Source organism: Cyrtonyx montezumae, unplaced genomic scaffold, assembly GCF_038088225.1.
Source record: "Cyrtonyx montezumae isolate F1298 unplaced genomic scaffold, pur_monq_1.0 scaffold_2, whole genome shotgun sequence".
In the NCBI taxonomy this organism is placed as follows: domain Eukaryota; kingdom Metazoa; phylum Chordata; class Aves; order Galliformes; family Odontophoridae; genus Cyrtonyx; species Cyrtonyx montezumae.
Window position 1 is genome coordinate 43,441,914 of NW_027071936.1, and position 72,089 is coordinate 43,514,002.

At 40.9% G+C, this 72,089-nt stretch overlaps 1 protein-coding gene across 1 annotated transcript; it reads left to right on the forward strand.

The window, feature by feature from the left end:
* Positions 1–13,671: 13,671 nt before the first annotated feature.
* KDR (kinase insert domain receptor) lies at positions 13,672–40,186 on the forward strand. Its single transcript, XM_065737022.1, has 30 exons — positions 13,672–13,768; positions 14,781–14,880; positions 15,374–15,570; positions 16,003–16,127; positions 16,445–16,613; positions 17,606–17,745; positions 17,925–18,093; positions 19,502–19,613; positions 19,708–19,871; positions 20,671–20,827; positions 21,993–22,113; positions 22,639–22,747; positions 23,480–23,824; positions 24,809–24,955; positions 25,115–25,246; positions 26,360–26,466; positions 26,864–26,999; positions 27,252–27,356; positions 28,161–28,274; positions 29,625–29,713; positions 31,271–31,427; positions 32,896–32,996; positions 34,266–34,388; positions 34,520–34,631; positions 35,020–35,119; positions 35,234–35,339; positions 36,286–36,437; positions 38,050–38,146; positions 38,251–38,339; positions 39,136–40,186. Exons 1-30 carry the CDS (start codon positions 13,717–13,719, stop codon positions 39,353–39,355), a joined length of 4,047 nt encoding a protein of 1,348 aa, XP_065593094.1. The 5' UTR covers positions 13,672–13,716; the 3' UTR covers positions 39,356–40,186.
* Positions 40,187–72,089: the final 31,903 nt, after the last annotated feature.

Below are 72,089 nucleotides of genomic sequence, written 5' to 3' on the forward strand. Positions count from 1 at the left end.
CTCTTTCATGCAGTATCTTGCCTTTACTGTTACTGAATCCTTTGCCATTTGTATTTTTATCCATAAAATAGGCATTCATTCTGAGTTCTCTTATTCTGCTGGATTATAAATTGTGATAATTCAGAAGCTGATGAGATTTCCTACAGCGAAAGCAGCAACTTCTAAGGACAAGGTGATAGAACTCACCATGATTTTTTTCCAGGTCGTGAATCAGACCTTCTATCAAAATAAAGCTACTGCTTTCCTGTTTTCTTAACAATTCACATTTCTTTTGAAATAAGAGACATAAGCTTTTGAACATCTGTGGTCTAGCTTCCCCCCAAAAAAAGTACTGAAAGAAATTTGTTAAGGAGGAATCAAATGTTTGTACTTATAGAAATTTATCTTTCTGTTTCCCCTCAGTGAATGTTTGGGTCATAGACAAAATAAAGGAAGCAGTAGCTGCAAAATGAAGCTTAAAAATAGCAGAGCTGCCTGTACTTTGCATTAGGAATGCATCAAAACCAATGAAATCAAAAGCAGGATTTCATCTTCTTTCAGTGTGAGTGGAATTGAGTCTATCTGTAAGTGGTTGACAAAATTTGTTATGTACTGGATTATCAGTGCTGGATTATGTGTAAAAGCTTGATATTTTCTGTAAGTCTAGTTCTGCATTAGAGCCCTAAGATGCTTTCACTTCCATTTTGCCTAATTAATTGCTCTCTGATGATTTGAAAAGGAGGAGGCAAATCTTAACGAAAGTTCAACTGAGAGAAAACTATATGAGCCCTCTTATCCAGTGTCGATAAAAAAAGAAACTTCATTGTAAATTATGTTTTCACTTTCCCCATAAGCTTCAGTCTTGAAAGTGCAGTGTGCTTTAGATAATAAAGGACAAATTTATAGTAATCTTCATGGAGCTGCAATATAAAGCAGCTCCTTCTCTAAAATGCACTACAGGAAGTGGGATGAAATGGAACTGTGGGCACAAAATAAGAGCTCTCCTCTCTGGCAATATATTTTTCCATTGTTTTAATCTACCTGGTTTTGGGAACATTTGCCACTTTCCCTGGAAATTCCTATTTCACTCTGAATTTTCAGAAAGGATTCAAGAAATAAAAATCAATTGGAAATATCCCCTCAAAGGAAGGGGTCTACCAGAGCCTTTTCTAAAAGATTCCTTTTATGTGTGAAATATGTATTAGTCTTTGCCTGTTCTTTATTTGAAAGGATATTTGAACTGGTGTATCCTTAGGGAATCCCGAGGGAAGCAGAGAGAATGTTTACAGTGAAAATGGTGCTTAATCTCCAGGAATGACAGGAAAAGATTAAGCAAACTACAGATAAACCATCTTATCATTCAGTAGTATACACGCTGAATGCGTTGTAAAATAAATACACAGCTGCCCTTTACATCCCTTGTGCATCAAAGGACCAGGACCCTAAAAAGGATTTATTCACCTCCAATAGGATTTATCTGGACTCTATCCAAAGCTGAGATTTAAAAGAACTTCTACTGCACAGCATCATCTCCAGGTTGGAGGCTTCAGCAGCTCTACACTCATCTCCTTCAGCGCGATTCAGAAGCTAGGCAAGGTGTCTCTGTCCTTAACCCATTCTCATTGCATTGGACAATTATAAAACATCATCAGAGACCCTTTCTTTTTGAAACACCTGCCCATGGCAGCCTGTTTTGTGCCTACAGGAGTATATATTTTATGTACACAGGAGTAAATTCAGATATCTAAGAAGTGGGAGGCTTGGGTTTTAACCATTTTTCATCAATGACAATTAAAAACTGTAGTTCCTAACACTGGATTATAGCTATCAGGAATGACCTGAACCTTTGAAAAGCCTAAATATTTAGAGAATGTGACCTCTGGACTGACAAGTAGCATTTTGAGAAGAGTTGCATCAAAGGAAAAATTACCATGCCTGTATGACTTTTATCAATATGGTGAGAACCCATGAGATATTTTTCCCACTTGTGCCCAGAAGGTAGTTTGACTGTTCAGATATGAGATTATTTTCCCACCATAACATTTTTTCCTCAAAACTATTTTTTTTCTACCACTATGTACCTAACCCAGAGATTTCCAGTGTTCATCTCAGTTCATTTTGCAGAGCCTTTCCTGATGCCTGACACTAAGGGGAAAGCTCTTTTTCATACAGTCCATTACAATTCCTCTGAGGCCTAAAGAGTACATTTTCCAAGTGCTACTATGGCTACCATTAATGATTATTGCAGTGGTGGAGCTAAAGTTTTCATCTACCCCTGAAAGTAGACTGTATCAAAACCTTCAGTAGGATGCGTAAAGTGTGGAGCTGTCTGACTTGCAGCCATGCCGTGCCATCTCCAACTCCCTTGCTGGAAATGCAAAATTTGAGACAAGGATTTTTCCTGTATCAGAAGCTCACCTATCTATCAAAGCAGATTGAGAGACGTGTGGAAGAAATCAGTCTCTCACCTCTCACAACATAGAAGTAATTCCGTACTTACAGTGAAGGTATAAGTTTTCTCTCCTTCAGTTGATAAAAGTAGTGACTTTAAGAAGGGTGCTCGATAAAAGCCAGTCAAGAAGAATAGTGTCTAACCTTATCTGAATTCCAAATATTGTCCCTGCACTGAGAACCCAACTTTACAAATTCTGGTACTTCTTTTTATAAATACAATATATTTCTACCTGCTCTGCAAACGTCTTATGACAAATAAAAGTCAGTGCCCTTCTTTACACATATCCATAATACTCAGAATTGCTTTTTAAGAAAAGAGGCCTGATATCAGCTCAGGGGTGAAATTCTTTCTACTGAAATGTCCAAGAGAAAACAACCAGAATGTCACGTTTCAAATGAAGCATTACTTGTTGTTTTTTTTTTTCATCACGATGAAACAAATTAAGGGTTACTGAATTTGGGTTACTGTCCAAAGGATGATACAGCAGAATAAGCCTATGAGGAAAGTACAGGATTTTTTCTTTGTCACTCCTCAGGTAGACTTAATTTAAAGTGACATGTTAAGACATGCTAACAGTAAACATTGAAGGATTTCCATATAGAGTTCTCCAGTCTCCTGCAAAGGAGAGTAGAACTGGACTCACATACCCATGGTTCCTTTGGAAATATTGTTATTTCTGTTTGGAAGGCACTGGCCTTTCATTTGGTTATGATGTAAGATATATGCTCTGGCATTTGGCATCTGAATTACATCTGAACATATCAGTGCACAAACACACTGGGCTTTTGAGCAGCAGAACTAGCAAAGCTTATTTCCTGTAGACTGTGTCCTTTCAGTGTACCCTTTACTATCAATCTGGCTGCTGACGAAGAGATTACCTGATCCCCTATGGAGAGTGAACTGAGTCTTTCTTCTCTGCCTTGCTGCCAGTTTCCACAAACATAATTATCTGTGCTATTTCTAACCCTCTTTCAACTTAAACTGAATTTGGCCACTGAATTAATAAGCTCATAAAGAGAGTGGGGGTTACACATGGACAAACAATGTGATGGCACAGTTTATATCCTTTAGACAACAGGCTCCATAAGGGTGGAAATTTCTCCCAAGAGGTTGGGCTTTTCCCTTTTTTCAGCTGGGTATGGAAGAAATAGCAAGTCAGTATACACTAGATCATTACCAGTCCTACTCTGGGGACAGATCCAGCTATGGGCAGTAGGATTTCACAATCAGAACAGAGAGACTTGGCTGAAATTTCCCTGTTCCTATCTGGCCCAGAAGAGAGGCAGAAATATATTTGCTTCAAAAACCTTTTTGATGGCACATATAGACCGCCCCTCTGCTGCCATCTGTCACACAGAAACGAAATCCGATGCAGTATTGGTGGGAAGCTTCAGCTTCTTCTGCCATACCACCACCACTTGCCTCTGATGTTGTGGGCTAACATAATAAAATAGGAGGCATTACTTTCAGGGTAGCTCTCATATTTCTCAACAAAGGATTATTGTGGTGAATGACTCATCAGTATGTTCTGAGCTCCTGTGGCTTACCAAAGCCACCATAGAGCAAGATGCTGTTGAGTTGCTCCTTGCTCTGTTCTCTCCTCTTGAGGAATGCAGCAGTGGGCACTCCCCTTTAAGCACTCATCTGCTTGGTCACTATCATTCAGTGGTGAGGATTGAACAACTTCACTCATGGTAGCACCAGCACTATTCCATTAGTTAGATCGATCAAGGTAAGAACAAAAAGCATGTTGAACTCTGAGGGGACTGAATAGACTCTTTTTGCTTCCAAGATGGAACTTTTGGTTACAGATATATTTTTCCACCTGCCTCTACTTTTTAGGCTTTTTTAGGTTCTGTCCAACTACCTCATTAGCCCCTCCAGCTGGAGCTATTCTCTTCTCTTTTCTTAGAAGCATCTCAGAGATGCTCTAAGAGACTCTTATCCTGGAAGGAGATGCTTGGAACAGGAATATAGGAGAAAGTGCTAATGACTTTTTTTTTCTGCACTCTCAGCAGTGTATCTGTTGGAAGGTGAGGACAGAAGCATTTGGAGGAACAGTGCTCTGTTTTTTCATACGTACTGTCATCTCTGCGAGGCATTTTGCAAAGGCCAAGGTCCTCTTTCCCATGTAGCATTTATCAACCTGCCCAAAAAGGCAGCCAGCACAATGCAAGGTGCTGGTTCCTCCTCTCCCATCCAGCTGACGCGGCACACACTATAATGGAACCCTGCCTCATTTTTCAGTTGCAAAGGCGGTTTGAAACCAAACACATCCCCGTCTCACAACCATCCCTGTAGGCTGATGAAAATAACGAGTTCTGGACACAGAGAAGGTGCAGGATATCACTGTGATCCCAGAGCCAGTGTGCAGGTGGCAAGCCCTCTTGGATGAGGAGCCAGGGGTCAGGAAACATGTGGAACCCCATGGGCGGAAGAGAAAGTAGTGAGCCCAGACTCAGCTTTCCTGATGACATGCATGTGTGAGAGGAAGGCCTGAGGCTTTGGAAAGCAACTTTCACTGTTTGCACCAGCAGAACATGGCAAACTTCCCTACCTATCCATGTGTCCCAGAGGATGGCTGCAGTGTGCTCGCTGGGGCCATGCTCAGTGGGTCAAATGGGTTGAGGCAGGGGGGCAGAATGCAAAGTCTTTTAACAGCTTTTAATCAGGACCTGCTTTTCTTTCATTCTTTTTCCTGCTAGCTAGATACCATATACATACGTTTTCCCACTCACTTCCTTTAATAACTGGGTAATATTATTATATATTCATAGGTTCATAGGTACATTAGGTTGGAAAGGACAGGTGTGTTATTCCCCTAGAATATTTTGACATCCATACCTTGGGTTTGCCTGATATATTTTTGAACCAGTTAAATAAAAATATTTTCACAGGTTCACATGAGAAAAACACCTAGTGACTGAAATAGTGACAAGAGGATAGAAAATCCACAGTTAAACTCTGTGCATAAAGTAAATGGCATTATGAACGAGTCAGAGGGAAAGCAGTGAGCAGACAGAGCATTGTTTAACATGGTGAATGCTCAGACATCTGTGTATTTTAGAGAGATTCCTTTTCACTGATTCCAGTTGCTACGTTTTTGGAGTAAAAACAAAAAAAGTGATTGTGATTTTTAAGAATTTAGGGAGCCTTAAATACTAAACTTGGATTCTCACTCTATAAAACAAGTCTTCCTGTATTTCTAAGTCATTGGCAACAAAATAAGACTTGTTGGCAGGTAGCAGTGACCCTGAGCTCAATGTCTTCCTTCCTTGAACTGCTCAGTTACCTTTTTCTTGGCACACGACAATCAGCAGATGTCAAAGAATAAGAAGCTGTTTGGTGCCAACTTTTCAGTGCTGGCACACTGTTTTCTGCAATAAAGGCTCTAATTTCAGGCATATAGAGAATTCCTGGTGACTTTTGTTCCAGGGCATTTTATGGATAAAATTCCAAAAATGGATAGTCTGAGGTTAGTGAGAATCCTTCAAAATTTTCACTCTGTGCAATTGGTCACAACACTCATTTCTGAGTGGCAATAGCTGTGGCTTCAGGAGAAAATTCTTCCTACCAACTTGCAGACTTGCAGATTTGGCATCCCTGCCTGCTTTTACACATGTTCAGTTTGCACTTTCTGTGTCTGCCTGTAACTCTTGGGCTCCCAGTTCCCCATCTCACCTCTCTCTGTACCCAACACTACTCTGTCTGGATACATTGGAAATATGATTAGCAAAGCACAACCACTGCAATGACCGCTGAAGAGAGAGCAGCACCCCAGTGGACAGCCTGGCAGCTCTCCATCACGTGCCTCCCATGTATTGGTGCTTTGCATCCAAGGCTTGTCTGGAAAACGTGATCCCGGTCGATAGGAAGGAACAGAGCTGGGCGTTCTCCCTTGGCTGCAGGATGGGTCTCTAGGAAACTTCCAGCCCCTCCCAAGGGTTTGGGCTTTTCTGAGAGCTTCCTTGGTTGTGTCAACCTTCATCAGCAGCCTGAGTCTGAGCAGGAGGAAAGTAGTGCCTTCCTCATTGCTTGCTGACAATGCTTCAGGGAAGGGTCCTCTTGATTATTCCCACCAGCTGACAGGGTCGCAGTGGTGATGCACTTCTTGCAAGCACTGACAGCAATTCAGTGAGATGAAATAATTTCAAAATGCTTATATGTCAACTATGTCATTAGTAGATGTTATACTACTACAATTCCAGAACTCTTCCTGAACTCCCACAGAGTACAGCTGTACATGTATATATATGTGAATAGATACACATGTGTACATATATATACATTTTATACTTTCCCATATGTAAGTCTGTGACTGTACAGTTACTGTTGTGTTTTTACAGTAATTCTGTTCTACAGTAACTAATCCAATAGTGTGCTAAGGTGTTACTAGATATGATCCCCAGTTCTTCCTGGATAACATGCTGGCCTTGAGCCTTTCCCAAACTCTTCTTTGTCTGTCTCTAACTGTAGTTAGGCTCCTGCTGCTGGTACTTGTCTTCTCTTCTAGTAATATTTGTACATAAGTAACAAAAAGCTATGCTACATCAGGCTTCCTATATTTAAGGGTCAAACTAAATCTAATATTTTCTTTTTACCTTAATTTTCTGATTTTCTGAGTTTTGTGCATTTCTTGCTGGCATCCCCTACCAGAAAACAAACCTTTTCTTTGTCTGGTAGATAAGTCAAACTCAATGTACAACAAATGTCTGCTTGCTTCCTTTCCTGCCAGTGCTTTCCTCCTCTCAACCATACTGCCTTTCATCAGCTGCTACAAGCTCAGAAAGCAGTGAAATCTTGATATGGTATTTTTTATGACACTTCTGCTTGGGTGAGTGGTGTGAGAAAATAGTTGGATGTTCAAAAAAAACCAAAAACACATAATCTAACAGTCAAGTGGTTCACAAAGGCAAAAATATGTAGAGAACTAGCTTTGGAGTTAGGGTTTCTGGGTTCGGTGTCTGGTTGTTAGAACAGAGGTACTCTGCTTCCCCAGACTGCAGAAAGTTGATTTTAAGCCAGGTAAATGGAGACTTTTGATAAGCAAATGATCTTAGATATGAAGTGAAATGAAGCTCTTTCCAAACCTGATTGATTTGCTACCTTGAAAGTAAGTCTGGGCAGGTCACTAGTGGAACAGTTCTCTACTTTGGGTCAAATGATGGCCAATATCTGATAGAACTGGCTAAGAAGTAAAAAGAGAAATATTAACGTGCAAGTAGGCAATTCTTTTTGATGAACTTTTGTACTTTGTAACAAAAAGGCTTTTGGGGCATAGGTTTTAAAAACTAATTTATGCATTACAATTTTAAAGTGATTCATCACATTTAAAGTATCATCTGTGCAAATAAATGTTGACTCTAGCATACTTGAAATAAGACTTCCTCAGTTCTGGGGTAAAAATAGCTCTTTGGAGGAACAGTGGTAGCCAAGCATGATGGTATCCTAAAAAGTCTTCAGAAGGGTGATAGAGTAATGGAGACCCCTCCTCTGTCCTTAAGAGCTCTTGCTGTGCCCTTTTCACCATCTCAGGGTTCCTTTTCTTCATGTATCCCTACATTGCAGGGATCCTACATTAAGTCCCATAAGAGCTATTGGCTCTTCTGTCTGGGAAAGGCTATTCAGTTACCATCCAGTTCGACTGGCTATGAAAATATTTGCAAAGAAATTTATTCCTGGAAGGAAACAGTTCCACAGGAGCTGCCCAAATGGACCAGCAAGTATTCATTGAGAAAGAAGTCGTGTACTATGCACTGCCATTTGTGCTCATCTGGGAAAGATTCTTTTTATCACTTCAAACCATCAGCACTTGTAATTCAGGAGCTACTGACATGTTTCAGAAGTCCCCCTCAACTTGTGCATTCTTTGTCTCTCACGAGTACCTACCTGGAACTAGGGCTGTGTGAATAATTGTTTGGACATTTACATGTTTTTTTAGTTTAGTTGCTGAACACACTCTCACCAAATGACAACAAAATGAGAACAAAAGCACTCACTCCAAGATGTCTCCCCCTAGAGAGAAGAATAGGTATCAGCTCAGGCTGATAAAATATGATGGCACAAATATCATGCCAAATACGAAATGTGGTGGATGAAATATTTCTTGACCCAATAAAGTGCTTCATTTTCAGACTGTTTTATTAAAGCCCGGAAAACCACAAACTATATTCCTATCAGTCATGAGTATATGGGACCTGAGTAAACCTCAGAAGACTATGTGATTGCTGCTTATGTTTTAAACTAGAATTGCATTTCACCACTGACAGAGATCTGTCAGACTAAACCTTAAACACCTCAGCTGATGCAAATCCCAGGTTCTTCAAACATTATTCAGTGCTGGGCTGCCATGAAAGTCAGAAAATGTTCCACATTGCCTGAGATAAATCTCCTGCCCAGAAATTTAGACTGATTATTTCCTTTCTTACCCTTGGTGATTATGAGGATAATTGATCAGGAACCTCAGCCTCCCCACACTGGAAAGCAGTTTTCATACCCTTCTGTCTATTTGGAAAAGACAACCTCCAGAGATCCCTTCCAACCCAAACCATGTATCTCACTTGTTTGGGACAATTCTTATCTCTGTCAGAATAATTTTAGTTTCTAATTCTGTCCTACAATGCACTGGCACATTTTTCCTGTGGATGTGATCTGTAACTTTTAGACTGATTTCCTAAGGAAATAGGACTTGCCTAACCACATTTTGTCTGCCTGTTCATTTTTTTTCTATTTACTTACAATTTTTTAACCTTTCTTCCAGCAAATATGGCAGCAGTCAAATATCTGTAAGATAGCATCATGGCCTTCCAGTACTTGAAGGGGGCGTACAAACAGGAGGGGGAATTACTGTTTACATGGGTTGATAGTGATAGGACAAGGGGGGATGATTTTAAACTAAGACAGGGGAAATTTAGCTTAGATGTTAGAAGGAAGTTTTTCAGTAGTGACACACTGGAACAGGTTTCCCAGAGAGGTTGTGATGCCCCATCCCTGGAGGCATTCAAGGCAAGGCTGGATGTGGCTCTGGGAAGCCTGCTTTAGTGGTTGGTGACCCTGCCCATGGCAGGGGGGTTGAAACTTGATGATCTTTGGGGTCCTTTTGAACTCAGGCCATTCTATGATTCTATGATGATTCTATGATTAAGTCCATGTACCTATAATTATCAACGCGGGTGGATATAGGAGAGATGTTCTATTAAAGCTCTCACGTGGGAAAGGCTGTAGCTCAATAAAATCCTTACTAGACACTGAGGCACCCCTGTTGCAGAAAGGTGCTACAGATGTCCCATCCATTAAAAAATGCTTCAATTGGAGATTGTTCCTTGTGGGATATGTGGGACACAAACCCAGTGGAAGCTGAGGCCCGTGGCTGCTATTTCTAATGCAACCATTTGTTATAAGACTGTGGTGAATAGGCTGGCTCCCAGTGAGATAGGCTCACAATCTTAATTTCTTAACAAGCTAGTAACGCATCCGTTGGGAAGGCAGTTTTCCAGGCTGTTGGACCTCCACCTCTGAGTAAATTCCCCAGTGGGAGGCCAGTATAGTCAGTACCTTGAATAGCAAATGAAGGGCTGCTGTTCTGGCATAAGCAGCTATTGATACACAGAATGAAGATGTAAGACATGATGGCACAAACAAGCTAGTGCTGAAAAAATAGAATTTGGAAAGTTGTGTCCTAAAATACCACATGCCTCCAGCCATAACAAGGTGTGGAGGAGGGGTGACACACAGCCAAGGCACGTTAGCCTTCTCTGGCCTTGGAACAATAAACCTGCTCTGCAAGGTTTGTTGGTGTCGACATCCTGCCAGCCTCAAACCAAGTTTCCACACACACCATATTCTCACATCTCCCTTGGACACAGACAAACAAAAGTGATAGACTGTCTTAGTTTCAGCTGGGATGGAATTCTTTTCTTCAGAGTGTCTGGTATGATGCTAAGTTTTGGTTCTGGGAAAAGAACAATGTTGGTAACACACTGATGTTTATAATTGTTGCTGCTCAGTGCTGTACAGAGAAAAGGACATCTCCAGTGAAGGACCTAAGGAGCTGTGAGGGAACAGAATTAGGATAGCTGCGTTAAACTGGACAAAGAGATATTCCATAGCATATGACCTTATTCAGAATGAGTTTTGAAGGGAGAGGGAGTTCATTTTTCTCTTTTGATGCTCAGGGGTCTAGCTGGGCATAGGCTCTCTATCTTAGTAAATGTTTGCAGCCCCCACTGAGTGTGAAGGTGTGATGATTAGATGCATTCTGAATGGCATTTTGTACATCTGCCATTCCAATGTCTCGTCCAGCTTGATCTCAGCAGTCATTTCCTGTGGATCCAGCTGTGCATTTTTAACCTGCAGGTAACACAGAAGAAAAAAATGGGAATAATATTAAAGGTGCTCTCAGCGCTCTCATCTGAATGAAGGCATTTCCCTGAGCAGCTGCACACTTAAAGCTGCAAGGGACCACTCGCAGGCTCTCTCAGCTCCATGAGCAAGGAAGCACGTAGTTCTGTCCTTATCTGCCCTGGCTGTTAATTGAATAATTGAGCAAACAAAAGGCAGCCGTGCTGTTCTGGCCGGGCTCCTGGCTGCTGCCCAGAGGTGCTGAAGGAGCCGGCAGGACCAGGGAGTCGTGACAAGACTGGATGGAGAGGGAAGGAGGCTGCTTTTCTTCGTGCCTTGTTTTCAATGGGTCTTAGCAGGTCGGAGCTGTGAATGTATAAATAAAAGTTTAGTGAAGGTAGGACTTCATGCTCACTCTGGATGCAGCAGTTGTTTCCCCACATGGAGGTTAAGGCAGAGAGAGGAGCAGGGAGTAGAAAAATATCCCCAATGAGAGCTACACTGTGTGATGTGCTCTGCAGGTCTAAGGGAAAGCACCAAGGCTGTGCAGAGATGGAAGCCCAAATGTTGGATAAGAAAGCTGCCACCACTCAAATCTCTGCACTATGGGCTTTGTAACTTGTGTCCCTTTGCTCCTCGTCCTCACAGACATCTGTGGTCCAATGCCCTGTAGCCATCACAGCAGCAGTGCACTTAGATGAGTCTTTCATCTGAAGTTCAGGGGATTGTCTTCTGTGTTCGGGTCAGTTTTCCTTCCATATGTTTCCCATGGCATCTTCCAATGACAAATCACTTGAGGCAGCTGCATTAAAGCTCAAACCATAAAAATCAGTGTAGCCAAGTACATACTGTGCCATATCCTTTGTGCCAGTAAAGTCACTTTGCATGTTTTTCAGCTTGCACACATACCACCACTTCCACTGATTTTACTTGCCCTTACCAGAAGACTCATCCCACAGTCACTATCCCCATAGTACTTTGATTCAGCCCCACATCCATGGAATAACTCCAGACTGAAGTTATTCTTGTGCTTTGATATTTACAGGGCATCATTGAAGTATCTGGATTGTAAAGAACCTATCTTCTAATTTTCTCATTGGTGCCAGAACCATTCCTAGTGTTATGGAAACGGTTCACACAGTGAAGCAGCACTGCCTGCAGCATTATTCTGGTTAACAAGATTACAGTGCCAGCAAATTTCTGAAAGATTTTGTCCCAGAGGGAAGCATCCTGTCAAGATTGAGATTTCAATAGGGTCACTAGGAGAAGCAAAAGTGCTGTGTGCTTCTGAGCTGTGCCCTTCTCAGAAGATGCCTTGCACTCAGCCTGCATGCTCCCAATGTCGGCTGTTAGTTTAAGCTGAGAGCACTGAGGAACTGGGGCTGTGTCTGAGGGCTCCTTCTCTCTCTGAGTCCTGGTGGAAAGGCACATTTTTATTGCCTCTTTCTGCCCCTTAAGGTTTGGAAAAGCAGATGAAGCACTGGGACACATTTACAAGTTTGTGTGAAGAAGCATGCATTATCTTTGCTCAGATCTGCATAAGTCAAGCTGTGGGTATTTGTTCCTATGAAGCTTAGGCACCAAAATAATTTTTAGTGATGAAACCAACCACCCCCTTCTAACTTAACAGCACTAACTACATGAAAACAAAGTGTAAATGGAATTACAGCAAACTATAGTTGCACATAATCTGGCCAAATTTTGGAAAAGCTACTTGTTACTTATATTGGTATAGTGGCATATTTTCTGCAGATAGAAATTGTGGAAGCTGAGATTGGATTGCAGAAAGCACTGAAGCGAGCTGCCAGTGACTGCACTGTATTTTTTGGGTACTATGGTACTTTCAAGTGACACTTTTTCAGCTTACCCCTGAGATCTCATTTGCTTTTTTGACCAGCTAAACTGCTCTGGAGACCAGCAGTTCTTGCAGGCATGCCTTTCCCTATCAGAATTTGTTCTCTGTAGTTAGAACAAAACAAAACAAATCAAAACAAAACAAAGCAAAACAAACAAATCCAACAAAACAATAAAACCAGCATCACCATAAATACAGTCATGAAAAGCTGCACTTTAGCAGCAGGTGGGTTTGGTGCTTCTCAGCGCCATAGGCACACAGAGCTCAAATGTCAGCCAGAATCAGCTGAGCAATCACAGCCAGAGTTTCCCAAATCATTTAAAAACACCACTGTGCCAACCTACAGCACAGTGGAGGTGGGCAAACACCAATTTTCTTGTTGTGGAGCTCATAAGAATAACAAGAGTGCATGTTGTTTGCATAGTGACAACTTGCAGCTGTTGAACCACATGAGTCCTCTGCAACATTTCATGGGTTTTATGGTATCTCTGGGAAAATTCATCAGAGAAACATGGTTTCTCCCACTCTTTTATCTTTCTGCAAGCAACAGAAGTGTCATTTCAAATGGAATTACACTCATCCCCTGGCCCAGCAAAACAGACAGAATTGCATAGTGTGGAAAATAAAATCACTGCTTCATTAACTGAAGTCATCAGTGGACACGTGAGGGGGAAGGCAGCATGGAGCAGCACATGTATGCTACATGCCGACACAGCTCTGAGTGCTCCATCCCCGGGTTATCGCCCACCTGCCCATGCATCTTTCCATCCACACGCATCTATTCATTTCCTACAGGGGCGTCACGTGTATGGACAAAATGTTAACCTATGCTTGCTCCCTTCGCCTGGTCAACAGTTTTACCCAAAAGTGCAGGGAGGTTGGGTTGCAGCTGTTTGGGGACTGATCCAACCTCCCCTATGAGTAGGGCGGGGCGTGGGGGGCGGGTCCTCGTCCGGCTGGGACGGGGATAGCGGCGGGCCCCGCCCCGGGAACAAGAGGGCGGTGCTGCCCGTCAGGGTCCTGCATCCCCGCGTTCAGTGCGGCGCGGAGCGGCTCAGCTCGGTTCGGCTCGGCTTTGCGCCCCGGGATGGAGCTGGGGCCGCTGCGGGTGCTGACGGTGCTGCTGTGCCTGGCTCCTGGTAAGCCGTCGGGGAGGGATGTGCTCGGGTCCGGCCGCGGCACCGGCGTGGTCCCAGTGAGCGGGTGGCGGTCCCCAGTTTCCCGAGGGGTGCCAGCGCGGGCAGAGCGTTGCGGCATCGCCTCCTGCTTGCTGGGCTTCTGCCGCTTCCCAGAGCCAAGCAGCACTTGGCTGAAGGAAAGCCGTCATCAGTCAGCCTGTCGGGATGCCGGCCGCTGCAGCACGGGATCCCCTGGGGTTCCCCTGGAAATACCGGGATAAACGGGGAAAAATCCACTCTGGCCTCGCTGTCCCGTTACCCAGCCTAGCTGGCTGCTCTGTGCCGGGTGCTCACCGTGATGCGGAGCTGTTCGCGGCACCGCGGAGCGTCTGGGCAGATGGGAAGGCTCTGCCCTTCGCTTGCCTAAGAGCGGCTCTGGCACCGGCATGTGATCCTCGGGCAGGTGGCTCGGGGCGACCTAGGAGCAGCGGGTTTGTGTCTCTCTGCTTGGGAGAAAAAAGAGAAAGCAGAGTAAAGGAAAGTGATGCTCCTGGAAACTTAGAATTGTGCCGAAATGTGTAAGGTTGCTTCTTCACGGAATTCATTGATCAACAGTCTCAAAGAGTATGAGCGTATTCAGTTTATTATGAGAGAAGCTTGTAATCCCTTTCCCCAGGGAGTGAGATCATCAGATGTAGGTTTGCTTTATTTCAATGTTCCACATCCTCTCGTTAGACCTTGAAGTTGGCAGCACAAGGAAACAGGAACTCCACCCTGGCTGGCTGAATTGTCGTGCTCTGCATCCAGCTCCTGACCATCTGCCTGGCCTTCCTGTTATGACAGAGTTTTTGACCTTTCTGGGATGTGTAAAATTCATTATTTACCTTTCACTGTTAAGTAGGTGATGTGAAGGTGTCTGCTTAAAGCATACTGCATATTCTTTCATATGATACTGTTCTGATTGTATAGCATTTCCTTTTTGGGTCCTACTGGTTCTTGTACTTATCTGAGGGTTGTTTGTTTTTTATATCAGTTTTTGCAGGTTTGTTTATTTCTATGGATCAGCCAACCCTTAGCATCCAAAGAAGTGTCCTCACCATAACCACAAATGATACTCTAAACATTACTTGCAGGTAAGGGCCAGTCTGCACAGTCATTTTGGTAGGGGTGATTTATGCTGTGAGCTTCTGGACAGATTTCAGGTGTTTCTGTCTCTCCCCCATCCCTGCTTCTGTTTCTCCCCTTACCTTTGTGGCCCTCACCTAGTTTCTCCCTGGCAGAGTTCAGAAACCATCTCAAAGCCTGCAGCAAGGAAGGGTTGCTGAAGAAAAGCCCATCAGCGGGGCAGCCAAGGAGAGTGGGGCACTGCGTGCCTCAGAGCAGGCACAGGATGGCGTGGGAGGGAGCTGGGTGCTGTGTGACAGATTCAGCACAACTTTGTTCTCAAGTAGCTTCCTTCTGGCTATGAGCAGCAGGTCACTTGATGTGAATTTATCCTGATGCTTCATAGGGTGGGATGAAAGCAGTTCTCTAGAGAATCTGCAGAGATTATCAGAGCTGGGGCTCACAGCACAGCACTGATACTGTGTGGGATGCACTCACCTCCTTTGAACACTTCCCTTCCAGTGGTCAGAGAGCCATATACTGGTCCTGGCCCAATAACCAGAGCAGTGCCGAGAAGCGCCTTGCTGTGACGGGCTGCAGCGATGGCCCCTTCTGCAAGACCCTCACTCTCCTCAGAGTCATAGGCAATGACACCGGGGACTACAGGTGCCTTTATGGAGACAGCCAGGCAGCGACAACCATTTATGTCTATGTACAAGGTAAGTTCTCACGTGTTTTGTTTAATAAGCTTGGGAACTTCCATTTTTTGACTGACTCTGAGAAGGATGCTGCCATTGGGGGAGCCAGTGTAGCATGTCACTGCTTTCGACTGGTATTTCCTGTAATACTTATGCAAGAAAAGTCACACTGGGGTAAATCAGATTTGTGTCGGCACGCAGACTGTGGTGGCAGGAAGCTGTTCTCCAAAGTGTGTACCGCTGCTGATAAATGTTATGAGAATAATGATATTGTCAAGCTGGGGGGCTGTCAAAACATGTCCTTCCTTTTTAGTCTCATCGTTCAAGTGTTTAACTGAGTAAAAAAGAATGAAACTGAGTTGAGAAGAAATAAATAGGGAAAGATAATGAAAAAAATTTCCTTGATAAGCACACAACAAATAATATCCATTTACCAACCGAATATTCTCCTAGATTACCGATCTCCATTTGTGACTTCAGTTGGTGATCAGCTTGGCATCGTGTACATCACTAAGAATAAAACTGTGGTAGTGCCATGCCTTGGAACTGTCTCAAATCTCAATGTATCTCTACATGCGGTAAGGAAAAAGCTTGTTATTATTTTAAGAGTTAATTGAAATCACTGCAATATAAATACTTTGCCTGAGGTATAAATGTGTTTCTTGAAAACTTCTTTTCCTTGTTGGGAACTTTGCAGCCTGTGGTGAGTGCTGTGACTGAGCTTCTCCATGGTCCTACGCTTTGAAAGTGTGGGGTGATTGTCCACAAAGTGAGAAGTGCCTGAGCTGAGCTGCTAAAACTGGCTTCTGGCTCATATGGAAAATGTTGCATTTGAAAATCCAAAGTTGTTTGATTTTGAAACCTGACGATGCATTTTATCACTTATTTCAAACAGAAATATCCAGAAAAGATATTTGTCCCTGATGGTAAATCAATTTCATGGGATAATAAAAAAGGCTTCACTATACCCAGTCATCTAATCAACTATGCCGGCATGGTCTTCTGTGAAGCAAAAATAGATAACGAAAGCTACCAGTCTGTGATATACATAGTTGCGGTTGTAGGTAAGCCCAAGTTTTTTCTGTATAGCCAATGTTATTTTGCTTCTACAATGTGCTGACCCAATTATATTTGATAGGGCTGTAGGTTGCTGAATACTGACAATGCAGTTAATGCAAAATAAATGTTCTGATAACTATTACTGTTCTGTTAAATGCAATGTATTGTGTTCTTTCTAGTTGATCACTGGGCTAAGGGCTTCTATTTTTAGTTAATATAGATGCCAGGGATTTTTCTTCCCAACAATGCAAGCCTTTCTTCCCCAAATCACTCCCTTCTGTACTTGATTTGCTTATCTAGGATCCAAGTCATTGTTAAAGGGAACTAGAGGCAGGCGCACATCAGCAGCAGATGGAAAGTAATTGTTCTGAGGTATACTGAGGGAATGGGGGGTCTGACGGTCACATGAGGAGTTAGGTTGTCTTGCTTCCCTTCAGACTGACATCCTCACTCTGAAGGGAAGTTGTGCTTTCTTGGTATATGCTATCAGTTCATCAAATCCTGGAAATGCCAACTCCTGAGCTGCAGTGCTGTGAGGGGCAGTAGGTTTTGTCCTTGTACTGTAAAGATGTGATGGCTGCTCATTGAATTTCTCCTGTACTCAGCTGGGGCTGTCCCCTTTCTGAGCTGAGACGCAGGACGAGTGCTCAGATTCAGTACTGTGTTTATGGGAGCTGCCTGGCTTCTGGTCACCTGGTTGTGAGTGGGTCTCACTTGGCACTCCCTGGAATAGACCATATAGGTCACCATCTTCTGCCTGCGCCTAACACCCAGAAGATCTGAACAAGGACACACATCCTGTTTTGACACTGTCTTACATGGCTCTCATGTCACATGTGGAAAATGCTTGAGACTGGCAGATCCCTCCAGGCTCCTCTGCATGCTAGACATCAGGCTACACTGAGTAGCAGTGGATTTGGTGGGAGTTTTCATGAATTCAGCTGGGAAAGTCGGTACTGAGTGCTGTAACCCACTGTGTGCCTTTTTCTTTCTCCAGGTTATCGGATTTATGATCTAACTATGAACCCGCACTACCAAGTTGAGCTGGCGGTAGGAGAAAAACTAGTTCTCAATTGCACTGTAAGGACAGAGCTGAATGTGGGAATCGATTTTAAGTGGGACTACCCTTCCATCAAGGTAAAATCATAGGAACTGGGAAGTTCTAACATCACAGCAGAAGTTGGTTTTGCTACAGTGTTGCTACAAATTTAGTAATATTTACAAGACAGCTGATAACAAAGAAAGACACTGCTAGTATATAAGGGTGTGAAGAACAAAAAATTAAAATTCTCAAACATTTGTCTCTTCTATTGCAGGAAAGGCGTGCAACCATAAGAGATTTAAAAACCACTGCAGGAGAAATAAAGACATTTGTAAGCTCTCTTACCATTGACAGTGTGAACTTAAGTGACAAAGGTCGATACACGTGTGCAGCATCCAGTGGTCGCATGAACATGAAGAACAGCAGCTACTTCATTATCCATGGTACAGCATCTTCCATTTCAGTTCTGCTGTTTGTTCTGGCTTTGGGATGGGTAACTGGGACATAGGAGGCATCTCAGTGATGAAATGAATTTTGGAAATGAACCAAAGTGAAGCTACAGCAGGTCTCTTGCACCTATTAGCATGTTCTTGAGTAGTTTGCTACTACAAGATTATCTAATATGTTTTTAAAGAATGATGAATTGTTATTGTAAGCTGTAAAATCCCGCAGGAAAAGTAACATTTAGCTAAGCTAAACTCCTTGTGTTCTTCTGTGATGACCTTGAGGTCCTACAAAGCTGGCTTTGCACGGGTGACTGTATATAAGGGCTACCTGTTCTCACACCAGACGAACATAAAACAGGTTCTTGTGGCTCTGTAGGAAGATAATCTGGGTCAGCTTAAATGAAGCTAGGCAAATAAAACTTTTGGCTTTCAAGTTATAAGGAACTGAATCAAACTGAGTTCTGGTCATACAGATATGGTACAAAGGAAACAACACTGACTAATTGAACAGATAAGAATGAGGCCACATTCTCACAGACTTCTTTTCAAGACCCCCTTGGGCAAAGCCACATCGACTCCACTGGCTCATTTCTAGAAAAAATTGCCAGCGTGAGAATGGCCCTCTTCTTATCACTCAGTCAGACAAAGAACTTAGTATTTCAAAGGAGGCTAGTTTTCCTGTATTCTGTTTTCAGAGGCCATACAAATATATAAACATTCAAAATTATTGTGTGGCATAGTGCTTCAAGATACTCTTAATTTTCTCTTAGATTCTTTCTATTTCTCTTGAGGAGCTAAAACCATATCATTTGTTACTCTGAGTGTAATAGATACCACATTAACAAAATCGTAACCAAGAAGCTTGTTGCTGTTTTAGTCTTAATGCAAATTTAAATTAAGTAGTGTAAAGCATTTCATAGTATTCAGCAACTTCAAAGTTTCAATTAGATAAGTTCTTCTGAAGTGTGTAACTATGACATTGTAGTTTAAATACTTTTTTTTTTCCTAGAATGAGTCCATAAAGCCAGTTTTACATTATTCATATAGAAATAACTGGGAAGGCTAAAAAGGGGAATTGATTCTTTTGCCACAGCATCATAGAGAGTCAGTAGACCACTCAGTCTGACCGCTGATGTATTGAGAGCCATCTGGTCTCTGCTTCTCTAAGCTTCTCAGAAGAGAACTGGTCAGTTACTCTGTGCAAGGGAAAGGACTGGGTTTTTGTGCTGGGTCCATCTCTTCAGAAGCTGTTTAGAGTTGACTGTGCTTTAATAGTGCCTTACTGTCACTGGCCTCTGGTCATCTGAAGTTAGATGTTAACCCAAGCAGAGGCCACTTACAAATTTTACCCCTGCAGAAAGAAAGACCGCTGTATTTATTTATTTATTTATTTATTTATTTTCAGAAAGTCCTTTTATTCATCTAGAGAAAATGGAGAATGTGATTGAGATGAAGTTAGGTGATACAGTCAGTATTCCTGTGAAGTTTAAAGGATATCCTTCTCCAGAGGCAAAATGGTAAGAATCTGGACAAAATGTGTCTGAAAAGCTGAGCTGTTGTTGGTTGAGGTAAATCTCTAAGGTATTCAGACCTCTGTATTTTTTTCTGTAGGTACAAAAATGGAAAAGTCATAAATGCAAATCATACAATTAAGCTTGGCTATGCATTAGTAATCTCTGAAGCAACTGAGAAGGATGCCGGGAATTACACTGTCGTCCTTACAAACCCTGTCAACAAGATGCAGAAGAGACATACATTCACCCTGCTTGTGAATGGTAAGTGATGTGCAGGGATTCCACCCTGTCATGTGTATATGTCATCTGTTCTTAGGGTTAATTTCACATCAGAGCTATAAAACTTTGAATAGGCGCAGAGGCTTAGAGGAGAGCACTTAGTGCCCAGCTGGGGGGATGCAGAACTGGGCCATCTCCCCCGGGCCCTGCTCCAGGTTGTGCTGGTAGAGAGGCTGCAGGCTCCTGTTGTTGTTGTGGCATTATGAGATGGGTGTGTTTTTGTTTTCTGGATATTATTTCTTCGCCTCCGTGTCCTGTCCTTTTCCTGTCCTCCTTTCTCCCTGGTGCCTGAATCCTCCCCCCCTCTGCTCTATTCTGACCCCAGTCTGCCTCACCCATCCTTCCTGCTCTGTGCTGGCTGTCCCTCATCTTCTGCCTTGCCCCACACAGTCCTCCTCCTCTTCCTCCCCTCTTCTTCCCAGGAAACAGCCTTCCTCCTGTGCTTTGAAAACAGCAGGTCTTGGGAAGGGCAGTGAGGATAAATGCTGGAATGTAACAAACATTTAGTAGCTGGGAATAGAGGCAAGAACTCAAGGGCTACCTTTTAAACCTGGGGGGTAATGAAGGGAGATGTCAATGGAGATATTAAGCATTTCATCTTGAGATCCTGATTCTCGAAGCATTGGACAGGTTCAACACTTTGCAGTACATTGTCTTCCTTGGAGGTGCTCTGCTCTGCACTCAGATGTCACCAGCTTCTATGGGGACAAAATGACATGGTGTGTACACAGTGCCAGTGGGAAGTCCTATGCAATGTGTAATATCCTACTCTCTCCTCCAGTCCCCCCCCAGATTGGTGAGAACGCGCTGATGGCCCCTGTTGACTCCTACAAGTATGGCTCGACGCAGGCACTCACCTGTACCATCTACGCCGTCCCACCGCCCGCCGCTGTCCTATGGTACTGGCAGCTGGAGGAGGAGTGCACCTTCAGCCCCCAGTGAGTGGCAGTGGTGTTGCTTTGTGTCTGGGCTTTGAGGTGAGCTCAGCTGAGCTGGGCTGGAGGTTTGGGGACTCCCTGTACTGTAATTCTGGACAGAGAGTAGTGGACAATAAAAGGTTCAGCCCTAGGATTTGGTTTTGCTCCCTTTTAAGTCATGGCAGAGCTTTTGCTGATGACACCTCTAGGCTCAACATGACTTCAATTACCAATAAAGAAGATTATGGTGCTCAATAGACAGTCAGGCTCTGCTGACTTATGGGTAGGGAGTTGAAAGACAAGGGCCACCTGTGGTGAGGAGCTGGCAATGCTGGCTTGTTACCTTCAAGCCTTCTTCAAGGGCATCTTGACCTGTGATGGGTTTCAAATACAGCTATTTTTGTGTCCCCCACCCCTGTCAGCTCTCCCATTGGGCTCAGTCCCAAACACAGGAAACTTTCTGTTTATGCTAATTGCAGACCTTTGTGGTTGTTGTTTTTTCTCCTTGTGCTCAAGTGCTGAGTGTGACAGTGCTCTTTATCTGTGTGAAAGTGTATCTCAGAGGAAGTGCGCTGATTGATGTTGGGGAAAGATAGAGAGAGTGCCTGACTGAGATTCACGCAGCTTCCCTTATCTGGGCCTGCCATAAGCCCAGATTTCCTTTAACAAAAAAAAAAAGTCAAGAAAAAAAAAAAGCATTCTTCTTTCCTGTTGTTGTTTTTAAAGTGATTTCCACTAGTTTCTTCCTTTGGTGCCTGGTTGCTTCCTACACAATGGCTACTGTCCTCAAGAAATTCTTGTAGGGAGTTCAGTGATTTCTATGTCTCTCTGTCTTCCTTTGAACTAAATTAACTTGAATCTTGCATTTATGAATGGAGGTTTGTTCCCAGAATAGCCGCTTCCCTCCAAGCATCCTGATGGAGCTGACACAGGCAGATTAATTAGGGAATTCACCTTTCAGCTTGGGGGCTTCTTATTTTACAAAGCACAAAGGTCTCAGAAGGTTATAGAGTTCCATTTAATAGAAATATTTCAAGAAACATGCTTTTCCCCTCCAAAATATAGGCTGTAGCCAGTGATCCATCTGATTTCTTGATCAGTATCATCATATCATAGAGAAAATACAGAAGCACACTAGGAAAGAGCTAATGTTTCCTGTGAACTAATATATCTCTTCTTGTCTCAGAAAAGTTCGCATGGGAGCCAACCCGTATGCATGCAGAAAATGGAAAGTGATCTCAGAGAGAAAGGGTGGGAATCAGGTTGAAATTAAGCAGCGAGTTGTTACTATTGCTGGGAAAACAAAGGTGAGTAGATTTTCCTTTCTGTTGGCTGGGAATGACTAGACCTGTTCGGCAGTCCACACATCAGAAGTATGTCACTAGAGATGAGAGTCTTCATATGACATTAAACTGGGGATCTGCTTGTTGATTATGTAATCTCCTATTGAAGCTAATAGGCAGAGGTGGACACATTAGAAATTTCCCGAGGCTGATTCTTTATTGTGAAACTTGCTTACATTTCAGTAGTTTTCTCTTGGAATTAGGTGAGTTAATTTTGCCAGTTAATAAAGAAAAGCTGGGAAAACTGAAGAGCAGAGAAGTGGTGGATACAGTATTTATGGACACAAACACTAAATCCTGCTTTTTTGTTGTTTTCTTTTATCTCATTTTCATGCACATAAGGATGTGAACATCAGTAGGGGACTGTGTTGCTACTATGCTATGGAAGGCGTTTCAGTTGTATGGACACTTGCTGAGCTGCTGTGGTGGTCAGACTCATGCAGATACCTTAGCATGGATACAGCATGAATTTATTTTTTTCTCTTGTAGACTGTGAGCACCCTTGTGATTCAAGCAGCAAATGTATCTGCATTGTACAGATGTATGGCTACTAACAGAGCTGGATCAAGTGAAAGAATTATCTCCTTTCATGTGACAAGTAAGTATATCTTTCTGAGGCATCATGTTAAATTAATGTTATTTTGTATTCCCCACTATTTAGATGTATCAGATAATAGTGTTTAGCACTACACTATTATCTGATTCCTGTCGTTTATAAAATTTTTCAATCTTACTGAAGGTTTTTCTAAAGCAGTTTTTCAAGTCACCAGCTAACTTCAGCCATGAGGTGGGTTCTGTTGGCATCAGTGGAGTGGCAGTCCCATGAAAATTATATGAAGTGGGCACCAATATCCTGACATTGATTGCTGTTGGGTTTTTGCAGTCTTTTAGAAGAGCTAGAGAGAAATCTGGGTAGTTTCACAAAAGAAGTAATGATGCTCTATAAAAGCTAAGGCTAAAATTTTCAAAACTGATGGCAAAGAGCTTCTGCCTTCTTGAAAATCAGTTCCCATATTCACGTGAAATAATATTTAAATCCATATCAAAAAAGGAGGTAGAAGATAATGCTAAGAATTTTCACTGTTTGCTAGAAGTTTCTATAGGAAGAGGAACTGGATTAATTAGACAGGACTTTCTTTAATCCATATAAATACATTGCTTTTAATGGTATTGTGCTCTTTAACTAAGTTATTAATTGACTTTTCAGTGTTTTGTTCCCCTGTTTAAAAATAGACAAGGTGAAGATAATGCTATATTTGTAAATGGCTTTTCAAGTTAATGTTGACAACAAAATGTACAACCTAATAGGATTTTTTTTCTTAACTTGCAGGAGGTCTTGAAATTAATCTCCATCCTCAAAGTCAGCTGACAGAGAAGGATAACACGTCCTTGCAGTGCACGGCTGATAAATTCACCTTTGAGAAGCTATCGTGGTACAAACTCAGCACTTACACCTCGCAGACACCCTTTGGAGGGCTGCCCATGCCTGTTTGCAAGAATCTTAATGCTCTTCAGAAGCTGAATGCAACTGTTTCAAATACCAATGGTGAAAATGTCACCTTAGAACTCATTCTCCGTAACATCTCCCTCCAGGATGGAGGTGACTATGTTTGCATTGCTCAGGACAAAAAGGCTAAAACACAGCACTGCCTGGTGAAGCACCTCACTGTTCAAGGTATGGATCTCTTGCCATGAGCTACAATGAGTGGCTGCAGGTGAAAACAACTGTGGGAGTGCTAGGTTTTGTTGTCTACCTGCCTTGCATACGTGCACTCAATTTATTAAATAGATTTAGAACATTTGCTGTAAACAAAGGGACTGTTAGTTGGAGATGTTGATATCTGCTGAATGCAGGTCTGTGTTTTATCCAGATAGAAGGGACTGACCACTTTATCTGTACCAGTGAGGTAACATTGTGGCACTGAATGCTGCAAGGTGATGAGTTTGGCTTTTGCACAAATGATGGCATGTATTTCGCTTAATAACTTCTCAGTTTTCCTTTTCCCAACACTTTTTTCCCTCCAGTTGTAAGTGCCTGTGTGTATTTATGGTGTTAGTGGCACTGCATTTTGCCACTGAATCTTGGGTTGGAAGTAGCATCTATAATTTAAAACCATCATGAAATAACACTGGAATTCAGGCACAAGCAATAAAAGCTAGTAATCAATTAGCTTTTCACACAAATAATGATGACTTTGTTTGAGGGCCTAGATGTCTGGTCTCATTAAGCAACCGGGGCATTGATTCAGGAAAATACCAATGCGTGTTTATTGGCTGTCTTGAATGAATGCCTGATGGACAGCCAGTGTCAGCCTTCTCATAATGAGCCCAGGCACAGAAGTGGAAGAAGTGGAATGCAGAGGGAAGCAGTTTCTCACCTATTCCCTCTGCATTGCAGCCCAAGTAGTTACAAATTAAACAATCTAAACCAGGTTACATTAATGCTGCTAACATTTTCGTAGATACTATGACTGTCTTACATCATGTGGAAGGTTAACTAAGATTTTAATGTCAACTCTGCAGCTATTGATTTTATTTAAAAAAAAAATGAGACTTCATTACTGAGTCAAATGCATAATGCATCATCAACAGCTACTACTGCAAAAAATAGATGCTTTTTTAATCTTTCAGTGCTTTAACCTTGTTTCCATACCAACAGAGCCCATGGCACCCACACTTGTGGGAAATCTGGAAAATCAAACAACAAACATTGGCGAAACCATAGAAGTGTCATGCTCAGTGAATGGCATTCCTCCTCCAAACATCACATGGTTTAAAAATAGTGAAACACTTTTTGAAGATTCAGGTGAGGAACTTCTCATTTGTTATGGATTTTCTGTCACTTAAAAACTTTGTTTCCTAGAGCTTACTTTTAATTTTCATCTCAGAAAGTTTCATTTTCAATTGTTATCATCAACGAACATAAAAACAGACTAACTAAGTTTAATGATTATTTTTTTTCTAGGTATTGTTTTGAAAGATGGAAATAAAACACTAACTATACGTAGGGTGAGGAAAGAAGATGGAGGACTGTACACCTGCCTTGCCTGCAATATTCTTGGGTGCAAAAAAGCAGAGGCTTTTTTTTCAGTGCAAGGTTAGTATCTGTTTATTTCTAGTTTGTGCATGAACTTATGATCATCAAAATAAGAGTGAAAACTTTCTGCACTCTGCTGTGACTGCTGTCCCATTTCCTTAATATGAGCATGTACATTTTTTGCGTTAGGAAACTCCAGGTTTTGTCCACCAAGCTCTAGAAGTGCTTTTGAGATCCACTTCTCATTTGTATCATTCCTACTGTAGCTCACTGAAATGTAGCTTGCAATAGGAAATAATAAAATCTAACAAGAGGTTAATCTCCAGTCTGAGTAACTGGAACCATGATGGACTTTGCACCAACAGTTAGGATTCTGGAATTAGAAACCTTCAAGAAAGAAGCTAATAGCGTTTGGTACTGGTACATTTATGAAAAGTAGTTACTTAATAATTCACTAATCTCTGTCTTATATGTCAGGATGATTGTCTTTCGATTACATTAGGGCATGATCCAAATGTCTGTAAAAGTTGGAAATCTGTGTATGCCATACTGTTTCTCTTCAAGTAATGTATAGTGTAGCTCGTTGGGATCATGAAATGGAGTGTGCTACTGTGTTGGAAAATGTGTGTGGTGCAAGGGGTGACACACAAGACCATGATGTGTGGAATGGGAGCTGAAGAAAAGAGAGCTACTCCTGTAAATAGTTAGATATTCAAGTGTTGTTATAAGTCCTCATTTTCATGTGTTGCTGTAGAACCACATTTTTTATGAGCCTGCTGAAGCATTTATAGGGACAAGAGAGTGCTCTCTGGGTCATTCACAGCACTTTATTTACTATTTTTTAATAAATAATTTTTCATTTGGGATATTCTGAAACAACTATTTTTAAAATGTGAAATTTTACTTTATATTGGTTGCCAAAGATCTAGGTTCTGCCCATGGAACAAAGCTGATGCTAAGAAATTGTGTGGCATGTAAAACCACTCAGAAATAAGCATAATATTCTAACATTAAACCCAATCTTTTTTGTTTCATTTTGCTTTCGTTTCCTTGCTCCATGTTGTGCTTTTAAAACGAACCTTCAGAACAAGAACCTCCATTCTGTGATTTAATGAATAAACAAAACCAATGCGCTTCCAGCTATCACTCAGATATTCATTTATTTCTTCCCAGGCGCTGAAGAGAAAACAAATCTGGAGCTCATTATCCTTGTTGGCACTGCAGTGATTGCCATGTTCTTCTGGTTGCTTCTTGTAATCATCCTTCGGACCGTTAAGCGGGTAATGAAAAATTCTTGTACTGTCCTATCAGCACTGGTCTTGCATGACAAATGAAAGCTGACTTGAATTCTTTTGTGTTGTTTCTTTCCTTTGTTCTTAAATCAACAGACACATTTTTTTTCTCTCCATGCTGTAACATTCTTCCCTGGAACTGAAGGCTCAGAAATTTGTTTTTAATTGAACAGGCCTTCATGAGAGAAAAAGTTCTTCAACTGTTTTTGTTTATTAAAAAAAAAAGTGCAAGTAATTAATGATGATCACACTCCCAATGACATCGTGTAGGGGAATGGTAGCCAGGCATTTCTGGGAAACAGTAGAACACTCCAGAGTGAGAAACTGGCACTTTGCACGTCTCCACCAAAAAAACTGTGCATTTACAACTAATGCCATTTTCCAGGCCAATGGAGGCGACATGAAGACTGGATACTTGTCAATCATCATGGATCCTGATGAAGTCCCCATAGACGAGCACTGCGAGCGGCTTCCATATGATGCCAGCAAGTGGGAGTTTCCCAGAGACCGACTGAAGCTAGGTGCGTCTTCCCTGCGCAGGCTGTTATGTGACCCTGCAGCCAGCCCTGGTCCAGGAGGAGCTTCAAGGTAGTGGGGCTGCCATGATGCACAGCCTGCTGGGAGCACTCCAGAGTCCTGTGGGATATAATGCAGCCTCTCCTCACTGTCAGTCCTTGGTTAATTTCTCATATGTAAATTCAGTTTGCTGTTTATATGGTATCTTTTGATCACTGTACCAGGCAAATAAATCCATCTGTTCTTCTCACTTCAAGGTAAACCTCTTGGGCGTGGAGCTTTTGGCCAAGTCATAGAAGCTGATGCCTTTGGGATTGACAAAACTGCTACCTGCAGAACTGTGGCAGTAAAAATGCTAAAAGGTAAAGAAAATGACTTGGACTTCACCTTGAGTGCTCAGTATATGGATATTGCCAATCCTGTAACCAGCAGGGATAAAAATGAACAAAAGGCAATCAAAGCATTTGTACCAATGATGTATTAAAATTTATCCTAACAATTGGTGTAAAATGCATTCCTTTAACTTATCAATAATTGGAGTAACACAGCTGTGGTTTTTTGGCCACTGCTTTGTAGACTTACCATGTTCATAAGATAAACTTGCTTCTGTAAGAAATTTTCACACTTCCTTATTTGCTGGATGTAACCTGATGCTTTAGGACATGGACCCGAGGCCTCAGACATGTTCCAAAATGGGAACAACTTTGAGAAGCTGGGACAGCAAAATAGTTTTCCCTGCAGCAGTGGCTGTATCTCACCCTTTTCTGTTATGGAGGTGGATGGGAAAGCTGGTGGGTTTCTGGCTGTACAGTATAAGCTGTTGCACAGCTTCAGCTCTAGTCAGCTGCATAGGCTGGCTGCTAGGGTCAAATGGCAGAGTACAAGCTGTTCAAAAGCTCTGTGGGAAGAAAGGATATTTGCCAATATTGTTTGTGTCTCTGTTTTGATATGCTGCCCTTGTCAAACTTTGTCCAAAAGCAGAGCAAAATCAACCTTGCAATGCATATGGCTAGCTTCCATCAGTGTCCTGTAGCAGAGCTGATCCAGGCTGCCAGCCAGCAAGACTTTTCATTATATGATTTGGGAAAATAATGGTAGAGAAGGTAGAGGAGTAGAAAACCTTTCTGTCTGTGATGCTCCTGATGTGTACTGTTTCACATCTGCAGAGGGTGCAACCCACAGTGAGCACAGAGCACTTATGTCTGAGCTGAAGATCCTCATTCACATTGGTCATCACCTCAATGTTGTCAATTTACTTGGAGCCTGCACAAAGCCAGGAGGTGAGTAACTTCTCAGTGAGTGGGAAGGTACTAACAAAACCTCTATTTCTGTCATGTATACTGCCTAGAAGACTGAGTTTCAAAATTAAAGTTAAAAGAATTTTTTTTTTCCTGGTAAAAGTAGCTGATGCAGAGATGGGCTAAGAGCTCAAAGCCTTGTGTACTACATACAGCTCCATCCCTTGTTTGTTCTCATGAAGCTGTGAACACCCCTGTTCTTTCACTTCACTTTTCAGTACCTCATACCCACATTCATAGTGGATGCCTTGCACATAACAGGCTCCGGGTATGAGTCTAGTAGGACGTTTCACAAGTTGGTCTTATTTTTGTCAACAGCTACAGTGCAACTGCAAGTTATGGCCTCCCTCCATAGCTTTGGACAGGGTGTGGGTGTGTCTGTGTGCGAGTGGGAGAAGAGATTGCATTTTGAAGTCCAGTGCTGGGAGGATGAACCTATTTGACTTTATAATCTAGGACAGATGTTTCATTTAGCGAATTCAGCACTGAACACTAATTTGGAAGAAATTCAGTGTGGAGCAAGTCAGTAATAATTTTTCAGGGAAGCTGAACTGTTGGTTTACTGTGTGATCAGAATTTAATTTGTAGAGTTCCATGAAAAAAGTGCAGTAGTGGAAGGAAACATGATCCATAAATTCTTTCTTTGTTTATTCCACAACAAAATTGATGTGGCCAATATTTGGAACTTAGGATGGAAATCTATCATTGTCATAAATGCTTCTATGAGCACAAAACACTACATTTTGATTGTAGATTAAAGCGTCTATATTGGAATTTGAGATTTTTGATTTAAGTTGTTAGGACTTAAACTACCTAGACAAAAATGCATGGATTGTCACATGTGTACTGTATTGCAGATGTGTGGTTAATTGCACTGAAGTTCATTCAAATACACACACTGCATCCTTAAAATGTCACCTGTTACTTAGATAGGCAATTATTGGCACTTTGGTTAGAAACACAAATATACATTTTCACACGTGCAATCAGGTCTATCACTTTGAAAAGTATGTGCTTTCTTCTTCTGTTTCGTCCAATGGAAGATTAATAATTGCACTGCTTTCAACTGATGGTTTTTTATTTCCAGTATGTTAAACTTCTGAGAGGTAGTAGAATACTTTTTTGAAATGATGTTTTTCTAACCACAAATCATGCTGCAGGTTAAAGTGGGGTGTATATACCTGGTCTGGTGAGAGGGGTCCCAATCTATAGTGTCGGGAACTGGAACTAGATGATCTTGAAGGTCCCTTCCAACCCAAACCATTCTATAATTCTGTGATTCTATGATTCTAAAAATTATCATTCTAAATAATTGCTTTATATGTTATGCAGGCCCACTCATGGTGATTGTGGAATACTGCAAATTTGGAAATCTCTCAGCGTACTTACGGAGCAAGAGGAGTGAATTTGTCCCATACAAGGTGCAGTATAATGGTTGATTAGGTGTTTTTTTTTTCCATACACAATTTTTCAGTTTCTTGGGGAGAATGTTGTGGCAGTTCTTGAGGATGCTGGCTATTCAGTGCTTCTCATGGGAATGAGAGATGACAAAGACATCAGAGGTCATCTAGTTTTTCCTCTGGCCCCTGAAATGTTGCTATTTTGTTATTGTTAGCTTAGAATGTGCAAAGGAACTGGGCTTCCAGTATTTCCCTTGGCAGATTGTTCTACACTTGGCTGTATCTGTCAGGAAGTTTTTTTCTGATTATCAGCCTGAATTTTTTCCTTTCTTATTTGGTCTCCAGACCACCTTAAATAACTGCACTCCCTGCTTAGTGTATATATCCATTGTACCCATAGATATCATTTATTGCATATTTATCCTTTCAACTTTCTCCTTGCCTCACTGCTGAACCAGACTACCCATATGTTGTGCTGCTAATCATATTGTATAATTGATGCATCCCATGAGTTTTTGCAGAGGTTTTCATCTCCCAAATCATTTGCAAAGGACAGCTTTCATCACAACATTTCATGTTTGCATCCTACTTTAAAGGAGGGGGAGGATGGAGGTTGGCATTTTCAAGGTCATTTTCAAGGACACCTCTGCAAGGTGGTCTGATTTCTGGGAAGGGATGCAGGATACATCTCCTCTGAGGATCAGATGCCAGCTGAAGAGCATGGCTGTGAGTGCCTAGTGCTGAAGATCATGCCTGGGACTCTACCCTTTTTTACCCACAGCCCAGAGAAAGACCACTCAGTGCTCTGCAGTACTGATAGACCTGTTATTCAGCCTTCTTGCAGCTGCTGTGAGAGCTTTAATCTGTTTGTCAGCTTTCCAGAGGGTTATTTTTCTTCATCCTTGGAGTCATTGTTTACTATTTCAAATTGTCAAAGGCAGCTCACTGCATCCTTTTGCGAGGTAGAAAAGATAAACAAATATCTAAGGGAACTTGAGGAAAGAGGCAAGGTTTCACAAGACTGCTGACCCTTGCTCACTAAAGTGATGGAGATGGGAATCAGCAACAGGAAAATACAGCACTGTCATGGGAACAAAGTAACCAGACCGAGAAAATGGAACTGTAGTGGAGGAAGTCTGCAGATCTGGGATCTTATTCAGGGGAATTTGGTGGCTCTGTGGAATAAGGTAATAAATCAGATTTTGAGGGTAGCTAGGGTTTTGGCATAGGTGTAGAAGTTCAGTTGAAGGGTCTTTGCAGTAACAGAAAGTAGTGCAATAGAGATGCTCAACAGTGTGTGAGGAGATTCAGCAGCATGTGTGCTTTGTGAGTGGTGGGGACTAAGCACTGGGTAGAAGGCTGTGAAAGCCAGATTCCCGATACTTGTCAGAGTAGCTTTCTTCTGAAGAGTGTAGAGGTGGCAGTGAGGGGCAGCTGGGAGGCCGTGGGAGCAGGCCAATGTAGTGCTGGGAATGGGTACTCATGAGGTGGACCAAAGAGAACTTCGTTGCCTCTTCTGGAGAAGCTTCTGATACCCTTTCTGTCACTGATTTCTCCCACTTCCTCTGTTCTATCTAGACCAAAAGTGCTAGATTTCGGCAAGGTAAGGAGAACTACATTGGGGACATCTCCACAGACCTGAAGCAACGACTGGACAGCATCACAAGCAGCCAGAGCTCCGCAAGCTCCGGGTTTGTGGAAGAGCGGTCCCTGAGTGATGTGGAAGAGGAGGATGGTAAGATATGTTTTCTCCTAATTTTGGAACAGCTGTCATTGGTGGAGGCTGATGAGGGGCATCAAGGACAGGGTGTTTTCCAAATCTCCCTCAAAATTGCGTGCAAAATATTTCTCAGATGACCAAAGTTGTTGAGCTGTGGGTCATTGTATTTCAACATCCCAGACTTCTCAGCCCATTCCCACTCCAGGCTAGAAAAGGTTCAATTTTAGTGCACTGCCTTTTGGAGATCTGTTTATTTAATGTCCCAGTGGCTTCAGGAAAAATCAGGGGAGACAACCTCCAAAGTCAGCATAGAGAGGATGCACTAGAAAGCTAAATGAATTTCCTCAATGTTTACCCTGAAGATAAATACTATGAAAAGCCATCTGTTTCGCTGCCTGTTCATAGAGAAGTTGGTTTGCCTTCCCTGCTTGCAGGTGGTCCACCAGGAACAGGAAACCTGAATTTTCCTCTTATTCAAAGCTTCCCTTGGATATACATACTCCCTGCAGCAGCTTCACATTTGCCATGTTGTCCTTTGGCAGCAATAGTGCATAGTGTTCAGCATTGCCCAAGTGTTTCAGAGAGCACTGACTTCAGCAAGTAGTGGTATCAGACTGCTCAGGAAGGAAGCTGTAGCTCAACTACCTGTATCTCAACACTGAAAGTCATGTAATGTAAAGAAAAATGTCAGTATATTAGTAGTGAGGGTGAACTTGCTGTTAAATTTGATCCTAATAGGTAATGTCAGGCCTGCAATTCATGGTGCATTTCTACACCATTTTAGTCCTTTTCAGACATATCTGGAATGAACACTGACTCTCTGAGTTGAAATATTGTCAAAGCATCTAGGCCTAAAGCTGGCCTTGAGATGAGAGTTTTAGCCAGCAGAGCTGTAGTTTGTGGCATATCTCTTAAAATCTAGAGCTTTGCAAGGAGCTTGATATATTTCTTTCAGCAGGAACAAAGTGCTGAGGTATCCTCATTGGATACTGAATTATGCTATTCCTCAGGGTCACTAGAAGATGAAGTTAGGTTTCCTCTACCCTAAATTAGCAGGGTTTTTTGCCAAAATTGAGTCTTTCTCCCCATGGCATATTATTCCTCCATAAGGACTAGGTGGGGACTTCACATTGCTTTCCAGAGTCATCTGCTGAAACCACAGCAGGCCTTTCCTGTCCTAGAAATTTGTGAGCTTGGATTTTTGGTTGTTTTTCTTTTGGGACTGTTTCACAAATCTTTCCACTGGAGAGAGCTCTGCAAGTAAGCAAGGAGGCCTGAGGTGAAACTCATCATCTAAAAGTTTAATTTGCATAGATTTGGTTTGGTTGCTAGTACTGATTATACACCCAAAAAAGAAGGGCTTGATTTGCTTTTGCAGTTTACTGTGACATGAGAATAAGATGAACATTTACCTAGGAAGCAGTAATGGGTAAATTCAGTGACAGAGGGCACTGCCGCTTGACTGTTGTCTGATTCTTTGCAGCTGGTTCTGAAGACCTTTGCAAGAACCTTTTGACCATGGAGGACCTCATCTGTTATAGCTTCCAGGTGGCGAGGGGAATGGAGTTCTTGGCTTCACGCAAAGTAAGGAACTTCTCAGGAAAAGTGGCATGTTATTTATTTGACTGTAGGAAATAGTGCTGTAGGTCTGTAAAAGGAAACAGTGTGTTCATCTTTGGACTGGCAGTCATCCGCAACATTTTCTTTTTGCCCTAAGAGATATCCAAATCATAAATATTACAAAGTGAAACAGCCCATATGTTTATTGACACAAATGTTAGTGACCTGTGTAAGATTTGTGGGTCACTGATTCATAGATGAATGATTAAGTAGTTGGTGGAAGGGAACTGACATATGAGGATGACTGAAGGAATTAAGGACAAATCCCTGGAAAACAGCGCTAAGTTAGGGTAAATGTTTTGAGGAAGTTGCGTGTGTCTTGTGCACTGGGACTGGAAGGACAGTGTTAGGAGAGAGGATGCTCATCTAAGAAACTTTGTGGATGTCTCTTTGATGAGTCTCTTAGCAAACAATTAATACCCTGGGAACTAATAGCGCCTCAGTTGCGCTTTAGCTTTGTATAAGTCCACCTCTGTGGTTTGATCCTAAATACACATAGTACATGTTTCAAAGGATGTAAATGCCAGCAAGAGTGAGGAATTGATTGCAGTATTATAGAAACAAAATTACTTAGAAATGAGAAATAGAATAAGGGAATATACCACTTCTCTAGGTGTACAGTGCAGTCATCAGAACCTTTCCTATAAAAAGTTCCTGAATCTACTCTTATATATCCTCATTGGTATGTACGTGTAAAATTGTCATTCCTCATTGCATTTCTAGTCCATACTAGAAACAAATCTGCAGCCACTTTTATTACTTTGAGCTATTGAGGCTTGAATTTTAAAGTCCTTGGGTCGTTGGCTAAGCTCCCATTCTGCACAGACTTTTCTTTCTCCAGTCATTATTAGTTTGTGTTGGAATCAAATTGGCATCTTAGAGTGGTATGTTTCTCAGAGGGAGAATGGAGTATAGAGATTTCAGTAAACTTTAAAGATAATCAGATCTGAACCTGCTTTGTGTCAACTTCTAGGGATAAATAATTAGATAACTTCAAAGGACCTCTGTGTAGTGGATAAAGAGATGTACGTTTGGACATGGGAACACAAGTATTCCTGAGCCAAATCAGTTGTGACCATCAAAAAAGCACTTGAATTCAGTAACTGTTAATGCTGAGGTTTTAAGAATTGTCTGCCCTTTGAGGGTAGGAGAGCACATATGTGAAAGAGATCAGCCCCATGAACAGAGCTGTGACAACAGGCAGTGCTTGAAGTTGTTTACTTCTCTTTGCAGTGTATCCACAGGGACCTGGCTGCTCGTAATATCCTCTTGTCAGACAATAATGTGGTTAAAATCTGTGATTTTGGCTTGGCTCGAGACATCTACAAAGACCCAGATTACGTCAGAAAAGGAGATGTAAGTTTCAGACTCTATTTGGGATACTGTTTTATGTGAAGTCAGGACTCAAACCCTTAAATAGGTCTTTAGAAAATCAGTCTTTTACTGAACTGTGACGTGTATATATTTTTTTAATCGCGTGTTTTCAGGCTAGGCTACCACTAAAATGGATGGCACCAGAAACCATTTTTGATAGAGTATATACCATTCAGAGTGATGTGTGGTCGTTTGGAGTTCTGCTGTGGGAAATATTTTCATTAGGTGAGTCACTTTAATTTCATTGACCATCTTAAAATTTAAACAACAGTCTGTTGAAGAAAATAGTCAAAATGTTCTTGGATTCTCTTCAGTATCTTTTACTTCTTGAAGATTTCCTGTTTATTTTCTCCATCAAAGTTAAATACTGAAATTTCCTTAAAATGCAAATGTAGGAACATAGACTTAAATGCATCTTCTTGAGATTTCAGTATGTGATTACGTGCCTCGTTTACTCATTCAGTTGCTTCTGCCATCATAAATACAATTTGTTTGCACATCCAAATGTACTGAACTACCTTATTAACTCAGGCCACAGTGAATTATATGTTAGAAAATTAATTCCAGAAATTAAGAATCTAATGCATTAAAATCACCACTGCTCTCATTTTAGGTGCATCACCATACCCTGGAGTGAAAATTGATGAGGAGTTTTGCAGAAGACTGAAGGAAGGAACAAGAATGAGAGCACCAGACTATACAACACCAGAAATGTAAGAAACTGTTGTTTTAGCTGCCACAGTTATCCCACAGTAATAGCAGATGTTTAAGAAAGTGGCAGGTTTTGTTTTCCTTATGCTGGTATTTCATTGGACTTGTCTTTCTAGGTACCAAACTATGTTGGACTGCTGGCATGGAGATCCTAAGCAGAGACCAACTTTTTCAGAGCTAGTGGAGCACCTGGGTAATTTACTGCAAGCAAATGTCCGTCAGGTACATTAAATTTTCTGATTACTAGAACTACCAACTGAACCCCATCTGTCTCACTAGCTACTACAAAATGCCTCATATGAGTATTGGAGCTGTGGGAGAACCTGTTCTTCCACTCCCCCTAGCCAGCAGCTGAAACAACTGGCAGAGACAAAAGATTTGGTGGGGGGAAAAGATCACTGAAGTCTGTCAAGATGACCAAAAGGCACACTGTCTGGCCAGCAAGGGTTTCCCATGATGCTACTGGTGTCATTACTTTGCCATTGTGTATGTGTCACATAGTAATCCAAAAGAGATGAATGAAAAAAAATTAGAGAAGAGTTAGAATCTTAAAGGACTTCTTATGGGACTATAAATAGATATACAGTGCCAAAGGATGCAAAATCCCATTTTCTCTTCACATTTAGGAGCAGAAATTTAAGCAAATAGAAGAAAGTTTAAAAAATATTATCCTAGTTATTCATATCAAGTGGGATGCTGAAGTAGAAAACTTACTGTTTTTGCTGTCTCTATTTCCTTCTTTTTTTCTGTTAACTTCTTACCCATAATTTAGTCCTTATATACTGTAGTCCAATTCAATTTCATCTTCAATTTAAGGTTATTTTTTCTTCACATTCATGCGCTTCATGTTACTGGAACTCAAAAATTACAAACAATTATGCTTTTTATTTCAAAGACATCAAGAAAAATTCTATTTACACATATTTTCTAGTATGTCATATAAAATTCTCTTTTTTTTTTTTTATCAGAAACTACTTGGCAGTAGCTTTTTACATCTCTTTTTTTATTGTATCTGCTCCTGCAAAGGTAATATAATTCTCACAATTCAGTGAAACAGCCAACATATCTCTTACTGGACTGATGCATTCTCCATGTATGTGTGTGAAACTGCATTTCTTTATAGCATTTTTTATTTTTGTTGTTGTTTTTTTTTCACTGCATTCTACAGGATGGTAAAGACTACGTTGTCCTTCCTTTGTCAGTATCGCTGAATATGGAAGAGGATTCAGGTCTCTCTCTTCCAACTTCACCTGCTTCCTGTAGGGAGGAAGAGGAAGTCTGTGATCCTAAATTCCATTATGACAACACAGCAGGAATTAGGTATTTCATATGGTCGACATCCTACTGGGGCCTCTGTACAGTTTTTGTTCGTGCTGGGGGCAGGGAAAATGAAAGGAAGAGACCAGCTGCTCTGGTCCATATTTAACCTCCCCCACAGGGATACAAATGAATCGTAGAGCTTCTGTAGGCAAAAACTAGCTCCTTACCTCCCCCAAATGCTATGATAACCTTTAGATGTCATTCAGAAATAAATAAATAATGAAAAGATACTGCAGGATCACCTTTCTACGTGGTCCTGGAGAAGATTGGGTAGTCACAGTGCATTTCATACTTGAGCTGAACCAATGGTCCTAGAGCTGAACCCTAAGCCCTATGTTTTAGTAGTGCTGCGCTCCAAAATATAAGACCTGAATTGTGATTCAGCACTGAAAATGTTGCATTTATTTTCCACTTCTGACTCTTCCTAGATGGCTTTTCCCGATCCCTACTTCCTGTTATGAACAGATGTAAAATCTCTCCATCAAACTTTTGAAGAGACTTTAGCACTTCTTTTCTCTACAGTGTGACAGAATTAATGAGAAAGCACTTGTGGAAACTGTACTAGGAGAAGCAAAATGGGGAACAGAAGACTTGTTTTGAGGCTTTGTTCTTCTGTTATCTGAAAAAGGATTTTGTAGCCATGGATCTTACTATTCATGCAGTAGAGAAGATTGATCTGTTCAGTTATGTCTCTTTCACTCTCCACAAAAGTAGTAGCTATGAGGAGCAGTCTTCAAATCTAAGCTGGAGAAGGAGAGGCAAGCACAGGGAAAACAGAGAATATTAAAGAATATATGAGGCAAATTAAAATCAACAGGAGACTGGCAGGACTTGGCATAACTCAAAGCTGTGAAATGGGATGAGTGATGCTTTGAATTACCTCCAGCTTTGCACAGGTATATGCAGGTTTCTCTTCTAACTCTGTAGTGCCTGGAGTGTGTTTTTCTCCATTAGCTGTCAGGAACATAAATTGGAGCTATTTAACTGAGACAACATCTATATTATTTCAGATCCACTTAGAGATGGCTGTTGTGTTTGCTGTATTAGTACCTCCATGAAACTCCAGTTTTTCTATTTATTTATTTTTTTGGTCTAATATTTTTTGTGGATGTCATCCTGAGCAGAGGGCTTCTTTTGGAGAAGAGCCTTCAGGAGGGATGCAGCCCTGCCTGTGCCGATCCCCATGGTTTAAGGGCGTCAGTCTGCTGAGTCTGCTGTTGTTGTCCTGGGTCCAGGCAGGGGTCCCAGAAGTTCAACCCAAAGAAAGAGACACATGTCTGTGTTCCAGGCTGCTCTGTTTATTATACTTCTGAGCAAAGCTTGCAGGAAGTAAAGCCCTCCAGCGTAACTGAGGAAAGGAGCTGTTTTCTCAAAGCCATTTCATAGAATTTGCTCAGAGATCAAGGTTGTTAGGAGCAGAAGGTCAGAAACTTGCCACTTGTTAGGCAGTTTGTCCTCTTCAGTAAATGGATATTTTGAGGTTTGCATAATATGTTTTGACAAAAGGATTAATTTCTCTATAGACAGATAAAAGGATTCTGATATCACTGTGCTGTTTTCAGCCAAGTTGTGGATAGTGGACACAAAGCGATTGTTTTTGTTTTCTTTTCAGTCAGTACCGACAAGGTAGCAAAAGAAAAAGCCGACCTGTGAGTGTGAAAACTTTTGAAGATATCCCATTGGTAACCACTGCAAAAGTTGTTCAAGAGGTGAGATTGTCTGCTCTTTGTACATCTTTTCTTTTTTTTTTTTTTGATGTGCAATTACTTTTTTAAAATTTTTAGCCTTAATGCATTTTTTATCACTTTCACAGGAAAACCAGACAGACAGTGGGATGGTCCTTGCATCTGAAGAGCTGAAGACACTGGAAGAGCAAGATAAACAAGTCAAAATACCCTTCAGGTAAGGCTCAGGCTGCAAGTAGGATTGAATATGAATTTTTTTCTTGCAGTAATTCAGAACACTGATAGGTTTGTAGATTTTCTTAAAATACAAAAACATCTCCTACTGTATTTTTAAAACCACACAAAGAAAAGTTGTTTGTTTTATATCTGGTCATCTGCATTTGGTACCAAGAGAGGAAAGGCAGCACAACATAGAAGGGACTTGTATTTACCAGCTGCAAAAGCATCAACCACCCCTTGAAGGAACTGAGCCAGTACACACAACTGGGGTGACAAAGAGCTCTTATTTTTGTTATTCTTTCTTTCTTTCTTCTGAAACCAGCTCTTGAGTTTTCAGGATGTACCTGGGTATATTTTCAGAGCATTGTACAGGGGTTCAATTGTGCTGTTCACAGGAAATACAGTGGCATTCGTCTGACTTACGCTTTCTGAGAGCTTCTCAGAGGAATTATTTTGTACAAACAAAGGTGTATAGCAGCTACGATTCCACTGTGGCTGAATTGTACAAAACATATCCAAGTTTTATTTTCATTTCATCTGCAGTTGCAATCCAACTCCCTACTTTCATAAAATTAAATTTCTTTCTCATGCATTAGTGAAGTTAGGGCGTATAAAAAGATCTCTCCTTATAATCAAACACGTTTATAAGGGCTTAAAATCAGTTTTGTTGAGTTCACCGTTTTGGTTTTGTTGTTGCTGTGATGTGAAGCAGTTATCTGCAGGAGTCACCCACATGCCCTCCGGAATACAAATCTGTTTCTCTCTCTGACTTGACCTGTGTGGTTTTTTTGCAGCACACTAGTGCCCAGCAAGAGCAATGAGTCTGTCATGTCTGAGGCCTCCAACCAGACGAGCGGATACCAGTCAGGGTACCACTCAGACGACATGGACACCGTGGTCTGTTCCAGTGAGGAGACTGAACTGTTGTGTGCCCAGGAGGCCTCTCCTGCACTGTCCCGTGCACACGGCCTGGCATATGACAACTCTGTTCCTCTTGCCACCCCACCACTCTAGGCCAAAACTGGTGGCTCCAGGTCCCCTGGAATGTGCCTTCCTTGCCTTGGCTGGTGGTATTCACATTTGGTGTGTACAGAGACTGTGGCCATGGGCCTAGGGAAGGACGTTTATTTTTTCAGGAAGAGGATACAGGAGCATCTTGCAGCCCAAAGGCAGTGCCACACTGTGGGGCACTTTCCTCCAGAGACTCCTGTGGCTGAAGATGTGAAGCCCTGGCTGCGATGTGTGGGTGCAATGCCAACACTATGGCAGAGGCAGTGTGATAACCTTTAGGATCTCAGTGACAGGCTGAACCCAACACGGACAGTGGCATGACATTCAGCTCAACTATTTCTAATTGTACGAAATAAAGGCACAGCTCTGCTCTTTTGTTTTTCCCGGCTGGACTCCAGGAAGGAAACAGCACAGTGCTGGCTTCTTGTTTCTCAGAGTTATCCCATGCCTGTACCTCCACAAACAAAAAAAGGAACCTCCAGCTCAAGGCTCTGGTGTTCACGAATAGCCTGAGGCTAAACATAGGCTCGGCTAAATATAGGTGGGGAAGGTGGTCTGTCCTTTGTGGAGAAAAATGTTGCTGTACTAGGCCTCACCATCTCTGTCTCCTTGGGGAAGATGTGTTTGTTGAGATTAATTAGGAGGGGCAGCCTGATGGTGGATCATGGGTGTATGGGGCATGTCTACCATGGTGATGTCTCTGCCCACATCCTCCCCAGCATCCTCAGCTCTTGCCAGGCACCTAATCACCTGTGAGCTACTCAGGAGTGCTGCAGAAAATTCCCCTCTGAACTGTCACTGAGACAGAGGAAGGAAGGGAGGGTTAATTTACTTTAGAACCATGACCTGTGGTCCTGGTGGGTTATCCAAAGCGCACTCTTGCCTTCTCTTCTCACCCCTCTTCCCCAGATGTAAGTCACATCTGTCACTGACAAAATCAAAGTTTGTTTGCACCAGCAGAGATTGTGGTTTATGTGGTCTTGAGAATCTGTGACTGGTTTCATGGCAGCTCCAATCTTCTCCAAGTGTTGAGACTGTAATTGTCGGACAACTTCTTACTGTGCTCTTGTAGTCCCAGAGCTCATTGATAGACACAATGCAGACTACAAGGTTTCAAAATGTAAAGCTATTTCTACTGAGTTCTTTTATGTATTTTTATATTGAGTTATTTTGTTTGTTTGTACTTACTATAAAGTCAGATGCTGGGAACCATGAATATAAGGCATATACAGTATTTATAGCCTCCTTATGTAGAAATAAATGTAATATATTAAAATATAAATATATATATTATATAATTGATATTGTACTATTCACATTTTATATCAGTGTTCTGTAGCATTATCAGGGTCACATTCTTAATAGATAAAGCTTTTCATTTTATTACAAGAGAATGGAACTTTAGAGGATGAGGGTATGGGTAGATTTTTTCATGCCTGAATTTACTTGTATCTTGTCTATTGACAGGGAAACTTATCAAGTGCTAGTTACTTTAAGTGCCTCTTAACAAATCTAGATATTTCTGCCATTGTACAGATCTATGGACGTTTCTGTGGTTAACTATAGTAAAGAAACTTCAGTAATTTTTAACGGTTGGAAGTAATAGCATTTAAAGAATTGCTCAGAGGAGAGGACTGCTTATACAGTCCAAATCTCCTCTGAAAGTGTTTATTGAACTCGGTTAGGCTTTTGTCTGAGGAGTAGCATTTTTCCTTAAAGCTTTATTTGTTTTTGTCCCACTTGTCTTTCTTCCATCTCACAGCTGAAATGTTGGCCCTTGCTCTTACGTAACCATGCATTGCTTTATTTTAAATCCATACTAAAAACTACACCTTTTCATTCTGTTTTCTGCTTTTTAACTTTCTCTTTGATCCTGTGCCCACCTACATTCTCAGTTTGACCACTGTTAATGTCTGAGAACTGCAAGAATCATAAGAGTTTGTGTTAAGAAATGTGCAAGGGAAATCAAGCCACAATATCAGACTTGAGTTTTCCTCTTTATTGCAGTTTGAAAAATGTCCTTTATAGATTACTGCATAATGAGATCACTTGCCAAGCAAGTGGGATATATTGCCAGTTAACTCTACCAGGACTGAATACAGGGCAAATACCTTTCTGTACTAGATGAATGCCGAATTACATGGCTGTGGGCATCCAGGTTCAGGTATTTCTCTATTACTCTTCTCGAAGTTAAAACATTTTACAACTGAGAAAACAAGAGCTGGGAGGTCAGACAGCAAAATAAGTGAGATGTTTCTCAGTTTTGCTGTAAAGGCTTATAGGATAGGAAGGATGTAAATATATTTGACATTTATTTTCCTTTCCAGACAATATTCTGGCCAGTAGACTATACCTGATAGGAAATGTGACATTCCTCAACATCCCCTCTCTCCCCCCAGTATTCTTTAACATTCTTTCTTCTATTATTATATGCTGATATAACCACATGATGAATATTCCTGGCACAGAAGTACAAATGGAAACGGTTATCAATGTTCATCTGCTCTAGATCTGAAGCTCCCCAAAGTTTGAAATGTTCAGCTTAGATGTTTATTTTTTTTTTACTTTTGATTTCTCTCCAGCATGATGCAACACATGCTACGTGCCACATGCATCTAATCATGTTTCCCTGTGTATCTGTAGTACCTGTAAAATGCATCCATCATAATCCAGACTGATGAAGTTGCAATAGAGCCATTCCACTTAATGAGCTTTCATTTACAGTGCCTGGGAAATCTGGAAACAGGCACACACCTGGTTTAGGAAAGGAAATTAACTTAAAAAAAAAATTCCATTATATTTAGTTTCAAGAGCAAGCAAAGCTTCTATAAATACGTTCATATATTTGGCACCCAGTTCCACAATTCTTTTCTTAGACCATGGCTTTTACATCCTTGAAAACACCTGGACTTTTTGTTGTATTCTGAATACAGCATGTTCAGCTAAACCCCAGTCAGGCTACATCTGTCCTGGTAGATGTTTTATATTCCAAAATGGCTATTTTCAATGAAGCAACAGACACGCTGCAGGTTTGCAAATGCATCACAAACCTATTCTGGCTTTATCTCCATTCTGCAGCTATGCAGCAGAACATCAGCATTGGTTCATCATCCTTACCTATGAAGTGCATGGGAGATTCCGTCTTAGACTGGGGCCCAGCGAGCTACAAACAAAAGAGACATTTGTGAGATTAGGGATACAAACATACCAGTACAAGCAGCTAGGTAGGAGTGGGGAAAAGCATTGATGGGGTTGACTCCTTTTCCGAAGAACTACCAGAATGAACTGGAATTGATGCTGGGTTTGGATGTGGGGAATCAAGCAGAGTAACACCTGAAATAGGCAGTTCTGGAGCTGAAAGATGGCTGCATGTTAGGTCTCATCAGCATAAACACAGCATTTCTGAAGAATGCAAGGACACTCAAACATGGTAGCTAGGTCCTTCTCCATACAACAGGTATTGTAAAAAGGATCTTACTATTTGCATGAATGTGCCTTGGTTCTGCCTCAACTTTTCATACTCATGTGCAATTGTATAACTGTAACTCGCACATGCATAAAAAACATGCAAGTCTTAAGCTGATCCTTCCCCTGATGTGATTGTCTCCACATACCATGCTGGATTTCTGTGACCAAGTGCTTATCGATTCTAAAAGCAGAATGTAACTAAAAAAGGCTACCGTCCCAGAGCCACTGGAACTGGGGACAGAAATTTCCCGCTACTTGGATCTCTCTTTGGTGGTTCTATGTCTGGAAAACATACTTGGATAGCATGGTTAGCCTACAGATATAAAGCTGGAATTTGCTATTTTTATGTGAAACATTCCCAAATCATGAATCATCTGAGGTTTCCCCTCATTGCCGATACTTGCGTACACACCCTGTGTTACCTTGCAGTGTGGGACCTAAAAAAGCAATAGCTAGGGCAAGGAAAACAAGGTTAAGGTTTGTTCTTACTAATTGACAAATTTATTAAGGACAGAAGTTAAGCAACAGAGACCTTTTCTTTGGACTCCAGCCCTGAATTTTCATTCTGCCTGGCTGAATGTTGCAGTTTGTGTCATAATATATGTCCTCAGCTCCTGAACCCCTGACACTTGGGCTGATTAACTCCCAGAAGGTCACTGGGAAACATAGCAGGAGCTCTTAACATATGTTGCTGATAAACATCTCAGCATCAGAGATAAGGAGCTGCTCAGCATAGTCTTAGGAAGCTGGGGTTTTGTTACCATAAAACTATACAATGTAAAGCCTAATCCCTACACAGATTTAATTAGCTGTTAAAGGTATCAGGTTCATGATGAAGGGTGTTCTGGTTGCCTAGATGTTATTCACTGACTGCCACCAGTTGGTTCAAAGACAGACTATCTCTGCCTTGCAGCTTGTTAGGATGACATGTTATGGTGAATGATGACTGCTTTGTAGATTTAAGAACAGGAAAAAAATGAAAATTAATATATTTTCTAGGCCCAGCTCCTGTGTCAGACACAGGTTCTGGTGCCAGTAAAATGCTGGTGTCATGTTGTTTCCTGAGACTTCATCAAAGAAAGATTTTTTGAGAGGTGGAATATGCGAACTGAAGTTTATGAGGCTTGATTCTCCTTCTCAGAGAGAGCTGAAGATGTTCAGCATCCCACAGGGCTGCTTCTCTGGACTCCATGCTGCTCTCCTCTGTATAATCATGCTAAGTGACTTTCCAGCTCTAGCAGTGGTTTCACAAAAGTGAATGGAAATGAGCTACCAATAGTTTTATTTCTCTTGGTCTGCTTTCCCTGTGCAGTTAGAACATAAAACATAGACTGCAACATTTTATAGAAATACCTAAGATAATTTCAATCCTGCCAATCTAAACATCATTTCCAATGGGGACTCAGCAGACCAAGCTCATAAGCAGAAAGCTGTCTGCCTTCTACAGCTCTACATGTGCCACAGTCCCTCCTTCAGATGTACTGTATTCTACTTTGATAATAACTGCAAAGTGTGCAAGTAACATTTGATTACTGAAGTTTCTTGCACTTCTGGGTGTACTGCAATAACCTATGGGTATACCTGTGCCATGCACCATGGCAGCAAAGATTATAAAATATGTTTCACTTCTGTAGTTTTGTAATACCATTCTGAGCATTTCTTACCAGACCTGAGGCTGAAGACTGCTGTTTGTTTTCTACCACCTGTTTCTTGTGCACTGATCCCTGCTGTCTACACGCTGCAGCCAACGAGGGTGGTGGGCAGCAGTGGCCTTGGGGCTGGGTCTGACCCTACCCATACTCAGCATTGTTGCACTGACATAGGGCAGAAGACAGGAGAGAAGCTACAGGTTGAAAGAAGTTATAATAATTGCATATATTCTTTTTGAATATACATCTGTACTTATCCTGAAGAATTTTACTTCAGCATCCAGAACCAAGGAAGAGCAAAGGGATTTTACTCATTATGGCTGCATCATAGGACTGGAAGACCAGCATCACTTATTGCTGTCATCTGAAGGCTGCCTTGTCACTTGTATATCATGCATAAACAGGGCCACTTTATCACAGTGATTCCCTTGCAGAATTACAAGCAGCCCACTGCTTATTATTCTGTTATCTATGTTCAAGCTTCACTTGAAAGTGGACTTGGTGGTGCCAGCTGTTGTCCAGTACGCTGGCCAACTATTCCCTTCTCATTTTCTCCATGATATTAGGATCTGATAAACAGCTATTCCCTTGCGTATTCATCCTTACAACCTCATTATTACCAAAAACAGTAAAAATTGTGTATCTCCAAAAGCCCATAAGGAAGGCCTCATGGAGAGGAGTGCCAGGCTTGGCAGGATGCCCAGCGCATCTCCATGAGATGCTCAGCTCCCTACAGGAGGAAGAAGACTGTGGGGTGGGCAGCAAGAATGGAGCAATTCCAGCTATTTGTATGATGGATAGTTCATAGCCTTCCCAGCATCAGTCCATGTCAGAACCTGTCTTTCCGGCATCATCTCCTCTTTGCTATTTTGGGCTGATGAAAGACTTCCATGGGCTGGGCTGGACTCATCTCCTGTACATCTAAACCCATTGCCAGGCTGTTCAGGCCACTTCTGGCTGGCTCCAGGGAGGCATAAGGTGCAGAAGCAGAGGCTGTATTGCTCCAACACTGCACAAGCAGGGGAAGTACTCACTGGTGCAAGCTAGCAGAACAAAGTGAAAGTATGGCCTATCTTATCAGTGACTTAGGAAGCTAAGACTTAAGGATATAAAAACTCTCTTTAATCTCAGGGAAGTACCCATAAATGGAGCCCTGAGGAGATAACTTCACAAGTGGTACTTTTTGGGTGCACTTACATGCAGATTTAGATTACAATTGCAAAGACATCTTTATGTTTTCTGATAAACTTCTTCAGCTGAAAATAACTATTTAACATTACAGTTTAGTAAAGTACTAAAACAGCAGGGAGTGTGCAGATAAAGAGGTACAATTACTAGTGCATGGTTTGGGAATGCTATCAAAACAATAGCTTTAGGGCTTTCAAGCTTGGTCTCAGTCTAATGTTGCTAATTTTTCAGGAGGTTTGTTAAGTTTTATTAGCAATTTACATCTCAACATAATTATATGGATATTAGAGAAATCAATATTGTATAATGTAGAGTCCTCTAATGACTACACCGTTCTTTTGAGTCTGTTATGGGATAAGCTTTAAAGTCAATTTAAGGAGGAATCTTTATAATTCTGCCAGAATCGAGCTTTATATGATGAGCACAAGCCCCAGAAAAGATTGGAGAAACTGCCCTTAATCTTGAATCTTTAAATTTGAGTGATAGTTTTTCTAATAGGTTACAGAAAATTGTTGCTGTATGTTCAAACGTATTCCCAGCTCTCTGAATGTTGTTGATTAATTGATATATTTATTGATGTTTCTGATCACTGCAAAGCTTTCATATGTCATATATCATAAACATATTTGTCATCCATTAAAAAAATTCACTGAACTGTCAGCTACACTAGTTCCTGTGAAAGATTTACCAACTGACTTCATGGAATGTTTGTGTTTTTTGTTATTTGGTATTTTCTCCTCTTGATTTAAGGTTGTTTTTATTTTATTTTTTTAAGGTGTGGGTTTATGAGAATTATCAGGGCTTAAGTATCATAACTATTTTCTTGTAAAAAAAGAATTCAAGATGAACCTGGATGAACCAATAATTCATAAATGTCATCTTCATTAGTAGCCACAGAATTTCAGCAGGATTGGTGCAACAATTTGGAAGAATCTCCCATCTCAGTAAGCTAGACTGACTTAAACAGGCAAAGGCACACTTTTCAAGCAAGAAAACCAGGCTGGGATCAGTGTTTTAGAAGGGACAAAAGCAGAGATTGGGCTCTGAAGAAGGAATGTTGCAAGAGCAGCAACACTGGGAAATAAAAATCCAAGGCAGAAATCACTGGGGACAGGATGGGAGCAGTGAAAACACAGGAAGATTCACTGTAAACTGAATTGTTCAGGGTAAAGAACATGACATATCAGTTAGATAGTGTTGAAGACAATCACCTCCCTTGTGCTGCTGGCTATGTTGCTTCTGATACAAGCCAGGATGCCATTGGCTTTCTTGTCCGCCTGGACATACTGCTGGCTCACGTTCAGCTGGCTAATAGCTCCAGATCCTTTCCAGCCACTCTGATCCAAGCATCTCATGGGATTGTTTTGACCAAAGTGTGGGACTAGGCACTTGATCATGTTGAAGCTCATACAGTTGGCTTCAACTCATCAATCCAACCTATCCAGATCCCTCTGTAGGGCCTTCCCACCCTCAGGAAGATTGACAATTCTTCCCAACTTGGTGTCATTTGTGAACTTACTGGGGGTGCACTCAATTCCCTTGAACTAGATACAAATTCAAAATCAAGAAACCTCTGAGCTACAAGTTGTGGAGAACTGTGACAGGATGTTTGGGAGAAGTTTCTGTGTGCTTATCCTGCACTTTGACTCTTCCTTGGGCTTCCACTGTTGACTAAGTCTCCCATAATGGTGCTCTGGTATCCTGTGGTACAACCCCTGGAGTTTTGATAAGTTAAGCAAAATGTTGGATTTACACAGTAATTTTCTGCATGAGTTACAGCTCTCAAGCTGCACATGGAAAGAATCTAACTGGGTCTTTCCAATATACACTACAACTGTGACACTTGGCTAAATTCTCTCACTGACCATGGTGTTGGTTAAGAAAAGGAATTCTACTGAAAGTGTTGCAAGTGATTCTGAGCCTTTGGAAAATGAATGTGTCTCCAAAAATGAATGATCAGGCACTGGTTCATATGCTGTACCTTTTCCACTGAGTGCGGCCTGCAGTCTGCTCCCAGCACTGCTTCAGAGCAGTAAGGACCAACTGCACAGAGTGTGCTTTGTGCCAGAAGCTTGTGCACAGGCTGCACAGGCTTTGGATAAGAGACTCTAAGCCCAGATTTTCAGCCCTTTGGCTGCAAATAAACAATGCATTCTTGATATTTCAAGTACACAGACAGAATATCCTTGGCTCTGGCAGGCTGATGGCAGGCTGTGCAGAGGAAATCTTCTACAGCCTCAGGAACTGCTGAGTTTCCTACTCATTCTGAACAGAATGACTAGTGCTAAATATATATATCCTGTGTTTCCACACAATCTTGGCAAACAAGTTGACATGTTTACTCTTTTTTTAAGATAGCAAAAAAAAAAAAAAACCAACAACCCTATATATATATATATATAAATATAAAAGAAGAACGAAAAGCTGTAATTAATACAGGAAAAATTAAATCACATTTTTCTTAACACTCCATACCTCTAGTTCAAAGTTCACTGAATGCTAAGCCAGATTGTGCTCAGCAACGCAGAGACGATAAAGGGACATCACTGGGAAATATATGCAGGTAGTAATTTTATACGGAAAAATTACATGGAGATTAACACATGGAAGTGCAAAATAACTTCTGAAGGTCCCTGAGATGTGAATGGTGTTTACTTCTGTGACATGATGTTCCTTTACTGTGTTAACCTTTATAAGATACTCAGATATTATTGTCATGGGATCTTGTGACAAGACACGGTTAAATGAAATTCTCAGCCTAAAAATGCTGGGATCCCCACATTCACAGTTCCTCTGCAGAAAAATGACTGCCTAGAATACAGGCTAGAGTAGAAAAGCCCTCAGATGTGAGGTCTGGTATTTAAAGCTCTGAGCAGCGCTCTGCTGGTGCTACAACTCTGCTACCGCACAAGAGACGTGGTGTAAGTGAGAAGATGTGGATGCAGATGTTGCACCAGCTGTTTGCCATGCATACTGGCAAGAGACCTTCACAGGACTCCAATGCAGCAGTCACCTTGTTTGAATCCTTCCAAGACAATTCTATGAGGCTGAAGGAACCCTTATAAGGCTTGTAATCCTTCACTCTGTAATGCCCATTTGGTAACGCAGTCTTTCACTGTAAATGTTCTCTCATGTGAGAGAGACAAACTGTACAAATTTTCTCTGCAAATATTCCTGTACAGAAATTTCAGGAAAAACAAAACCAAAAACAAACAAACAAACAAACAAAACCCCCACCTTCTTTTACCTTCCTTAACAAAGACTCTGCTTTCAGAGTTTAAGAATTGCCTTTAAATGTTAAATATTCAAAAAACTTTCTCCTGCTTTCTTACTCCCTTGTTTCACATGTTCACTGACATCTCAATATTTCAGTCACCCATCCCACAGTCTTTAAAGCACGGCTGTATGAATTTGGGCTTTTCTTTATTGCTGGGGGTAGATGGAGATGAACTGAGAGTCTGTGACTGGCATTGTCAGAGCTCTGGCACAGGAGCCTGTTTTCACTTCTGCCCCAGAGAGATAGCTTTTCTCCAACTCTTCCTCCTCCTCCTCCTCCTCACACCTTTGAGATTTGAGATGGGAGCTGTACATCCTCAGGGTGGCTGGTGTGGGTAATCTCTTAACAGGAGTAGTACCTCGTCTGCTCTCTGAGAATGGAATGGCCCCAGCTATTGTGATCAGGTTTCTTAGTGCCCATTAGGTCACAAACTCTGCTTAAAGCCATTTTCCAACACTGAAGTATACACAAAACTAAAAAAAAAAAAAAAAAAAAAAGGAAAGCTAATGAATTTAAATGGTAAATAGATTTAAATTTACTGTTTAGAAGAAGTAAAGGAGAACAAAGTGATTACCCCAGAGCAATTTCCTGGCTGGGATCTGCCTGAATCATCATGTAAAAGGTTAAATGCCAGAACTTTGATACATAACATGCTACAATCACTTAATACATTCTTTATAGAGTTCAAGGAAAAAATCTGTGTGTCTTCTGTGAAGTTCACTTCATTCCTGTACTCAGTCAGGCCTTCTCCCTGCAAAGAACATCATCCTATAAAAGGAACTGGGTGAAACTCTGTCCTCATAGAAATTTGAGTTTCACCTTTCATTTTAACCCAGCCAAGATTTCACTTACTGTTATCTCTGTGAGATCTCACAAACTGTGCATACAAAAGCCACTTTTCACTGGTCTCACAGTTTTTGAAGCCCATGGGACAGTGTCTGTGGAAAAGAACAACAAGGCAAACTGAACAACAATAACCTGGATTTCTCCCTACAAAGCCACTGTCCCCTCCCAGTGCAGTTAAAGGAAGCAACAAGCCAGATGAGGAAGGTAAACTTGGGATCTGAGAGGAAAGATTTTCTGGTATTTATAAAAGTCAGAGGTTCACACGGAAACTTGGTTACAGCACTGCTCCTCTCCCGTCTATTTCAGGACACACAGTCCTTTTTTGACTACAGTATTTGACTCATAAGTTCTAGAGTATTTCTCCTCTTTTTAACTCCTCTGAGCCCATAGAGCTTGAACATATGAGATAAAAGCTGAACATTGGAGTTCATTGCTTGAATAAGAACAGAGAGAAAACTAAATTACAGCTTCAGCATATGGTCTTCAGTGCAGTAATTTGACCCATTCTTTTCCATGATTAACAAACTTATAGCATGGAAAAAGAGTAAGGAATACAGCTTGCAGTGTACACTGTAATGTAGTACAAAGAATGCTGATATATATTATATTGCATTTCAAATGCTGATTACCTCTGTAGGAACAGAGCCTATGCTAGGCTTCATTTAATGCATTCTCACAGGATCACTGGGTAACGCATTGTGGAAGGCAATGCAGAAGAGCTCAAGTTCTATCTGCCATTGAAGCAGGTCCAGGTCTGAGATCAGATAGGAGTTCACTTTACTATCTCCTTTGGGCCGTTGATAAACACAAGAGGTCCCAAGATGTATCCTTATGCTATTCCACTTGCTGCCAGCCCATTAACCCTTTGAGAATGACCCATTAACCTTCTAAGCCTAATCATCCACTGACTTTTTTGGTCACACAGTAATTATTCACACATTCAGATCTTCATGTACTAAATAGGAATAAAATAATATTTCGCGAGTCTTGAAGACCTCATAAAATCGAGATGAACAGCTTCTTCTTCTCTCATCTGCAAACATGGCTATTTTATCAGAGAAGACAATCAGTTTGGTAAATTCAGTTATTGTTCCCAACAACTTTGTTTTGTAATGTGCTCTGAAGTATTTCCAGGAGAAATTAATTGCCTCATGATTTCTCCAGAAGTTAAAGTGAGAAAGAGTAGTCTGTATTTGCCCGTATTGTCCTGTTGGCTTTTTCAGACGTACATCTTTCCTCTAATCATTAGATAGAAACGTCTCTCCAAATCTGTATGACCTTCCAAAGATTATAGAGAGTGGCCTTGCAATGATAGCATCCAGTTCTCTCAGAACCTTCATAGGAATCTACCTGGTCTCTTGATGTGAGAATCATCTTTCTGGCAAATATTTATGTTCTCTGGGTATTGAATGTTAGTATTAGCAACCTTCTGTAACAGTAGTAGTACTGAGAATCTGCTAAATAGAATGCTACAACTGGAAAAACATACACAAAACTTTTTATTGTGACAGTGAATGAGTGATGAGAGCTTTCATCACCATTAGGGAAGTCAAGCTAAAGCAAAGGCAGATCTCATCATCTGTTCATTCAAATTATGAATGAATCCACTGCTAAAGTTTCACAGTGAGATAAATCTGCAGTAGCTCCATGTTATAATTAAAAAAAAATGTATTTTTTTTTCATTTTCACCTCATTCAGTGGTATGGGTCACACTGCATTAGTAAAATACTTTACCAAAAATGTCAAGGTTTTGAGATTCTCCTTCAGCACTTCATAAAATCTGTGTTCCTGATACCAGAATAGAATATAATCTATGCAGAATGTTAAAATTAACCTGGCTGGTTTTGATGTTCATCTCAGTGGAGTATAGCTTCAAGAAAATACTTGTAGGTAGTTGGTCCTCTGTCTTATGAGCTTCCCAGGGGCTACCATAGAGGTCTAATGTCTTAGGAAATATGCTTTGGTCTACAGTAGGGATATCTGGGGAGCAAGTGAGATACACCAATACAGAAATATGGCTATTTATAACCCAAACGTGCAATGTGTCTAGTTGCTGAATAGATAGTTCAGATAGCAGCTTGGTACAAATATGTTCTTTCCACCCATAGATAACTGTAATAATTGGTTATGAATTATTTGTTACTTTCTTGCACTATGATTCACAGATTAACTGTGCTGCAAAGTTGGACTGCGCTGCTATTGCTCTGCTTCTTGCCACTTTTCTGCTACAGTAGTTGCAGAAAAGCAGCAGTCAGCCTAGCCTGAGCCCACTGTTATGCTCTTAATACATACTAAAACATTATAGAGACCTATTGCTTTTCAGCTGTTGGGAGGAGACCAGCAAATGGAATTTCATATTTAGAACCTTGGAAAGCTTAGAACAAGTGCCTGGATCCTCAGATGTCACATCCAGCTGAGATCAACAGGAGAGATATATCAGTGTTTGGCTCAGTCCCAGACTGTTTCTGAGAACCATTTTCCTTTTATGTGTGCTGCTATCCTGGGAAGGACAGATGCTCCATCTGAAATTCTGAGTGGAGGATGCCCTACCATCCAGACACCTGAATACCCATTATCGGCTGGGACACATCAGCTGTGTTTCTAGAACTCACCTTTCAGTTTGGAGATGTCTGACGAAATCCCATTTGTCATACTCTGAAATAATGTTCAACATCAAGGCAAGGGAGATAATTTCTTCAAAAATGTTTCCTTCAAAAAGGAACAAATATGCTAATGTAGGTGCAGCCACGGTTGCACATCATAAATACTGCTCTTTTCTGCAAGAGTCTCTATATCACTTTTAGTCCAGGCCCCCTCTCTGCCCAGATCCTTGCTGAGACTTGTTAATGTAAGCCTTTAGGTTTTCTCAACAAATTGGTTGGAACATTTTAACCTCAAAGGTTAAGCCTGCCACTCAGTGAGTGTCTTATATTATCTGCCTTTATAAACTGGAAGAGGGCCTGTGTCACCCCAGCTTTAGATACTTGCTCAATTCCTGGTGGGGTTTTAACATTGCAGGTTACACCTGTTTATCATCTGGAATGAGAAAAGCAATGTGACTCTCTCTGTAGCAGTCCTCTGTTTATCTGAATACTCAATCTCAGGATTGTGAGATTCTCAGGAGACCACATTTCAACTTGGTATCCTGATTTGTGGCCTCTAATTGTTTGTTTTCAAAACAAAACTGTCACCAGCATCCCTTGAAATCAGAGCTCCAGGCTATAACTATGTTGTAGCAGTCACTTGATATTGCTGCTAAAATGAGAGTGCGTGTTAGTGTTAATTGAGGTCAGCATCAGATGTGTTTTATTGGCTTCTGATCGCTACCATTACAATCATTATTACTACTGCTTACTTTTCTCTAAATTCCTCACTCTTCTATGAGGTAGGATATCAGGTAAGTGGGCGTCTTCCCATCAAAATAAATGCAAGTGAGAGATAATAAGGAGGTCAGCTTCTGCTTCTTGAGATAAACTGGTGTCATGTATTGTTTTCTATTAAAACACTAAGCTATTACAAAAATGAACAAAGTTTGCATTTTCAAATAATTTTGATAAGGTCTTGCTGATGTTTCCAAACCCACACATTTTGGAATAGCTTCTGCAAATTCTTACATACTTTTTTTCCCCCCCAAGAAAAAAGTTGGACTTGTCTGAAAAGGAGCAGACAGGTTATCTATCTATAAGTTATACTCTAACTCACAGAAATGCTAAAATATGTCACATGAAATACACTGCCTCGTGCAGAAGCCACCTGTGTTTTTGTTCCAGACAGAAAGTTTTTACTGTTATCACTGACTGCTTTCAATTCTTATCTCTGTATTACCTGAGTAATAAAAGAGATATGCCACCAGACTACAGGAAAAACACTTTTTTTCTGCGTTATGATTCTGAAAATGTTCATAAGAACTTTTTTTGTTCTGATTAGGAAGCTCTGCCACATGTCCTTTTCAAAGCATTTGGTGACATTACTCAAAGTAATGGGATCCTTTACATCTAGTACTGACACTCCAGGAAACCATCCTACAACGGAAAGATGAATTCAATTATTCATAAACTGGGTAATTTGACCATCCTTAGGTTTGTGCATGGCACTGGGTCTCTAATAGTTAATACTTGTTCCTCATTCAATAAAAAAGATGATAGTTTCTTTTTCTGTTCTTGCTTACTTGTATCTATTCAATCAGCTGGTGTTTCTTCCACTGTTTTTAAGCCAACTTCCTGCTGTGTTTTTACTCTTGGTGGTAATCTTGATTTATTTTGATTGTGTTTTCAAGATTCTATGGGGGAACATAAGAGGAGACAGGTTTTGCAATAACCCAATTCACATTTGCAGGGGTGTAAGGGAGTTTGAAATCGTGCTTGAACATTTATTTCTCTTCCCCTATTATGTGAGGCAGAAAAGCCACCAACCATGAGCTCAGAGATGGATAGAACGCTGGCCTTGAGACAGACGTCCATAAGCTCCTGGAAAAAGTGAGGACAGGTAAAGATAAGAAGGATGAGTAGCAGATATGCTTCTGCCCAGCTGGCCTTACTATCCAGAGAGAGAAGGGGGGCAGTGAAAAGGAGTTTAAAGTAACAGCAGTATGAGGGCTGTCTTATTACACTGTCCAAGATGAATGTTACGGTTGGGACAATCTCTTCAAGAGGCCTGAGAGGAGAGAGCTTTTGTCTCCTCCAGCTTTATTGGATGTCTGGAAACCTCTTTTTTTTTTATATATATATTTCTTTACTGTCTTTTCTTACATAAAATTAGCAGAGAAGGACAACTGTGATGGAAGTAGCACTTGCAAGTCAGGGCTTTCCTTCTAATTGGCAGAGATGGGTCGCAGAGGCTGAAGGGCATAAAGTGAGATGCGCCTGGAAAGGTTTGAACTGCATGTGGACAAATTGATTCTACCATCACCATTTGGATGCTGTTTGCATTCACCACATCTTCCCAGGATTAAACTGTATGCATTTAAAAGAACATATCATGTTTAACTAGTTAATAGAAGTAATAGGAAGTATTCTTATCTTGAGGTGTAATATTTTCACAGAAAAATAAATTTGACTAATAAAAACCTATTATTAGCAGCAATAAATGAGTAATTCACTCTTCTAACACTTAAGCACAACTTAAGAATGGCACTTTAAACCGATCTGGTGAAAGAACCTTGGAAAAAGAAAATCATCATTCATCTTTGCACTTCTCTTGACTGAAGTTAGTTTAGGGATCATCTTTCTGAAGAAAAATAACCTCAGCATTTGGTTAATGTTTATCCAAGTCAAAGTATAAGACACAATTTAAATGTGTATAAACATTTAATTTCATGGGGAATCAGTCTATATTTCAGGGAACAACAGGGGCAGTAAGGCATGATGGGCTTCAAACCTGCACTGTAAACTCAGAAATATTTGGCAAAAGTTTTAGTAGAATGTGCACTGTTATTCACAATATTTATTTTTAAGCTATTTCTTCCAGTTTGATAGAAGGGTTTTTATATGCAATAACACCAGAAAACAGATGAAGTAATAGCAAAACAAAAACAAAATGAAAGCCAAACCAAACAAGAACAACAAAAAATGAATATGTACTTGTGCCAGCTCACATGAAGCTGCTTTTGTGAAGGTTTGAGAATACCCTCTCCTCATTTTACAGCTGGGATAATGAAGTGCAGAGATCTGAAATGGCAGAATGAGCACACGCCTGTTCTGTTAGCTGAGCCTCTCACTGCTGCTCCTGATACGTCCAGAACTAGATGTATCTCAGTGATGGAGTGAGAAGACTCCCATATGCCAAAATTCACAACGTCCTTAGTGACATTAGCAGACTGTCAGATTTCTCAGGCTGGAACACACAAGGAGCTGCCATTATCTTCTTCAGCAGTGAAAAGCTCTGCACTCAGAAAAGGCTTCATGAGAAATGTCTTTCTGTTTCCTCAGAGCATTCTTTTTGAACTGGGATATCACTGGGAGAAGGAAAGCCTGCAGCTGTTCAGTGACCAGAAAGAAACTTAGAAAACTTACTTTTCCTTGCCTTAAAAAACCTGAGATTTTAGATTTGAGTGAAAACTGAAAAAGGAAAAGATTCGTGAGAACTAGAATTCTTTTTTGAAGAAAATAAAAAAAAATCTTATTGCAATAGTGTCTCTTTAAGGGGAAAATATCTTTCACTTCAGTTTTTCCTAAGAAGCAAAGTGCAGCAGCATCAATAATATCTAATGTGATTTTTAGACAAAAAGTGTATTTAAGATACAAGCTTATTTCTGAAGAGATCAATTGGAAAAATATATTTTCTATTTCAGTCTTTTCAGAGTATCAGCAGAAGCTGATGAGTATCATGACCAAAAGCCACTTCCAGATTTTGCCACTATCTACTTTGTTTTAGCTTATAAGATTTGAAAGCTGGACACACAAAAATAAGAATGAGGAGTTATCAGTGCAAACAGGAGCATTTGGGTGACTGCTACTTGTTGGGTATTCATTCACCTGCTGGTGTGCAAGTCTTCATGCAACACTGTTTGTCTTGTTTTATAGCAGGTACACACGGTATTCATCTGCTGTATAGAAGTTATGCTAATGAATGGCTGTGGAGTGTGATGGTGCTGTGGTCTCGACAGCTTCTGGCAGCACGGGTGCCATGCTGTGAAATGATCATGACTGAAAAAATATCATGACAGTAAAATTATCAAAAATGAGGTAGCAGTATGTACGTAGATGTATATTCCCTATGCATATTTTAGACAGGAATGTATCCTGTAGGTACACTTAACATTGTTTTGGATGTTTTTTGTTTTGTTTTGTTTTTAAATCTCTGCCCTTTCCAGTAATATTCCTCATGAGGAATTCCCTGTAGATGTCCAGCTCATCAGAGTAACATGTACTTTCCTGGACATTATTATCTTCAGGAATATTAGCCTTGTTCCTGCTTACAGCCTGAAGTACTCATCTGTGGGCTCTAAAACCATACCATAGCCCATAGCTGTATTTCTTTTTCTGAAGCTACTGCATTGAAATGTATTAAATAAAAATAAATATCTAAAAAATCAAAACACATTATAAATTGTATCACTTTTGTTTTTCAGGTAAATTTCAATTCACATCAGGAGCTGGCTGGCTGTTTCTCTACATGATATGACATTTAGTGTGAAAAAACCAAGTCAACAAGATCATCAGGATTCTTACTTCCAGGAAGCAATCTATTTTTAATATTACAAATGCTTTCCTGTTTTCTTTTGGCCAAGATTTCTCCAGTGCCTGTGAAATTCATGGGTTTAAACATTTATTTTTTTCCTTGGACACGGTATGCAATCAGGGAGAGAGATCAACATTTGTTATTTATTTTAAGAAAGTCTCTGCACTATATCAATGGAGCAGGACTACACGGATAGGCTTTGTGGTTCACCAGAGTCACCCTTGATCTAGGTGAAAAGCTACTGCTGCTAGAAAGCCTGCGCACTGCTGTGTGCCCAGCGAACGTGGGATGCACGTTCCAAGGCTGCAGTCAGTATATCTACTGATCTGCAATTAGATTATCTATGTTATTATTTTTAGTTCTTATTGAATTGGACGCAAAGTGAGCTCAGAAAGAAACCATCAAATGGCTCCAACTGAGATCAGCGATAAACAATTTTTTTCACACAGCAAAAAAACCAGTGTAAACACAGTCTAAGCATGACCTGGTAAATATGTTTGTAATATAGCAAGAACATCCTTTTCAGACTCTTGTCCAGACTGCTGCCCCATGCAGGGTGTCTCTTGAGAGTCTTCCCCAGGCTTTACGCAGTCTCCGTGGCAGCTGCAGCACAGTGTGCAGGACCCTGGGAGCAGGGAGCAGTGGGGACGTGCATGGCTGCATGTAGAGCAGATCCTTTTTTGGCTGATGTACTGGTCCTGCATATTAGGAGGAAAACCAAGTGATGGAGCTGATTACTTTTGTACAACACTAAATATCTACAATAAAATTGCATTCCTTCTTTCAGTTCCATAAGAACTTATAAAAGGTAAAACTAACAAGGTTGCTGGTGCCAGAATGGGGCTTGGTCATTCCCTGCTTTTGCTCTGCACAGTACCTTTCACAGGGAGCAGACATCATAATAGTTTCTGAAAAGAGGTTAAATAGTTGAGCAGAAAACTGCTCAGACACTACACAAACAGTGTTTTAGAAATAGTCACTGTGTTTGAACTTGCTAGTGTATTATACTGCTCCTGGCTGCCATAACAAATTCAGGAGCTGGAGTGCTGTCCGAATTGATTTTTTTGTGTATGTCTTCTCTGTTCAGTGAGAGCTCTGGTTTTCAGCCCCAGTTTTTGCTGTTTCTGAAATAGGATACATTTCTTACCTATTTTAAATGCAAAAGATGACTTGTTTTTTGGAATCTCTTAGTCTCCACACAACCTTGTATGTCTTGTCTTATACTACAGTGTTTGCTACTTCTGTACATTGTATACTCAACAGTGAAATTACTAGAATTTTTCCTTATACATCAAGACTTAACCATAAAGATGATTTTCATATTCTTAGATGCTTCCATTTCTACTCAGTGTCCCTTCCCTTACCCACCTCAGTGAGCTAGTTGTATTTGCTATGTTCCATTCTCATTTTGTTTTTATCTATTTTTTGTGACCATTTCTTGATTTTTGAAACTGAACACATGCCCTCTTTTAGGCCATTGTGATTGATTTCACTAGTTTCACAAACTGAATTTAATTGTTTTTTGCTTCTTCATATTTTATAGTAGGTCATATCGGAACTGCTGATTCTCCGCAAGATGCAGAACTGAACTTACTAGACTCCGTGATCTGTACCCATCTTCCTTGCTAACACCTGCTTCCTTTTCTGGTGCACCACTACAAGTGAAAAAATAATATAAGATGGCAAATTCCAGAGCCATTCTGAGTTGTTTGGCTTCCGTCCACTGACCTTGGTCCACAAGTTAAAGACCAGCTGAATGCCTGTAAATCAGTACACTGCCAGTTTATCCTGGAAATCCTTGGTAGATTTCTTATCCGCTTGGGGGTTCTCCAACAGGTAGAGTCATCTGTTTCCCTCTCAGCCCTAAGCCCACATGCCTTTGTCTTCATTCCCTGCTGTTTCCCTGCATTGCACATATTGTCTAACTGAGATTAAATAATTTTTTCTCTGATATTTTTGTGAAGTTCTTCAGATACCGTTGAAACACTCTCACTAAACAACCAGTGATTATTTGGGTTATTCTTTTATACATAATGGACCAATTTTAAGGTATCTAATGACCAGTTTGTTCATCCTTGGTTCAAGAGGATGATCAGGTCATGTTGTCTTTCCACGAGAAACCAGTCACAATCTTTGATACTGTCTAAAACAGCAGCTGAAGTTTAGAGCTCCTCAGAAAGACAAAGTCAGGGGATAGAGTCAGGAATTAGCTAGTTTTGTCTCATCTTAACAAATGCTTTATTTCTTCTTCTGTTTTTTCCTTAATTTATGTTGGAAAGAGGTTAGTTCTTTTGCACAGAAATCCTTCCTCAAATGTATCACAGAATCATTCAGGTTAGAAAAGACCACTAAGATCATTTAGTCCAACCACGCTTCCTCTCAACTTTAATTCTCAGGGCACTAACATGAAAGTTCAGTGTTTACTTTTCCTGTACTCTCATTTTTAGAACCTCTTACCTTTCTGTCACTTTTCTCCCCCAATACTTGTTCAAATAAGCTAGGACCCAGGAACAAACATATGAGGTGAGCCATAGGAAAAAAATGTATGGTTGGTTTAAAAGCTTCTGTCAACTCCTGTTTTGAGCAGTGGCTTCTTCCACCAAACTGCCTAGAAGAGTTTAATGGCTTAATCAGATTTTTCTTCATGGAAGAATAAGGACAAGAGAAATTATCCAACATGCAATAAAATGTACTTTATTATCATGGACATGGGTTTGACAAACATTGGACTTAAAAAGACTCAGATGTCACAGGCAATGTTCTGTTCTAACCTGTGTGAGTAGCACCTAACAACCTCCAGAAATACTGCACTTTCAAACATGAAATTACCAACGACTAAGTACACAAAATGTTACTGGCTAACTCAGACTCACTCCAAACTAAAACATACTGAAATTTCAGTTATTAAGCAATAATCTGTGTTTCTTACTGCTCAGGAACTCATATTGTAGATACAACACAATTCTCAAGCTGATACCAAATGCTGACTCCCAAACTTGCAAAGATGAAGGCACTGATCATGGCTGGCTAATACAAAGTTCTACTCAGCACTGGCACTTACAAATGGTGTCTGGAGCTGGCATTCTCTCCTGTATTAACTTTAAGTTCCTTCACTTTCATTATCAGCAAATAGTGATTTTTCTATTACAAATTGTAAAGGTGCAGCCAAAAAAAAAAAACAACAACAACAAATGACCACAGGGCAGGAAATGAATCACTCTGTCTTTGAGCGTGCTAACTACAGATACTGCAAATATACAGAAACATTTTGAAAACTTTCCAAGGACAACATTCTGTTAAAATTTTAACATATATTCTGGGGATCTGCATATATTATTACAAAACTTTTTTAAAATAAAACACAATCAACATGCAGTGGTGGATGTGTTTAGGTGGGAACATTCAATTCAAATGGACTGGCAGATACTATGCTCAAATAGGACTCTGTAGCCAGATCTCTGTTCTCTCTTCCAGGAAGGATTCAGCAGGTTTCTGAATGAGGGCAACATTAACTCTTGCCATTAACTATTTTTTTCTGTACATCGGCATCATGTCCAAAGGATGCTGCAGTAACTTTTTGCTTTGAAAAGAGAGATCTGTTTTGTCACAGAATATTTGACCATTTTTTCCAAAAGGAAATGTAAAGGGCTTCTCCATGTCCTGCTGGGAGACATGGTATTTTTCAGATCACGTGTCCGTTCATTTGCCATTTGTCATCTTGACAGTTTACGTAATGTTTCTGACTTTATTTGCTTGATGGGATCCCACTTGCTTAAAAGGGCTGAAGAAACCCTTTTTTGGGGGATCAAAGGTTGTCTCTGAAACTTTTCAGTCACCTCCATCCTTAAACTGAAGCCAGAACAGTAGAAAAAATTCAAAGACAAGATGCAAGCTGTGGGCAAAACTCAGTCCTTAATCATCCTCAATGACTCAGTTTCAGTTATGGAGAGCACAAATGGTTCAGATAGGATCCACTGCATTTATATTTTTTTTACATCACATCGCTAGTAGATACTGTGTTTGTTTCCTTACCTTTTTAGGTATCTACAGAAGATGTCCTAAAAATTGAACAAACTATTGTCCTTTTGGAGAATTCTTCACTGTGATTTCTATTCAAGCTGCCCAGATCTGGCCTGAATAATAGGTGTCTCGACCAGAGGAAAAAAAAAAAAAAACAAAGTAAAACATCTGTGGTTAATTTTGAAGACATCATAACAAACAATATAGTGTGAAAGTTCATGCAGCTTTATTTGAATAGCCTAAACCAGACCAAGCTTGCTGTGTTTCTTCTCCCTCAAACTGCAGCAAAGAATTGGGTTGTTCATAATGGCTTGGCTTTCAGTTGGGTCTGCAGTTGGGTCAGCTCTCAAATGTGGAGGTGCTGGAAAGTTTGTTATTAAAAAAAAGCCAAAGGGGAGAAAAAAAAAAACAGTAAGTAACAGCTGTTACTTAATCAGAAGAAAATTTCAACTGAGATATTTTGTCTGCATTTCAGGCACAAGCATAGCAGCAAGAATAAGAAATATGCAGGTTAGGTGGTTAGCTCCATATACAGAACAGTCTCCCTTTCCCACTCAACTGAATGCTCCTCCATCCCATGGAATGAAGAGCACAGTGTCCTGCTCGGTCTGGATAGAGATGGCCAAGCTACGTCACATAAACTTTGTCCAACTGATACAGTTGTCTGCTTGGCAGGATACAATGACTGTGGTATCCCAAGAACCTCTGATAATTTCATTGCAACTAGCTTAGCCCTACTAAAGGGCCAGAGAGGATCATTCCCTCACTGTAGTTCAGTGTATGTATGAGAATATCAGGCACCACAGCTTCTGTTCTTGCTCTGCTTCTGAGCCCCAAATTTTTCTCCCTGTAAAGGTAAATTCAACATAATCAAACTACCTTTCACCTGCTGCCTTCATAGGTCTTCTGCAGGTCTTATATTCTCAGGTGAAATTTGTAATGGGGAACTGAATCATCTGAGCCCAAGGAAGCAAAGTAGGGTCTTGTCTTCACTTTATCAATTATGTTGCTTTCAGCTCATAGGAAGAAAAAAAAATTGCTAGTATCAAACCTGCTTCCATTTGATGATGTCTCTACTCTGCTCTGTGAGACCCCATCTGGAGTACTGCATCCAGGCCTGGGCTCTGCAGCACAAGAAAGATGTGGAGATGCTGGAGCAAGTCCAGATAAGGGCCACAAAGACAGTCACAATGCTGGAGCACCTCTCTTTTGAAGAAAGGTTGAGGGAGTTGGGCTTGTTTTGCCTGCAGAAGAGAAGGCTCCGGGAAGACTTCACTGTGGCCTTTCAGTAGTTGAAGGGAGCTTATAAATAGGAGGGTGAACTGACCTTTTACATGATGTAATAGCAATAGGGCAGGGGAATGGCTTTCAACTAAAGGAGAGGAAATTTAGATTATATGTCAGGGGGATACTCTTTACTCACAGGGTGGTGAGGCACTGGAACAGACAGCCCAGGGAAGCTGTGGATGCCCCATCCTCAGAGGCACTCAGAGCCAGGCTGGATGGAGCCCTGCAAAGCCTGATCTGGTGTGTGGCAACCAGCCCATGGCAGGGCACTGGGGCTGGGTGGGCTTTAAGGTCCCTTCCAGCCCAAACCATCCTATGATTCTGTGATTCCGTGCTGATATATAAACAGGCCAGTGTACAGCTTTTGGATGTAGGGGTTGTCTCACTTCCTATTAGGTACAGTGATTATTTTCTGCTGTGCAATCCTACCCTACTTCTACACATTAACACATAAATGCAGAATAGTAAAGTTGAGGCTAATAAATGGGACCAGCAACTCTATCAACTCCTTCACATTTTTCTTCCACAGCATCAAGGGAATGGGCTGGGCTTTGATCCTGTAGTGACAAAACTGCAGTTTTACAAGATAACACAAGAAGCTAACTTAAGTACTCCAGGAAATGTATGGCTATATTTCTATACATCTAGAAATAGTTTATTTCCTGGTGCAGGAAGAAGTTCGTAGTGCTGTATATAGGACTATGACTGAGATCTAAGGAAGAAGCACTGGATATTTATTAACTAGTGGAATCCCTGAACAACAGCATTGTGGAGAGTACTAATCATAGAATCACTGTATGAGTACTAACTCCCATCTCATCCTCCACAAGAGCATGCTCTATAGATTGGGATCTGGTACTCTCAGCAGGGAGTTCCCAGCTGGTAATGCAGGAACAGGAGATGGTAGATGAATAGGAGGTGACAAACGTAAGCAAGTTCCTACTTAAAGAGAATCATCTGGCAAGAAGAGGGAAATAAATGAAGTACTCTTTTTCCTGAAATTCCCGTACACAGTGCTGAGGAACACTATGAAGGAGTTGCAAAAGTCTGATGTAATAGCTCACTGCTCTGCTGCCTAGCTTTGTGCAGCCTCCTTCTTCACTCACATTTCTCCTTGCCTATTGTTAGACCTTTTCTTCTCTCTGATATACTCTACTAAGCCCCTGGAAATGGGAAAAAAGGTTTGATATGATGCACAAAAAAAAAAAAAAAAAAAAAAGAAAGCCAATGACCACTCTCAGAGAGAAGTAACAAAGGAAAAAGACTGTAAAAGAAGGTTATATTTCCCAGCAGCAGATTGATAATTACATAGTTCCTTCTGGGAGACCAGCAGAAATATAGAAAAGAAACAGGAAAGTGACAAAAAAGAGGATTTTTTAATGGTTTACTGAAACTTGTTGAGATAAGAAATCTCTGTGCCAAGTGAAACCAAATCCTGAATCTGAGCTCCTTGTTAGCTCTTCTCCTCTGATAACCTGCTACATTCATGTTAACAGATTTATGAGCACTGATACTGTACAACAGAAAAAAGAAGGCTCTGAGTTCGGTAGATCTCCTTCAGACTCTCTGCTATAAATACATTTAAGTTCCCCAAGCTCAGACTATATTCAGCATCCCTAATTTTCTTGTACCTTATCAGCTCACTGCAAGTTCACTGAATTGAAATCATGTTATTGCTTCTTACTTAAATGGTACCTTCTTCCAGTGTTGCATATGCAGTGCCATAAATTCCAAGTCATCCACCTGCTTCAAGTCTAATAAAACCAAGCAGGAGAGATGAGACAAGTGAAAAACACTAAAACAAACTGAAAGTTCACAGAAACTACTAATTGAGGACTTACTGTTTGATGAAAGAAAATAGGTTTTGAAAACCTAATTTAGAGACATAAATTTCATCTTGCATATTTTTCAGAAAGCAGTCAGACTGCCATGGCAGGAGGACCTGAAGATTTTGATTTTTGATTCCACATTTTTCATCTCTTCACTGATGGTCTGAACTAGCACAGCAACGTCATTGATTTCCAGAGAAACTCTGGACCCACACACAGGTTTACCCAAAATCACAGAATTGTAGGGACTGGAAGAGACCTCTAGAGATCATTTAGTCTAACCCCCCTGCCAAAGCAGGCTCCCTTTAGAGCAGGTTTAGGAGTAATCCTTGGGCACAGACAAAAATAGTGAAATTAAACTGCAAAACAAACAAATAAACAAACAAACAACAACAACAAAAACCCTTCTGTAAAAAGATCTAATAAATGAAATTTCATGTAAACGGCACTTACTGTTCAAGTTGTTTGTGAAATATTAAGTCATTAGATAAAACTTAACCAGACTATAACTAGAATAATCTTGTATTTTAACTAGTCTAACCTTGCATTGTATACATGTAAAATAATGTAATACAATAATCTTCAATAAAATGTTTTAAAGGTTATTATACAGCACATATTATATTATAATGATTAAAAAAATAGCATAATTAAACAAACTAAGAGCGATCTCCTGTAGCAGTGCTGCTCCTCCTCTTTAATAAAGACACACCGAGAACATTGGCATCACTTGTGCATCCATCTTACACTTGTTTTTGTCACTTGGTTGTTTTTTGTTTGTTTGTTTGTTTGTTTGTTTTCACCTCAAGGAAAACGAAGCAGCACCAGCATAGCAAGCTTTTCTCGGAGTGGCAGAGCCATCTAGTGTCTGAAAGACAAGATTCCCATACTTAACTTTTCCATTTATTCTTAGTTCTCCAATCGTTTCCCTATCACATTTCTTACAGATTTTAACACAGATATTTTCTCAGGGTCGATTCTGTTCTCTACCTTACCTTCTTTTTCTTCCTTTTTTAGTCTTTAGGAATCTTTGGGTGCGAAAGAACTGCCTTGACCGTATTGACTGCCCCAATCTTGGTAAAAAATTGTGGCACATTCAGCTTTCTATTTTCTCTATCTGTTTCTTCTTTAGAATATAAAAGCTGTAGAAACAGAAAACGGGGAAGTAAATAGATGTAGCTGAGCTAAGATCCTTTTATTCCAACACTCTGCAGTATCTAAGGAGTAGATTATAGATAGGACATCTCATAGTGGATCTTGGTTTATCCTATCCTACAACATCCAGAGTAGTCCTCTTACAAACATACGAATTTCATACTCTCTCTGGGCATGTTTTTCCCAGTGCTTATTCATTTTCACTTTGGCAATTTTCACTGCAGTCTAGCTTCTGTTTGTTTCTTGTAAATTTATTTGTTGTTGTTGTTTAACTGTCCCCTCCCTGCTAATTGTAGGGGAAAAAAAAAGATAAAAGCTGTCTTATGGTAACATTTATCTAACAGTGGAGATGCCTTCTCCTCTGCTTTTTCTCTCTATTGGGTTTATAAAACATCAGTTGAAGAAGAATGAGAAGTTTGGAGCTGGAAAGCATCCCTATTTCAAACCTGCTTTACTGATGATGTGCTTGTATGTACAGTGCTGTACGTTATCCAACATGGTCTGCAACAGAGAGATAGCTCTATTCTAAGCAAGACCAGATGTCAAAGAGATGACTTTTATGTCGATTCCAGAGAGTAGGTTTCAGAAATGCATTTTGGAAGTGATGAGGAAGTAAAGGAAGTAGGAAAGAACAGGGCAAACATACAGAGCTTAAAGGGTCCAGTGTCAGAAGTTATACAGTTACATCCACATGAATATCCATGTTAGATAAAGAGCAACATTTATCACTCATGCTTCTGTTAAGTCTCTGGAAATATGATGTCCAACAGGATTTTGAAAGACAGTCTGGCAGGAGGTGGGTAACTCTGATTTCACTTAAATTATTTATTTTTAGGCTGGTTTCCTAAGAAATACAGCATGTGTGATCCCACTGTATGTCTACCATTAATAACTTATGAACATGCTGGTCAGTTCTGATGGAAGGCCAGAAATCACAGAGATAGGTAATTCCTTTATGTTACATAAAAATCAGTCAGCAGGTAGAGGAAAGTGAATATTCATGTGGAGAGACAAGTCATCTGATGAAATAGGCTATTATCGTTATGTTTGGTTTGCAGTAAGTACACAGGTGCTGGACAGCCAATAGATAAAAAAGTGTGTCCTCACTACAGACCCACATAGCACCAACACAGCAAGAGGCTGTTTTTATCCAGCTGCTGTCCAGGGTGGTTACAAAGAGACGGTGGCACTGGAAGGCAGAAGATTTGCTCATAGGAGTATGAACAACTGTCACTATTGCTGGTGAATGGAAGATGCTAGACATAAATTCAGCAGAAAGGTAGGTTTTGTCAACTCAGTGTTTGTGGTAGCATGCAACCAGAGAGTTACATAAATATTTCACTGTCTCTTCTAAATCCCTTCTGAAGGCATACCACTAATACCATACCTTCTCACCAGTTCCAGCACTGCTGACCAGAGCCATAGCTTTTTTGCATCAGGAAGCGTTTCCAAGGGAGTGTCTGTGATTTGCACTACTGCTCCTGATTTGTAGCTTCACAGACATTTTCTCACCAACAGCCCATTCTTTGGCAGTACTTATTACCTGGGAAACATTTGAGTCTCCAAATGTTATGTTAGAGCCCATGCAGTGATGTAAATAAGAAATCTGCTTACTTCACCACTCTATCAAATGGCATTATTTCTTTATAGAATATAAATAAAATGTCATTTAAAGATGGACAACTGCCTCAGCAGTGGTGTTTTGCACATTTGTCCACTGGAGGACTCCCTTGGTGCGTGTTAAGACTCCTGCTGCCACAGGCAAAGCTCAGAAAGAGCACTGGATATGGGAAACGCTCACATCACCAGCTTTCTGGTGTAAGAAGCAGCAAACCAAAGGCAAAAGGAGGATTCATGGTAGCAAAGGTGGGCAAGGAGTCATGTTCATACGGAGTTCTGGAGCTGATTTGCAATTCCATGACACTGAGTTTGATGCAATGGTCAAAACATGGAAATATCACGGAATGAGTGAAGGAAATTCCAGTTCAGATCTACCCAAACAAACTTTGCTAAGGTAGTTTGATACTATACTTGCCCAAGAGTAAGACTGTCTTTCTGATTTGTTTCTTAGTGCATTTTTATGAAGAGGATTGGTCATACTACAAAACTCGACCTTATAAATATGATGTGGAAGAAATGGAGTAAAGAAACTATGCTGCTGCATAAAACATGTAAATTAAAATACACTAAAGTAAAGTGGAAAAAATGCTGCTTCTAATGGAGCATCTGTTGTTTGTATGCCAGAACGTGTTATACTTGCAAGCAAGCCATACCACTTGAACATTCCTTGTTTCCTTGTTTTTCTGAGCAGAGAATGCCTGCTCAGGTGAGTGGAACAGCTGTGCTTGGGAGCCTACTACAGCAGAAGTTGGTCCCTTACACATGCAAAGTGTTTTTTTCTATACATTTTCTCTACCATCTCTACCATTTCCCAGCTACTTCTTCTCCATTGGTCACTTCTATTTAATTGTTCGCTTCACTTTAATTCTCCACTTTTCGCCTGCTTTCCTCAGTGAAAAAACCTTACTGTTGTACCTTGATTTAAAGAAGAGATGGTGAGCAACAGTATAACCCATTGCATGTGTGTGACAATAAAATGTGCACTATAGATACGTCAATCTTGCCACAGGCTGATCCCTGACACAAGCAAAACCGAGCTGAACAGCACACAGAAAATTGGACTTGGTGCAGTTCTATTTTTTTTTCTCTTGTTGGGAAACAAATGTAATTAAAGCTGCCACTGCTATATCTGTCTTCAGTGCAAGTAAGCATGAGAAGAATCACTCTATCTATCAAACTGTATCTTTCAATACAGTATCTCACTGTCTTGCAGGTTTAGTGTTTTTGTCTGTTTTTTGTGGATTCCTGTCTCATCTGGCAAGGATGAGGTAGAGAAGGCATTATGATATTCTCCTGTGCTTTTTCCTGTGCCTAACTTTAACCTGCTGCTGAAGAAAGACCAGAAAGCAAACTTTCAGACCACAAAACAAGGTTAAACTGCAGGGCTATTATCTGTAAAAGGCACATGTAGAGTTGTTTGCAATTCTGAGACAAGTGTACGAATTGTTACAAGAAGATAACAAAAAAAGTGTATTTCCTCCCTTATTCTTTTCTGTTTTTAATTCTGTGACAAAACTGAATGGAAGTGTAAGTAAACAATGTAAAAATTATATTTCTGCACACCTTATTTCAGTATCCTTTCCTTTCAGTATCTAAAGGGGGACTGTAAGAAAGAAAGGGACAGACTTTATCAGGGTCTGTTGTGACAAGGGGAAATGGTTTCAAAAGAGGGAAGATTTAGATTGGATATAAGGCAAACTTTTTTTACACTAAGGGTGGTGAAGCACTGGCACAGGTAGCCTGGAGAAGTGGTGGAAGCCCTGTCTTGGAAGACATTCAAGATCACACTGGACAGGGCTCTGAGCAACCTGATCTCACCGTTGGTATTCCTGTTCATTGCATGGGAATTGGACTAGACCTTTAAAGATGCTTTCCACCTCAAAGGGTTCTATGATTCTGTGCACAGCATACAAACATCAAAACTCTCTTGGACAATTTTTGGGGGCAAATCCTCTATGTTTATACAGCAACTGTGTCATATGGTACGTGTCATCTGAGCATCCACCACCTTCAGAAAAGATGACAGCCATTACTGCTTCATCTGCCTAGGCATGGGAGAGCATCTGCTGGACAAGTCATTGATGAGGAGATTTCTGTGCCAACAGCTCTGCCAGGTCTCATCTTGCTGGTATACCCTTATGATAGCAAAGCAGAAAGCTCTTGCGGTACCCAAAGAAGAGGAGAAGAGGGTCAGCACATGAGATCTGATGTCACAAATGAAATCAGTTGCTCTTCTTATCCACTGACACAATTACACCAATACAGAAGGCCACTAGGCTGGTCAGGCAGGACCTGCCTTTGGTGAAGCCATGCTGCTTATCCCAAATCACTTCCCTCTTATCCATGTGCCTTAGCATAGCATCCGGGAGGATCTGCTCTGTGACCTTCCCCAGCACAGAGATGAGGCTGACAGGTCAGTAGTTCCCTGAGTCATCCTTTCTACCCTTCTTAAAAATGGGCATTATACTGCCTTTTTTCCAGGGACTTTTCACCAGGGACTTTTCCTGACTGCCATGACTTTTCAAAAATCACTGGGAGAGGCTTGCTGACTATGTCAGCCAACTCCCTCAGGGCTCTGGGATGCACCTCATCAAGACCCAGTTATCCAAGTTCCTCAGATGGTCATTAAATTAATTTTCACTTACATCAGTTCTGGTACAGCTCCTATCTGAATAATCTTGTCGAAGATATCAGGTTAGGGTGGTACTATCTGCCTTTCACTAAGCCCACACTGTATTTACCCATGTTTCTTGTTTACCTCCATGTCTCCAAGTAGTTTCCTCCCTAGGTGACAGTTCTTGGAAGGGAAGAGCCCAAAAATTAACTCATCACAAAAAAATCTATTCCAATCCATTATTACCAGGCTCTAGGAGCCCTGCCCCTGAGAATCAAGTTCAGTTTGGAAGCAAATTCTATTTGATCCATATCCTTATAGTCACTACAGCTGCAAGCTTAATGGTTGTTTTATCTCACAGTGCCCTATGAGTCAGCTCCATTTCCCTTTTTTCAACAAGGAACAATTATCATGCTCAACAACATGCATTTCTGCAGAGGTGTGAGGTAGAGTAGTCAAGGCTGCAATTCACCCCCCCTGCAAACATCCCTGAGATAGGGGATTGTTCTCTTTTGTCTGCACCTGAATGCTGGTCTCAGCCATATGACACGAAGAAACCTGGTTAGGTCATACAGATGACCAAATATCATTTGGCTGATTGACAAGTCTTGTTTCCCATGAAAAAGAAACAATGATTGGGCTACACAGGTTACAGGCTGTCCTCCTGCCCTCCTCAGGGTATGATGTATATAGCAACAGAAAGGATGTGGTAGCAGATCACTGCTCATTTTTAGTAAAAAGCTCAGCACATTGAAAGCTGTGTCTTTTGTCTTTTAAACAATATCAACAGCTAAAGCATGACAATTAATAATGCACCCATAGGCAGTGGGTGCTCATTTCTCCCAATACACTGAAGTGATTGTTTCTGAATAAGCATGTGCAATCAAAGCCTCAATCTTTTTGAATTAATAAAGAGTTACTATCAGCAAGTTTCACTGCCTTTATTCTACAGATTTTGAGCTGCCATTCTGCAGCAAGGAGATAGATGTAAGACTTAGGAGTCCCCCACATCTTTCCACAAACAGTAATGCATTTTGTAGGCTTTTAGAATAACATAATAGAACCAAGTGGGACTGAGCAGCATCACAGAACTGCCAAAACTGAGGAACTGGCATAAGACTGCCACTGCTTCTTCCACATTGCAAGCCTGTAGGTTTTAGACTGCACTTGAACATATTTAAGCAAACAGATTTCCCATTATTTTAAGCAAACTTCAGAAATTAAATCTCTGATTGTATAGTATTTGTGTCAGCAGTCCGGTGATAGTTATATGCACCAGGGTCACAACAGAAAGATAGCTTAGAGCTAATTAGGTGTCGCTTAGACACATCTCTGTTGTAGCTTAGTGTTTAAGCACCCATCAGTCAGTACAGCCAATAAGGCAGAGAGAGCATGTATTCTAGCCTAAGTGGACTAGATCTGGCAAAGTGGGTTATAGATCTCCACCAAGTTGCTCTCTTCTAGTCGGTTGGGCATTGGGGCACCAAGAGCTGAGGTAGACAGTTTCCACTATGACAGACCTCTAACACAGGGTAAGATGAGCAAGCCCAGAGATCTAGTCCTTCCTTCAAGGTCACCAGTGCAACTCTATGACAATAATAACAGAGATGCCATTAGAAGCAACCATTTGGTGCCAAAGCTTTCCTGAAAGAGCAGAGTTCTCCACTGCTCACTGACAGTAATACAAATCAGAGAATCTGAGAACAACATAACTCCCAGAGAGCTTAAATAGAAAGGAAACTGAAGGCCTTGTCTGAAAGCAGAACTAAATTATTTATAAACCACTGAGAAAACATGTGTCTGTGGCAGCACTCATGGCATGCCTTCATTTCAGAGACAGCATAGGATGACGGACAGCTCACCAGGCTCTCCCCAAAGCAAAGCTCACCCTGACTGGCAGTGCCACTCTGGTGAGGCACACTTTGTATTGAGGCTATGTTCCCAAGCTCCCTAGGCCCCTGCAAGTTGTGCAGGGCTCATCAATCACTTTGGGAGAACAGAAACAGAGGAAGGATGGCAGCCAGACTGAGGGGTGGGATGAAGCAGCTACTGCTCACTCAACACCCCCAAGCCTGAGAAGGTCACACAGCATTGAGCACTGCCCAAGACACACCTGTGGCTGCTTTGCTTGCATCCCAGGAGCAGATGTACCAACATGAAGACAAGAATCCTCATTAACAGTGAAGAGCTACTATAGACTAATATAATCATTAAGTCTCTTTTCTTAAACACCTCCAGGGAGTGTGACCCTACCAACATACTGGACAGCCCATTCCAAAGCATCCTTAATCTTTCTGAGAATAAGTTCTTCCTACTATTCAACCTGAGTCTCCCCTGGCACAACTTGAACCCATTCCCTCTTCTCCTATCACTGTTATCTCAGAGAAGAGGCTGACCCCAACCTCACCATAACCTCTTTTCAGGTTATCTGCTGCTGATGACACTGACATGAGAGCTGCAATAAAGAAGTTCTATGGTCATGAGCAGAGGACAGAACTTCTTCATGATAAAAAAAACCCTAAACACCTAAATTCTTTTCTTATGTGCTTGTCATTTGTGTCTTCTTTAAATAAAAAGGCTATGTCATTTACAGATGAACTAAATT

Coding starts and splice junctions, on each gene's coding strand:
- KDR (XM_065737022.1), top strand. CDS start 13,717: ATGGAGCTGGGGCCGCTGCGGGTGCTGACGGTGCTGCTGTGCCTGGCT. Junction 27,357..28,160: donor GGCAGTAAAAATGCTAAAAG/GTAAAGAAAATG, acceptor TCACATCTGCAG/AGGGTGCAACCCACAGTGAG. Junction 35,120..35,233: donor GACTATACAACACCAGAAAT/GTAAGAAACTGT, acceptor TTGTCTTTCTAG/GTACCAAACTATGTTGGACT.